Source organism: Chlamydotis macqueenii, chromosome 26 (assembly GCF_036417535.1).
Source record: "Chlamydotis macqueenii isolate bChlMac1 chromosome 26, bChlMac1.mat, whole genome shotgun sequence".
Taxonomy (NCBI): domain Eukaryota; kingdom Metazoa; phylum Chordata; class Aves; order Otidiformes; family Otididae; genus Chlamydotis; species Chlamydotis macqueenii.
The window spans coordinates 5,037,167-5,101,339 of record NC_141581.1 but is presented as its reverse complement, the minus strand read 5'-3'; the positions used below and the strand labels follow the sequence as shown (position 1 = coordinate 5,101,339).

The window sequence follows — 64,173 nt, the reverse complement described above, 5'->3', positions numbered from 1 at the left end:
CAGTGTTCCCTGCCAGGCCACAGAGAGCCCACGCTCTCTGCACACCCTCTCAAACCCTCTCAGGCTTCCCTCAGAAGTGCTCACAGCACACCCACCCATGACAGATACCTGAAGACTCCGCAGAAGACCCAGGAACTCCCCCATGCTCTGGCGTGAGCTGGCATGACAACGAAAAGGCCTTCAGGAAAGACTTCTATGGAAAAATTGCCCTTTATTCAGCTAAACCTAATGGTAGAATGGATACGAAGCCAATGCCAGCACAACGCCCATAAGCAAGGCTGGAACCCCACAAACCAGCCCCAAAGCACCACCAGGCCAAGCAGAGCGAGCAGCTCAGACTGCCTTTTCTGAAAGATGTACTGGTGTTTTGATTAAAAATAAAACCAGTGCTCACATTACTACTAAACCCAACACCTCAGTCCCCGGAGCCCCAGCCGCTGCCCGATGAAGGGGCGCTCGGCCCCCCATCCCAAGATGGCCGCCAGGCAGCGCCCCCAGGGGCTGTGTTCTGACGGCGCCAAGATGGCGGCGCGCCCGAGGACTACGCCTCCCAGAGGGCTCCGCGCGAAGGCCCTGCCGGCCGCTCCGTGCCGGCCCCGCCTCCATCCCTCATTCACGGCAATTAAATAACCCCTCTTTTTAAAATTTTTCCTCTCTATATAAAACAATGCTCGGAATTTTTATCAGCTCTAAGTTAAGTGTTCGCTGGGAAACTGGTGCTGACTCTTCTCGAGCCGGTGTGTGCCTGTACTTGTTGGCATGCCTCACATAATTAAATGTGCTTTTTCCTCCAGAAATCGCCATATTTGCTTCTCCTCCTCTGGCCCGCAGGTGCCACTGGGACAAGGTGTTTTTTTTTGGTCCAACTCCAATTTGGAACAGTGAAAGATAAAAACATGCAGGTCCTGAACTCGGGACCAGCTTTAAGGAGTAGGGGTGAGGCATTAAATTAACAGTGCTGCTGAACCTACAGAAACGTCATTAAAAACTAATAAACCATCACCATTATTTCCCCTTGCCCTCCTTGCCTGTGAGTTTATTGGCTCATCCCTGGCCGAGGGCAGCGGGTTGCTGCAGGGATTTGGGCTGACGGTGAAACCTCAGGTGTTGATTTAGAGTCAGTGCTGGTGTACCACAGCCATGATGATCTCCACTAGCTTTCTTCAGGGCCACGTACACCTTTAATAGCTTTCTTCTTCTGGCTGCGACGCAGTGGTCCAGCTCACATGCTGCTCCTGTGAGTTCAAACCAGTTGGCCGCATTTTATGGCTCCTTTGGAGCTTTCCTCCCTTGATCGCGCTGTTGCTGGCATCCTGCCTTCGGACCGAACCCTGCATGGGTGTACTTGTTTCACTCGGCCATGAGGGCCTTGTCTGTAGCTCTTTTTCAGAAGGAGCAGGTTTTGGGGAGCAGCTTTGGAGACACATCGAGTGGGGGAGGAAACGGAGGGGGGAAGGACTGCATCAGCCCTGTCTGACCTGGCACATGTGGGAACTCGTGAGGGAGGCAAACACAAGACCGTGCACATCTCTCCCCAGGATTACAGCTGCACGTAGCCTTAGGTGTGTGTTTTGAGCTGTTCCTAAGGCTGTCTCTCGCAGCTCTTCATAAGTTCAGATCACTGAGATGATCAGAGGTGGCTTTCCAGCCAGCTCACCAGCCCGACTCTTGCCGCAGACTTGGGCAGGCTCAGAATCAGGGCTGGAGAAGTGAATACTGAACAAGGTGCTTTTCCCTTTGTATTTCTACTGCAGGAAGAGAATTTTTCTAATCAATTCTGCAGCATGACTCAGAGCCACATTTAGGAAGGAACATCAAGGAACATGTCACCCTGTGTAGCTCTTCAACCAGGTACATTCCCTTCTTCCCCTCCCTGCTTCACGAACTGGAGAGAAGTACCTGAAAAATTCACTCTGGTTTCTCAGTAATGATAATCCTGTCACTCTCACAGCCTCTGGCTTTCATTAGCTTGGGAAACAGCGAGCAGCAAAAGAGAAAGGAGAGCCCTCCAAACCATTTCTTTCTTGGTGTTTTTTTTTTTTTTTTTTTTTTTTTTTTTCTTTCCCCCCCAGGCAGGCAGGATGGTGCTGTAAGGAGTTCCTTTGTTTTTCCCTTTTCTTTCAGAGGGATTGTTTGGGCCTAGCAAGGCTTGGCAAGGGTGGGTGTGTAAATATGAGAGGATACCAGAAGGAAATGAAGTTGGATTGTTCCAGAGTGCGCTCATTCCTTTGGCAGCACGCTGCACGGGAAGCGTGTCGCAGCAGGCATTTTAACAGACCTGCAGGGGCATTGGACCTGTGGCCTGAAGGGTGGCAGGTCTCAAAATTTTCTATGCTCTCAATCTCTACTCTGTTTTTATTGCCCAGAAGTTAGCTGGGACTGACACCATTTCCCATTTCACTATCTGGGAAAAGCTGACACTTTATATTCCTATTTTCTCCCCCAGCTCCTGCTCTGTTCTAACCTCCTGGTTATCAAAGATCATCTTCCTCTCCTTCACACTGACCGAGCTCCAACTCCTCCTCGTAAGCAAAGCTGCATGTGCAAAGGCTAGAAGAAAGAGGCAGAAGAAAGAGGTTGTTGACAATCCCTTTACCAGATTTCCTTAGGTTTCTTAATGTAAGTATCTCTAATAGTCCACTCTCTTGTAAATTTTCAGTTCTAGAAACCATATAATGTGGTGTATCATTAACAGCACACTGTAGCTAAGGTGGCACTAGAACAAACATTAGAATTGTTTCTTCCTGGTGTTTCCTTTTACATGACAAAATCTGTAAACCCTCACATCTCACTGGATTTCTTTTCCTTGTAGGTTCTCCATGCAGAGCTGTCTCCCAGTGTCAAGGGTACGGCAGGGCACTAGCAATCTCCAACACTCTCCTTCTGATACTTTTTCATTAAATATCCATTACTCACCACAAATGCAGATAAGGTACTGGGCTAGGTGTGACCAAAATGGTAGATCTACTCTTCCTGAGCCTAGAGGCAAGGGGATTTTACCTCTTTTCTTAAATAATGCCAGTTATCTGCATTTCCCAGCAGGGTCTTTAACACCCGAGATGCTGAATTTGACACTGTTTTGAACAGGATGGCAGAATTCACTCAGCACCTGAAACATGCACCTGCTTGGGAAGCCTGCATCACTGCCAGCATCTGGTACACCAGAAGAAAGCAAATCCCAGCCTATATGCACCTTAGCATTCCTGGCTAATACAGAAAGGAGTGGAGAGGATGCCAGAAGAGGAGGAATCAGCAGCCTTTATCCCAAAACTCTGGCTACCCTTCCTCTCTCTGGGTGGGCTGTATTTCCTTCGCTGGTGAGACCCGTTCAGTCGCAGAGACGGATTTGCTTTTAGACCAAAGGACAATCATCTGTAGGGAGGACCATCCCCTCTTCCGCTACTCTGCTCTTACAGCCCATCTCTGGGCCACAGTGAAAACTTCATGCTCTCCTTCGCCATTAGATGGCAATGTAGATCCACAAATCCTCTTTCTTCCTCCAGCCCCTTGTAAAACCATGCTGCTGGTGGTATGGCTGGTAGAGAGCCTCAAATCTTCTATTTCTGCCCATTTCTTCTCACCTTTTAAGACTGAGGCATCCTGGATTTGTTTTGCCTGCAAACTAATGGAGCTGGTTGCCTGGGATGCCAGCTTCTCTGGAGTCCTCGGTGGCATAAGCACTCACTTTCTCTCCATCTAGGGCTCTCCTTTGTGTACAGATGTTTGTTTTTTTGGTCTTCCAGCACTTAATTCATGTGTCTCTTGTTTTGCTGTTTCCACAAGACATTTTGCTGTCTTGTTTGTTTCTCAGCTTACTGCCAAACCGGGCAGGCGAGTGAGTCATGGCTGCCGCAGGCCAAACCCTGGAGGATACAGGCTTCTTCCTAGGGTCATGAATCTCCCATCCGGGAAGTTATAAAGAACTGCAGTGAGGAATTACTACTCCTGCAAAATGCTTTCCCCCATATCCATTTTTCAGCTTTTCCATTGTCTGCACTTGACTGGTTCATTTAACATGTGCGTTACTGGGTTTTTTTCCTTCACATTTCCTTTTCCCCAGAAAATGTCACCAACTCACATCCAACTTTTGCTCAGGAAACTTGCAGGTTCATTTGCATTCTAAACCCAGGCAAGTTTGCTCCTCCAAAGCTGAATATATATAGCTTTTTTTCTGGAGCTTCTTTAAAGTTCAGTCCCATGCCAAACAGAGCCCACTAGCTCCCAGTAATGCAATATTGATGCTAGGCAGCTAGCTAGGGAAGTTGTAGGGTCTTCTGGAGTCTGATTTTGACATCAAGCCAGATGGATCCTGCTGCAGGAACTTCAGCAGTGTTAGTGGCAGAAATCATCATTTGTACCAAAAATAATGAAACCAGGATCAACCCTCTTTAAAAAAAAATAAAAATCTGTTGTGCTCTTGGAGCAGATGGAGAGCTCCCGACTTGTCTAGAGCAGGGCAGAATGTGGGAGATCGTGGCTGGGTATTCAGTGGAATACAGAAGCCATTTGGCCTGGGAGCACAGGGCCTATAGCTCGACAGGACAAGGTCAGAGCAGAGACTGGTACCTTCCCTCGTCACTCACACCTCTCGTATACATTAACATAAGCACCTTCCAGCTTTTCCGGATTTTAAATGGTCTAAACAACAAAGATTTTGCCCTAATCCCCAGGAGAAGTCCTCCTCCATCACAGAAAGGCTCTCTTTATTCCTGGTGCACAGAAGGTTAATAGTACTCCTCAGCACTCCTGCAGATGTGAGCAGTATGCTGTAGATAAGTTCTATCAGGAGGAAGCGTTATCGCTTGGGCTTATATATTTTGTGCTTATCCCCTGGACTCCAAAAAAGCTGTTGCATTTAATTTTAATTACCCATTTCTCAAAGCATTTATTAATCATTTATTAGCTCTTTCTTCATTTGCTGTAGATGTAACGGGACACATAAAATGAGCCCAGTCATTTTATAAGCAAGCACATCTCAGGAGGAGGAGAGCACTGGGTGACAGGAAAGGCCTTACTCATTTTGGCACACGGTGGTACAGCTCTAGCTGGGGCCTCTGGGTGCTTTAGAAATATAAATACCTGTGCCGTAAGCTGCCCCATCACTGGAGATATCTGGTGCACTGAAGGAACTAGGTGGCAGGCTGCATATTGGACTGGAGATTTCTAACCTGAAGTTATCACTGATAAGATTCCTCCTGCATGGCCACTCACCCCCCGTGAGAGAACATTTCCCAGCCCCGTGCTCCCTAGCATGGGTCTCGGAGCCCACAACACTGCAGCCTCCTCTCTGCACCGTCAGTTAACAGAGCAGGAGGACAATCACAGGGTAGAGAACGTCCCCACCAGCACAGCTGTGCGCTTAGGGGGGTCTAACAAGAACCCGTCTTTGGTACCCAGCACTGTGGAACTCCAGGTATAAGCACGGTCAGCCCAACAAGGGCAGTCCTCTCTCATCATGCTTGATCTCTTGCTCCCAAACATCAGCTCACCCCAAACAAACATCAGAGGAAATAAATGAGTGTTCAGCATTACTGACCATGAGTCCTGGGATCAGAGGGCTTCAGGAAACAGCGAAGTACGCTCCTTGCTGGAAAAAACAGCATTATCAGAGTGCTTTCTCCAAAGACTTACAGGCTCTGCCAGGGGAATCGGGGTCAAATTTTCCCCAGATGTTGTGATTTCCCTGTGATTGCTACCAGGAAATAAAGAAACCTCTGTTTCCTCATAGAGCAACATCCCACTTCTCCTCTGTTGTCCTCTGCAAGGACAGCAGCACAGCAAGCAGTGAAACACAGCCACTGCCAAACAAATGAACAAAATCTGCCTAAGAAATGACTGCCTCTATTCCGGCATGATAAGAAGACATTATAAGGCCCAGGATCAACTCAACCAGCTTGAGGCATCTTAATGAAGCCCCTAATTTAGGCAGGTGTTTCTCTTTTACTCTAGTCAATGGAGTAAGGAAGCTTTGAGAACAGAAGGGGAGACAACATTTTATAAATGCTGTTGCTTTATTTCTCCCCCCCCTTCAAAAAATCACAGCCCACCTGGGTTTTAAATTGCTTTTCAGGCTTTCCTAATGAATGTTTCTCTCAATGTTTGCATGTCTTCTGTTTGCCCTCAATATGGGGAAAAGCTTAAGTCAATACATTTTTATTTGATTTGTAAATAATGCCAGAGTGACACATTATTGCAGATTCCAGAACTCTGACTCCCTGCCTTGTCCTCCAGATACGACATGCCAGAGACGTCACCTAAGTCGGCTGCAAGGCGCAGGGTAGGGGATGGAGATTACAATAACTTTGAGGAAACACCATCTAGAACTTTATCCTCTACCTCTGTTTAGCCCACAAACTGTCAGGAGCTGGTGAAATAATTGCTTTGGACAGATAATAAAACATCCTCCAGCAAAACTAAGGTGCTTAATATACTGCCCAAGTCAATTTCCCTTATTTCTGCTGTCCTCTTGCTTTTAATAATGGTTTAATGAAAAATTCAAAATTAATTGGAACTGGCATTAGACACTCACGTGTTCCCATGAGGGTTTCACTGCTTCAATATTTCATAAGCTGACTTCTCTGCTATGCTTTTCCTTATCCTGGCTTTCATAGGCTAGAATATCATCTCTGTTCATAAAATGAAGGGTCCCAATAGGGGCAGATGGGAGTACGAGAGAAAAGTTTGCAACCACATCATAGGCAATGAAATCAAAATAATAGCTGTGTGTTTTCTTTCTGCCACCATCCCCCTTTTCTAGGTAACGACGCACATCTGAGCCTTGACTGGAAAGAGCTGTCCTAAAAATAAACAGGAGCCGTCTGAAAGGTGTCTGAGGGAGGTATTTGGCAGCTGTCAGGCTGTCACGTACGCTAGGAGGATGGAGCGGGTGGACGGGCTGACACCAGACAGGCTCTGCTGAGACGAGAATGCCTTATGCTTCCCTTGGTGCTCACTGCTGGGCAAATTCTGTTGGCTACAGCCATCAGACCTCGGTGTGTCCGGGGCCGGATCCAGTTCCGGCTGCTGTCAATGAGAGTCTGCCCTTGGATGGCAGCGGGAATTGGATCAGACCTGTGCTTTACCCCTGAGACTCTGGCTTTACACTAGGGATGAATTTTGGCTTCCCAAGTGAATGTTACCGCAGTGGAGAAGGACACACCAGGTCCCAGGCTTGAAAGTTCCTGCGGGTGTCTGAAAATGAGACCTCTCACCGAGATGCCTAGATACAGACCAGAGCCCAACCTTGGACATTTTTTGTTATAACACCTTTGCACCACTCTGTGCCTCAGTTTCCCTCTCTAATAGAGGTGGTGCTGTCCTGTCTTCAAGAAGATTATTGACATATCTGTAGATCCAGGCATTTTTAAACGCTTCCAGACCATGGCTGTGCTAAAAGCTGCTCCTGTTTCCCACAGTGCGCTTAATGGCCGCATGTTACAGCACGAGGCAGTCACGAGACGAACAAACAGAAACATGAAGGCATGACGTGACTCATCTCAAGCCTCTGCAGCTACTCAGTGGCAGAGTGAGGACCCAAGAGTCCCAGTCCCCGCCAAAACAATCATACCTTTACAGTGACCACATCTGGAAAGAAAATCTTGCTAGCAGAAGCTCCAGCTCTTCTCCAGAGCAGAGGGAAATCTCCATTGCCTGTAGTGTAACTGAAGATATTTACTGCTGTTCTTGGCAAAGACATAATGTGCTGGAGAGGGAAAAAAGAAGGGAGTTGGGAAGACAGGGTGGAAACCTCCTTGTTTCTCAACGGGAGAGTGGACACCTCTCTTGTTCTCAATGGGAGCTGACTGCTGCCGTATCTGAAAATCTGACAGTTTGCTCTGTTATCTAACGGGCAAGAGCAGCTCCTTTTGAGTGAGGAGCAGACTCTGAAGTCAACTATCTTGCAGTACTTTGGTCTGAAAATCCTGGTGTGCGTTGAGAAGAATGGACAAGGGAATTAATTCCTGTAATATGGGCTGCAGGAAATTACCTACAAGATAAGAGGGTGACTTGATCTTTTTGAGAAAAAGAAAAAAAAAAAAAAAAAGAGACTTCCTTATCTTGATGATGTTTGCTCTGAAGTATCATCTTGTGACTGCCAGAGTCCGCCTTGCAGGAACATTCAATTACAGTCGGCTCCCACAGCTGGCATCGCTTCCTTCCTTCCACAGGTATTGTTGTATTTCCCAATGTGTCGCTTGCTCCTCTCGGTATTCGGAGGCCTCTGCTGGCGCCTGTTTGTGTGGTGTTCCTGCAGCCCCATGACGCTGTTCCCGCTCACGTGTTAGAGCAGGATACGATCAGCCCTTCAATTAGGCAGGGATCTGAAAGGAAGAGGAAATCGAGATGATGAACCGGTGAGGAGCGTGTGTGAGTCAATATGAGATATCAGATGGTGTGAGGAGCAATGGAGGAGTCCTGCCCTTTTTGGAGGGTCTCAGTGTGTTTGCCTACAGCAACTATACAGATCTTCTGGGGGGAACTGCACGGCACTAATGAGGGGTGTTCCCACCAGCTCTATGTCTCCTTCAGGGTGCTCTGCCTCTCCCCCATGAGGAATTTTTCACTACGCAGAGTACTCTTCTTCATTCAAATGGCCATGTTAAATAGCTGTGAGGTTCCTCAACGCCTGCTTTGAACTGATCTACCCCACAGCTGACAGCTTTTTAGAGCAGAAGACATGACATTCCCAAAACCATTCATTTCTCCCATGCACCCACGTTTCTAATGGCTATGGAGATCCAGCTTTAAAGTCCTCTGAGAGCCACTGGAATGACGAGCACTTTGTGAAGATGTTGTAATTATTATGGGATTTAGGGGTGTGTGGAAATTACTCACGGAGATGTTTCCCAGCCAGCAAGCTCTTGGAGCCAGGTGAGCTCTTCCCTGGAATGTGAAGCATGCTGCGCAGCAACTGGGAGGAACAGGTTTGGCAGGACATTTTAAGTTCTTCACGGCAGACAGCCTCTTCAGAGCCACATCCCTCCTTTACCGACCTCGCAGCTGGATGTTCCTCTCTGCCACACCGGCCCCGCTGAGCTGGAAAGGATGGACACGCTGCGAAGGAGCCTTTCTCGCTGGAAGAGGTACCACATTAAGGTGCACCTGGCTGACGAGGACCTGATGATGCCGCTGACAGTCAAGCCCAGAGACACGGTGATGGACCTACGGGCTCACTTAGTACGGGAGGGCGTCACTTCCTGGAAGAAGACATTTTATTACAACTCCAGGCAGCTCGAGGAGCACGAGACTCTCAAAGAAGCCAACATCCAGAATGGCTCTGTCCTGCTTCTCGTCAGCAATAAAAGGTAGGGAGGAAGCTAGTGTGCGGCGGGGGCAGTGCAGAGGAAGGGGAATGCTCTGCGTATCTCAGCCCTTTGGGACGCTTTCCTGTTGGGGTTTGCAGCGAGCAGATCTCAAACCCTGCAACTTCCAGCAGGCGGATTGAGATTCAAGGCTCTGCAGCTCCACACGTGCTGTGGTGTGAAGTAAGGGGGTAAGAGGAGGAGGAAATCTGGTTGATGCTGCCTGTCCTGTCTCTGATGAGGTCTCGCTTTCCTGACTGTGTAGCCAAGCACAGAGGGCAAGGGAGTGCTCTGGGAGCCTCTCGCTTGTCCTTGTTCTTTCTTCTTGTGCCTGGCTCTCTCCATCTCTTTTTAGCAGATACTTTCAGCAGGTCTTTGGGGGTGGCATGGTCCTGGTTTGACAGGGAAGAGCTGTGAGCCGCCAGCTTACAGCAAAGCACAGGAAAAGCTGGACAGAGATGGCAAGAGGCTGCAGCTTCCCAAAATGTGGCCGAATCGCAGCAGAAAGGACAGTGAGACAGATTTCCAGAACAGCCAGTGCAAAGGAGATCCGTCACGGCAGCTGTTATGTTCCAATGGGAATGAAAGGCAAGATGATGGACCTGAGACCCAGTGGCCCTCAGGAGAGTTTAGATTCAGTGGGGTGAATTTATGCCCACCTCTCTTTCCTTATGTCTGGCCGTTGCTGCCAGCCTGATGAATTCTGTGAGGCATTTTGGGGGTACAGGGAAGTAGAGGTGCACAGCAGAGCGTTTTGTGTCTCATTCAGCTCTCTAAACCCCGAGCTCTCTGAGTTATGTGTCTATGCTGATCAGAGTTTCCTCTGCAGAAAACTCTGCAATAAAGGCTTCAGCTCCTGATTATATGCCACATACTGGAATGGTCCTATTTTCCAGTTCAGAGGCAGCTTGAAATCTCACACAAAGAAGATTTAATAAAGCATTTCCTTTCAGAGCTCAGCCAGACACAAGAGATTTCACACCGCTCAGCTAACTGCAAACCCCAAGTCACCCATGGCCCCTTTCTCCACCATCTCATTTCAGCTCTCTGATTAACTTGGCTCAGCTCCTCCTTTTCACCTTGTTTTTAATGGCAGGAGCATTTCCAGTTGTTGTTGTTGTTTCCAGTGTTTATTTTCCTAAATCGTACAGCCTGTATTTTCAAGAGTAAAAAAGGAGTTGGAGGGACTCAGTTGATGGAGTGCAGGTACGAACGCTCTTTTGACAGATGCCTGATTTCCATAACACTCTGGGCATCTTCCCACACCCTGCGAAAGCAGGGCGTAACTGCACCAGTTCAAACATCCCCAGGAGCTCCCGTCCCCGGTGTGCTGAGTTCAGGGTGCCCACCTGAACTCACTAGCCGTTTTCGGAAATTTAGACCCTGTTGCTCGAAGTCCCAGTTCAATTTTTCTGAGTACATGAAAAAGGGAATGGCATTTCTAATATTTTCCTCCTTGTATTTCACAAAAACCTTCCTGGCTCCTAAACAAGCACCTTTGTTCAATCTTCTTCCTTTTCCCAGGGCTGGGTGTGTTGTCAGGGGTGGACAGCCTCTCCCTCAAGTCACGTCTCTCCTTCAGTTCTTGGACATGAAGGATTGTTGGGTTGTGACAACCTCAGCCACCTCCAAAGTATTTTGTGTGGTAGGAGCGATAAATGCACAGGTACTGAGGAGGCATTTCCCTACCGGCTTGCGGGGGTGACCGAGCTGCCGTTGTAGCACGGTCCCCTCGATATTTCTCAGACACGCTTATGGCTCAGCACTCACCGCCCTGCCCGGTACAGTCCTGCGCTGAGTGCAGCCGCTGTGACTCAGCACCTTCCCAGCTCCTCGCCGTGCAGAGGGCTGTTTTTAGAGGGCTCACTCTATCCCTTAAACTGGGAGTTAGGAAATACAGAGTGAGAGAAGGCAGGTGCTGCACTGCAATTGAGTTTGCCGCACCATTTTGAGCCTTAAGATTATTTGGCCAGATCTTCAGGTGTTACAAATCCATGTTGCTCCAACAGTGTCCGTGGAGATACATTGGTCTCTATCAGCTGGGTAACAGCTTGCAACCTTGAGGAACGTGAGAGAAGCCTACGCAGTGTTGGGAGTAGAGAGGAATAGAGAATACGGGGCTGGGTTTGGCCAGCAGCCCTGAGGATTTAAGAGCTGGTTTTAGTACTTCACCGACCCAGTGAAGTATGGACCCTCTCCGCCAAAGGTCAGCACCTGCTGCTGAAGTTGTCCCTGACACTCTTTGGTGTCTCCTACTTACTCTTTTGTGCTGAGATGCCAGCCAAGCAGAGCTATATTAATTCTAAAAGTGGAGCTGCTCTGATTGCCAAGGTCTGCGCTCAGTGTCGTGCCTATAAATATTAATGGTCACTCTGCATGCTGTGTTTTCCTACAAGGGGCTCGCGGGACAGTTTACTCTGAACCAGAGAAAACATGAAAATGACCCTATTTTTCATCCCCACACCCCTTAATGCCTTTGTAGATAATTGGCATTTAGCAAAGGCCAAGTCAGCATTTCCACTTCTTGCTCGTGTTTTCTGGGGTTTATAACTTAGTCATAAAAATTCACTTAAGGCTGCAGCTTGGCAGGAAAGGGATCAGCATACCAGCTAATGCTGAAAATTTATTTGGACCTCAGTGTTCAAAAGTTCAAGCAAGCCATTTTGGAGTTCAGTCAGCACGACCTCTCACCCTGGGAAAACATACGGGCAGGCCAGAACTGGGAATATCACATCCACCGAGGATGCAATTCCCCCTTGTGCAGAGCTTGTTAATCACATTACTGCCGCGCTGATTGAGATGGCAATCCTGTTGCAGCAGAAGCTCAGCAAAGAACATGCTGAAAAACAGTTTCTGCTCTAGAGAGGGACATATTACAGTAACATGGTTTGCAAGTGGGTAACACAAGCAAACCAAGAGTTGAAACGTGAATGAACAAACAGAGAGAAGCCCCCCCAGCTTGGTGGCCTCGGGCCAGCCTGTGGTGTTCAAGCCATCGGTGCCCAAAGCAAGGAGACCACCAGCGCGTCTCGACAGGAACAGAGCAGCCATGCAGCACCAACGCAGCAGCATCCACACGGGCACGCAGCAGGCTGCCCCGAATGCCCGGGGCGTGATCAGTCCCGGCACTGTGGACCACACCACGGCAGAACCAGTTTGGCTCGCTCTGGAGGCGGAGCAGGGCCCCAGAGCCAGGCAGCTGCTCTGCTGGTCTGGTGGTGATGTGGGAGTTCCTGAAACCAGCACGACTCTTCTCAAATTTTCTCCGGTGCAGTGAGCCACCCGGATGTTCTTTGCTGGCTGCATGCTGTAGAGCACCAACGAAAGAGGCCTCCCGTGGCGTAGTCAGCAGCAGTGCTGGGTCCGAGTGCATTTCAGGAGCTAGCATGGGCCAGGGACTGTTTCTTATGGGCTGTCAGGGTGTGACCATGCAGGTTTGGAGGGTAAGATTTAATCTGAAAACATTGGCTACTCCGTGCCGGCTGTCCTCTCAATGCAGAAGAAAGTCCCAGGCACATTTAATTTACTGGCACAGACTCAGCCACGGCACCTGGGGTCCTCTCAGTCTTTTAGAAGCTGAGGTTCACTGAGGCCAAGCAGCTATTGTCGTCATTGCCCGGAGAACGGAGTTCAGTAAGTCACTGGTGAACAGGTTAAATAAAGTAGATGCCGGCACCGAGTTCAGCAGAAGTCTATTATCTGGAATCTCTTGGTGTTGATTTTCTGGCCAGGAGCCACCTGAAAACATCTGTCTCAGGGCATTAGCTCAGTTACCATAACAACTCATCTAGGAACAACTCCCAACAGCTCCAAGAGCAGACCAAGGTCCCGTGTGATGTACAAGCTGCTCTTAGGTCACGAGAAGCGTGTCCAGGATTCTCCCTCTTCTGCAATTCAGCCCCAGCGTCTCTGCGGAGTGCCAGTGCTCATACAAGCTTTAATACGCTTAGGATCCTGCTTTGTCATTCAGAGGCTGTTCAGCCTAATTTTCCAAAGGTCCATCCACTCGAGGAGCTGCCTCCTGGCAGAACAACAAAACCATCCATCTTTGGGGAACCCAGCTCATTCCCTTATTGGCATTCAGTTTACAGCCTCTGATTTTTGGCCTCACAAATGAAAACGATGACTGAACCACTTGCACACGGTCCAGTCTGGCTGATGCTAAGAAACCACTGCCTACATTTGACTCCCATGATGCGATAAGGACCGATGTCTGACATAGAGACCCCGCAGCAGCTCACTTCAGGCTCGTATTGCTCCACTACCCCTTCTCACTCTCACCGGAGTTGCCCCTGAAGCAATCACCATGCACAGCAGATGATGTTGGATCTCTAGAAAGAGAAACCAGAAAAATAATGAGATCTACACAGTTTGACCCTGCATGGAAAGCCAACATTACAGTCTAGACATGAATTAAGTCCCTCACACTGGATTTCAGCGTGATTTTGTGATGCCTGACCTTCCAGCTCTCAGGCTCGCTCAGCAGTTACTCCTCAGCATGGAGGGAGATCTTTTCGCTCCCATCCATCTACGGCAGACTCGCCCTGTTAAGCTTAGGCCTCGCAGCAGGCTCCAAGGCATCTCACAGTAGGATAACGATCCTTTAAATAGCACTGGGAGTCTCTCTTCTCAGGGAGAACTAATTAAGACCTTCAGCACATGCCTAGACATATGTTGACCTGGTATGGCCTGAACAGGCCTGCTTCCATCTAGTGGATAAATAACACTGGCTTAAAAAATATCCTCCTGGAGATGCGTTTCTTAGGCAACAGCCAGGTGGGGGACTGGCTTCTCCATCTCTGTGGCTGAAGGTGGTATTTCTGTGCACTACTCACGGGCCAAGCTCTCTGCTGGTGTAAACTCCTCGAAATGAGTTAAATGATTTTTAAGTTCTGAAAGCACCGGTGCAGTTACCTCTGCTGACCCCCTGCAGCGTACAGGCCAGGAAATTACACCTGCATTTAGCTCAGTTACTTACTGCACAGCCCAAGAAGCTCATTTAACAAAAGCAGAGGGTTCCATCAGCGGAGAACATGGTCCCTGGGATCTACATTCGTTCCCCGTGCAGTTGCACGGGATTGCCGTAGATGAACCTGAGCTCATGCGTCCCATGGGGGAATCTGTCTTGGCTCTAAGGAATTAATGAGTGGAAAGCACATTCTAAACCAGGGTTTCTTCTGGTGTGATATGGCACAGCTTCCTGGACTTCTCTGTAGCTGTGCTGACACACACTAGCTGTGGATTTTGCCCAGTTGAGGTAAATGCCCTCTCCTGTCTTCTGGGGTTTTGCGGGTGGGCTCTCAGCAAATCCTTGGCCCCGAAATTTCAAGTGAGGAAGCAAGTGCTGGAATCCAAATTCTGCTCTGGGTTTTGCGGAAAACCCAACCACTGATCAATATCAGCCTAAGCAGACTTGTAGTGTCCTTTGCTAGGACCCAACGAAAAACCCCACCCCATAAACCCTCAACTTCTCTAAGTCCTTATGGAATGTTTGCAGCACAGGTTCAGTTTCTCGTCTGCATAATTGCAAAGAGCAATTCACAGGAGTCAAAAGACCCGGCCCCGCACTTACTGGCTCAGCTGGGTGGGGTGGCCACGCGGCAGAGCTGCAGCCTGCGGGCCATGAGCATCTTGATCGCAGTTCAAGGCACGACAATGAGCTCTCTAAGCAAATGCTAGCCCTGGAGAGGTACCCCCGGGACCTTGGAAGAGCTTCAGCCGCTGCTCTGGAGACCCCAGCGGGTAGCCCTAGATGATTTCTAAGGGTCTTCAGAAGAGTAACTGAGAAAGTGATCCTACTTTTGCTAAGCTTAAGTCTTCTGTGCAGGGTCTGTACCCCTGTTAGAAAGTGTAACCCCAGAAGATCACCGTTTAGTGCTACTGCATGGGGGGTGAGCATGTCTAGAGCAATTCAAGCTGTGTCTTCCTGTAAACGTCCTCCAAGTGCTCCTAAAGCTACAGGCTGCCTTGAAAAATGGATTTCTAGGAGCATGCACAGAAGAGGGAGAACCTTGCTTATGGGGAAAGGGCTTCCAGACAGTTGCAGATTATCTGAAGGAGGGTGAAGACATCTTTTGAGGAAGGATAAACAGGTCTGAAACCCAGCAAATGGCTTATCCTCAGCTACGCAGCGTGACTGAAAAAACAAATCAGTCAGAGGATCAGGTTTATATTCTCCCCGTGCCAGGGTCAGTGTCCCCTAGGTCAAATGCCATTTTTGACTGCATGTCTATGGTGCTCCAAGTATCTGCCTCTTTCTTATTCAGATAATGCCAAAGAGCGCAGCCAAAGCCATGAGAGACGGGGAGCGCGACGAGGGCTGAAGGGAAGCAGATGGAAGAGAGCTTGGCCACGGAAAGGCAGCCTGGCTACCCACGTTTGGTAAGTCCTTTCCTGCACGCCAGCTCTAGGACTGTTTAGAAAGCAGCTCTGAGTGTTTCCAGCACTGCCCATGAATAATTAACCCAAACAAAACCAACAAATAACGTTTCCTCATCAGCACGCCATGTCACCTTGGCTGCCAAACGAGAAGCATGGGTAAGACTGACTCAGCTTCTGAGGGCAGTGAATCAGAGTGAAATGCCCATGAGTGGCTTCTGCCTGGGCGATGAGGCGAGAAGGAGCTGAGGTGGACCCTGCTTAGCCCCCCACCTTAGGGACACCGGATATCTGAGACGCCTTCTGACTCTCTCACAGGATTCCTCAGTAAGTTACTGACTTGGCCTTTGTTTCCCTGCATGTGAGTCTGACATAATTTATTCTTCCCTTTCTCCCACTCTTGGTCCATCCAGCTGTATGGGAGTCAGGTTAGGGACTGTCTGGGCTGCCGAGCAGTTCCTGTACAGCCAGACCCTGATTTCAAGGTTGAAGGCTCTGAACAGCCCATAAGCAGTAACCACACTAGAGACATCCAAAGGACAGAGACCAGTTGGTCACTGTTACGGCACTGCCTCACCTGACGTTAGGGACCCGTTGTTACACCAAAGCTGCCTTGTTTTTGTGACAGGGTTTATAAGGCAATGAGCATCCTTGTGTTGTTCTTCCATCTGCGTGCCAGCCCCCCTGCTCTAATAACTTCTGAGCCAGCTGACCTGATTCAGCCCAGTTTGATGGAGAGAGAGAGGTCTCACAGACCCAAGATTTCTGCAATTTTCATGAAAAAAAACCCAGCAGCTAGATAGAAGAGAGACATTTAAGTTAATATCCTACCAAAGGAAAGGTAATTACACCTCCTGCTCCTTATCTGTTTTGAGATGCAGCAGCCAGGTGACCAGCTGGTGTTTAGATACTGTCTGGTCAAGCAGTACCTGCAAAGCAAGAACCTTTGGAAGAGCTGAGGACTCTGCTGGGGAGGTCTGGGGGGGATAAGGATGCACTGGGGATATTGGAGTTAGCTGGGAGCACCAAGAAAGGGAGAAATAAAAAGCAGCTGTAATACACAAATCAGAAGGAGAACAGGTTTCACCAGTTCCCCTGCTCATGGAACAACTTGATTTTTAGGTTCAGACTTATTTTCAGGACCAGATGGATATTTCTCTAACCGCTATAGAATTTTCCCCAGAAAACATCAATGACTGCCAACTGTCTTACCAAACCCCCCAAACCTGCAGTTTCTGTTTTTCAACTGAAAAACTTGTCTTTCTGGACTTTTTTTTTTGGCAATAAGAAAACATTTGATTCTTTTTTTCCAATAAAAGCATTTGAAGAAGTACCATGGGAAAAGGAGTTTATCATTTTCCAGTTCCTTTTTTTTCCTTCCTAAAAACAAAAATATTTCCCCAAGTACTTCCTTGGACTTTGCACAGAAAGAGATTCTAAGACAGACAAAGATGTGACCACAGTCGCAGCTGAAGCTCTTCCAGTCCAAGCAGCTGAGATGGACAAAGGGTGGGACGGGACTAAGCATGGGAAGAAGGAATGTGACTTTCCCAAGGTCAACCAACAAGCTGGGCGCACAGCGAAGAGGGCGCTGGTGCTGGTGGGTCAGCGTTTCTGCCACTTGACCACGCGGCGCCTCCGCGCGTCAGTCTGTCCTGAAATAATGAGTTCCTTGGAGCAGAGCCAGTACCTTCCGGAGTGCTTGGAAAGTGCCTCGCACAGCCCTAGGTGCAGTCGTAAATAATAATTTAAATGATAATAATAATATTAAAGTAGAGGCGTGCCACTGAGGATGAGAGACAGTCAGCAAGAGTCCTAAATCTATGTCCCTCTTCTAGCAAAAGGTGCAGTTTGCCTCACAAAGCCTGAGAGACCAGCATTTCCTTCTCTGGACCTGATAATCACAGCCTCTTGCTCTGCAAAAGGCAAACTGACCCGAGCTGAATTAGGTCCAGTATCTACTCCAACACCTCCTGCCTGTAGCTGGCAGCTCTGGCCGGCTCTGGCAGGCTTTTTGCAGCTCAGGAGGATATCTGGAAAGAGAAAATTAACGGTGGAGGTGTGGGGAGCTGCCTGGATGAATGTTTTTTTTTCAGAGATAGGCTTTGATTGACACTTCAAATCTACCTGACAATCTTTTATTCTAAGTGCAGTCGCTGCCTTTCTTCAGAGCAGGAAGAGCTGGTTTGGTTGCTGTCCTTCAAACGATGGATCTTATCACAGGGAAAAATGAAGAGGTAAAAAAAGGCAAACCACCTGGAAACAGCCACAGCACAGAAAGGTAAAACTAACTGGATTTATTTGAGATATTTCTGGTTTTCCCCTCTATGCCACAATCCAATGCAAGACGTACGAGAACAGAGGCTGTGCTCTGAGGAACAAGAGCTGACTGTTTTCTTTCTTTCTTTGACTGTTCATTAAGTTGTTGTTTTCCTTCAAAAGATTTTGAATGCTTTGCAGAGAGGACCGTGCAACCTTCCAGTGATGAGATGACTGAGAAGTCAGTGGGACAATTTCTCTTTTACTCACTCATTCTACGCTGCCTCTTCTACTGCCTGTCCTCCTCACCCTGCCTTTTACTCCTTCGTTTCAGGCATAGAATGACAGAATGGTTTGGGTGGGAAGGGACCGTTAAAGCCCACCCAGCCCAAGCCCCCTGCCAGGAGCAGGGACATCTCCAACCAGATCAGGTTGCTCAGAGCCCCGGCCAACCTGGCCTGGAACGTTTCCAGGGATGGGGCATCCACCGCCTCTCTGGGCAACCTGGCCCAGTGTGCCATCGCCCTCAGTGTAAAAAACTTTTTCCTAATGTCTGATCTGAATCTACTTCCCTCTGTTTTAAAACCATTACCCCTCGTCCTAGCACAGCAGGCCCTGCTTGCTAAGTGCTGGGACCACACCATTCAGCTGCTCTCCGAAGAGGTGACAGCCACTTTTGACGATGTAATTTAGATATTTGGGGTTTACCTGAGTCTGGCCAAGAAGGTGGTCAGGTCTCCAAATGGGCAGAGGCATGCTTTAAATGCTCTTCTGGACACAGACTTCGATGGCAAAGTAGGACTTTTGTTTGAGATGTCCCTCTCTCCTTGCTCATCTGAGTCCACCAAAAACCAGCCAGGCTGTTTAGACTGCAGAACACAGGGCTGCTGTTGTCTGTTCAGGTACCAGGGAAGATGTCGACAGTAGGAACTGCTCTGAAATGGATGCTTCCCTTGTTCTCTGTGCACTCAGGTGCGGACAAGACCAAGGACCAAAGCTGAAAGGTGTGCAAGCTCCCGTCTCCGTGCCAGCCTGGGCGTATTGCAAGATGGAGATGTTTGCAACTTCACATGCTGCACCGTGGGTGGGATTTCTTCTCCTCAGGAGTGTTTCTCTTTGGGATCCTGCTCTTGACGGGGCATCGCAAACAGAACTACCAAAAGCACTGCTGTTCACCGCCACATTCACCTCCACCTTGGAGCTGCAGCCAGGCCTTCCCAGCCAGCTCCTTCTCCTGAGCTTCACGAGCAGAAGACAAGCCCAGGCAGGCCATCTCCCCAGCGGCTCTTCAGCAAGGCAGCTCAGGCTGAGGCACGTTCCAGGGGCTCTTCTGTGCTTCTCCCCTACCCGAGCCGTGGAGGCATCAGGTGCTTCAGTTGACAGGCCCATCAGCCTGGCAGCTTTCCTCAGCACTAAATTTACTTTTTAAAGTTACATCAGTGTCGTACCCAGAGGGAATGGGGGAACAGATGCAGCCTGTGAAATCTGGCTTTAATTCACCTGCCTCATTTAATTTCCTGCCCTGCCTTCTAATGAATGAGTCTGCACTAGCGGCCCTGGGAATGCAGAGGATTTTTCCTGTCCAGGAGAATTCAGCGCAGCGGCTGTGCTGGCTGAGCTCTCAGGGTCCCGAGCAGGCTGTGCCACGTCTCTTTGGAGGCTGCTTCGTTAGGGATTGCCCTCCTCCATGGCAGCTGCACCCCATTTCCTTGCAGAGGCCGGTTGGCACGGGGCACCTGTGCCACGTTAGCCTCTCCTAGTGAGGATGGCTGTGTAGCATTCCCTCCTGGAAGTGCTCTCTTTCCCAGTGTTCCTGGTTTTCAGCCACGTGGCTTTCTTTTCAGGGCTGCACGCTGCTTTCTGGGGCTGTGTCCCCAAGGCTGTGCTACCTCAGACAGGCTGCTGAGGCCAGATGTGCCTCCTTACCTCCCAGGGGCTCCCAGCAACATGGTGGGAGCAGCGGTGCTTCGCGGGGGCTCCCTTCTCCAGGCAGGTGTGCCAGCGCTCCCTCGCAGGGCCATCAGGCCAGGCCATCGTGCCACGCTGGCCCTGTGGGGTGCCACTCGCAGGTGTCCCTTCACTGGGGACAGCAGCACCGCGCCACCCAAAGGTGCTCTCAGGACTACACTGCCCCAGACACTCAGGGCCAGCAGCAAGCCCCGACGACAGGGTTTGCGGCACTTTTAGGTTGGTAAAGCAGACTCCCACTGTCTTGGGGTTTTTTTTTTGACTTTACGTTAATTCCAGGCAGTGCTGGCCAGTTGCTTCATCAGCTGATGTCAAACCCTGGGAGGCAGGGGGGCTGTCTTTGGCTGGCAGCACCTATTTTGTGACACTGCTGCCTTACCTCACGACTATAATCTGTATCAGATTGCTCTTTGCCTGCTAAAATGGACAATATAGGATCCCGTTGTAATGCAAATTGCATGGCGGAATAAAAACCGTGGGGAACAAAAATCACAAATAAGTATTTGTGTCAGCCTTCGTTACGGCATGGCGGGTCCCGCTCCGTTCCTGCGTGCTGTGAAGCATCAGACAGACGAGAACCCGGTGTGCCTTTGTGTTTTATGGGCACGAGCTGCTCCGTGCTCGGCTGCCTTTAGGCGCTCGCGGGCCCTGATAATGCGTGTGTGTGCAAACCTAACAGACAGATTGCTGCCTACGCTGGAAATTTGATGATTGCCTTGTTTTTTTCAAGGCTCTGGTTTATATACTGCAGGCCAAAGCCACAGGGTAATTTCCAGTCTCTCAGCACAGGGCTGAGATGCCGTGGTGAGAGAAGAGTAGAGATGCTGAAATTTCAATCTGCCACATAATGTGCTCCTAATGCTGACAGCCTTGTAAGTGCTGGTGTCATTGGTGTCGTTACCGTTGTTCTTGTAATTGTTGTCTTCCCACGTCTGGTGCTAAATGTTGTAAATTAAGATAAATATTTAAATTTGTAAAGGAACCTAAAGTTACTGTGGAATTAAACATGCAGGAGTCCTGCAGATGCCAACAGAAGAGGTGCACTTTCATTTCAAACGGCAAGCCGTGTCGGTGTAAAGGGATGTGCTGCTGATGGAGCTGCTTTTACTGCACAGCAGCTTTGCATTTCCCCGGGGTCCGCGTAACAAAGAATCCAGCCGCGTGTTTTCACAGCAAAACTCATCTTGGAGAACCGAGGAGGAATATCCACGCTCACAAAGTGTTACAGCTGGCAGTCAGGAGGCCAGCGTTTTGAGGGTGAGTTGAGCTTGTACAGTACTCATAAGATCCCGAGTGAGAGCGACGCCTGGTCGCGTCACATCAAAGCGGTGGCTCCAGGAGGACAGCAGGGAACGCGAGGGAGAGGTGCGGAAGCAGAGTTCAAAGTCCTTCTAGAAGCAATGGAACACAGCACGTGTATCTCTGCAGAAAAGCTGCTGCAGCTACCATAAATGACTCCAAACAGCCTGATTTTCCCTCTAGCAGTGAAATAAGCAGCTTCAGTGGGGAGAGTAAATCCATTGGATTGCACACGTTGCTGGGAATAACCCTCTTATTAGTTATTAGTAATAACCCAATCTATCACCAGCAGCGTGGCCACCAAAACAGCCAGCCTTATCTGCCAGAGAATCATTGTACTGCTCCTAACGTTTCCAATTACAACGGAACAAGGCGACTCGGAAAGGCCTCCGGGGAACAAGATCTGTAGGAAGCAAAAGGCAACACGGAGAACTTGGGTTACAAACAGTGCGCGTGACAAATTAAATATATCGGGGCCAAGATAGCTTTTGAGGAGGACTTCTGCCAGGCAAGGCTGAACTTTTCCTGACTTTCTCCTAAGCCGACGCGTGGTATTTGTATGTTAGGTCACGAGATGGTGGCGGTGTTGGCTTGTGAGCTCATCTGCTGAAGGAAAGAGGGGCTTTGGGCGTGTGAAGCAGCAGCTGCCGAGCTCAGGGCTCTAGTCCAGGACCGAGATGAAAATTCTCCACTGAAATCTGTGGCAAAGCACCTGATCACTTCAGCACAGCAGGGGCGTCTCACTCAGCAATGCCCTGGGAAATTCTCACTTGGAACAGACCCAGTTCTGCTCCCGTTTAGGCAATTATAAATCCAGTGTAGCTCCATTGGAAACAATTGTTCTCATCCAGTGCAAACGAGATCAAGATCTGGCCCAGGCTCTCTGTGTACACAATGGAAACTGACTGAATTATGGAAAAGAGGAAACAAATCTAATGTAAATCTGAACGGAAATATCATGCTCTCTGTTACATCAGAATAAATTGGAAGCAAGTCTGTTGATTCTAATGGAATTCATCTAGATTTACATGAGACTGCGGCTCAGCATTTCTCAGTTGGCTGCACACCGACATCAAAACGCAAACCGTGCCACCTCATCTGAATGGCTTTGAACAATTTCTTCCTTTTCCTTTACATTTAAGCAATTGCCTCTGCATCCTGATAGCTGATTAGCCTTTTTCAAACAACAAAAAAAAAAACCCTGCAAACAGACATCAACAAAATGCCCTGCTCTTGCTAGCATTTTCAGAACCTAAATGATGAATCTGAAGAACTGAGCTTGGTTTTGGAGTCTCTTAAACCTGGTCCTGTTCCTCTGTGTTCACAACGCAGAGCTCACCGGAGGACAGACCTTAGCAACAACTGTTCTGATTTCCCCAAAGCACCTCAGATTTATTGCCTTGCCACCAGCAGTGGTCAGGGCCAGCTATTTCCTAGGATGCACAGACCTTTCAGTCTCCTCTCTGTGCCTCCGTGTGCCTGGCCACGGGAGCCTGTAACTCATGGGGCACTCTTCATGGGGGAAGCACGAGGGTTAATTAATCTCTGAGCAGCAAATTTGACTCCCTGGCTGAAAGTCACTGGAAAAGCGCAATGTCTGAGCAAGATCACGGCCACGTCAGCCCCCTCCTGTGAACCTCAGTCACCCCAGCTTCCTGCATACCTCAGTTTTCAATCTGTGTTCATGCTTCTCTTCGGATAATTAGTAAAACGCATCTTAATTAAAGCAAGAGGAGGAGAAGACGATACACAAACAAACTAAAGCCGTAAGTCAATGGGATTCAGGGAGAGGCAAAGCCATTATTCAAATACAAATCTTGTTGGTAACCAGGTAAATGTGGCAATAACAGTTGTGGGGAGTGTTTCCAGCATAAAGAGCTCTCTGAAAGCTGGAGAACTGCTTGCCTGGACGCCCGTCTTTCATGGGACTGGCCAGGGCCTGATGTCCAAATACCACAGAGCCCGGCCTGCCTCAGTCTCGAAGAACTGGGGGAGCGGTGTGGTCAGCAACCCCTGTTTGTGCTCCTCTGCCACGGATTTTCTGCAGGATCCTCAGGAAGTTAACAGGGCAAGATTGTCACCCTTCACGTGGTCGCTGTCTACGGCTGCGTTAGGGTGCAGAGGTTCAACCTGAGACGTGCACCATCACCCTCTGCGGGATCATTAGCAACAAAGCACGCGTGGACCTCACCCAGCACCTGAATGTGCCAGCTGCTGCCTCGCAGTAGTAAATTGTTATAATAAATACTTTCCTGATTTTATAAAGCTATGAAAGTCTCCCTGATGAAACAGGGGCTTGCAAAGAGCTGTGGTTATCACGGCTTACTCCTGCTTAGGTTCATTCCTGCGGGTCAGCTGTGCTTTCTCACTGCGGTGCAGGCCCTGCGTGGTGAGCGATGGCTTGCTATCTTGTTTCTGCGCTTTACAGCACCCCTGGAATAAACGCCTGCAGCCAGGATGCACCCGACAGCTGGGCTGTTGATACGCAAACAAAAGCTCCGGCTTACTCACTGCTCACAGCAGTTACATGTTTGCCACACACCACGAGCTTGTTTCATCCATGCTGGTGAAGCTGGCGTGTGCAAACTGGAAGCAAACAGAAAGGAGAAATGAAAAGTAAGTGGGTGCCAGCCCAAGCCCAGCTGACCATATGCAGTCACGGGCAGCACTGGACTGCAAAGAACGTGTAATCCCAGGGAACCAGCTAAAGTCAATTTGTCAGGCTCCTTGGAGAGCCTCAGCAGCATCACTGCTCTTTACCCACTGCCTGCAAACAATCCCGGTGCACAGGACCATAAAGACTCTGTTGAGGTGGGTGGAGTGGGACCAGTCAAGAGAGAATCACAATGGCAGAGACATTTTCTGCTCCAGCAATACAAGAAGATGGGCGGCAGTTATTTGCTTTTATAGGAATAAAACTCTTTAGGTAAGGACCTTAAAGGCAGGAATGCTGTAATTTACAGTTCACACTGTGCAGTGGGGAGCCAGGCCCAAGCTTGTAGCTACAACCTGCAGCTGTAAATGCTGTGGACTAGCCTGTGCTGCGCAGAGATTTACCGAGTGACTAGTCACATCGATTGCAGAACAGCTCTCCCCAGGGTACAGCACTGCTTTATGCGAGTACGGATGTCAGACCCTAGCTTGATTCTGATCTTATGTTCTGAAAAATCGAGTGGTTTTCAGTGGGTATATGCCTGACTTACTTGAATATGTGTGTAACGTGGCTTCAAGAGGCGATACAACCTTGACAAGATTCTTATGAAGTTATTCCTCTAATTAAACCCTATCTGTGTTGGGCAGAATCCCACCCATTTCAGCACGGAGACTCTTGTGAACACAGAGCTGGGTCTTATGTCAGAAGTCAGGTTTGGCCACGGTGGCAATAGAACAGGTTAGCCTATAAGCCCAAAGTAAATTTGCAAACTCCATCTGTTTAAAGGAAATTCATTAATAGATTTTTTTGACTGATCTCCCAAAATGTCATTTGAATGGCTTTGACTGTGCATTTGGTTTATTCCTGGGAAATTCCAGAGTACAAAAAGACTTTTCTTTTCCTTCTTAACTTGCCAAGAATCTCTTTGAAACTTGTTTGTCATATAGTCTAAGACCTGGGCCAGATCTTTAGCAGATGTATCTCTGTTGACTTCTGTAAAGAGATGCTGATACACGTGAGCTGGGGATCAAGGGCAAGAAAATGAAAGCAAGAAACTGCTAGGTATAAAGCTTTTTGATCAGGGAAGTAGCTGCTCCAGGATATGTGTTATTTCCTAAAAAAATGATTCTTCCAAAATGCCAGTCTTACCTACTCGGGATATGAATGTCTAGAACATGTCCTGCTGACCCAGAGCCGTCCTTCAATCAATCCCTTTTTACGCCGGTAGTTTGAGGACCTTCCCACTGTCTGCTCTGCCTCCCAGGGCACGCGCAGGTAACGCTGGATGGTTTGAATGAAAATATTTCATTGTGAAAAAAGGCACAATAAGTTTTTTAAATATAAGCCTTTGGCGACAGCTCCTGACTGTGAATTGGAGAATGCGGTGGTATGGGAGAGAGTCTGGATTATTTTAGGAGATTTTAGTGCTTCTACAAGGAAGTGCTGGAAAGCCATACGCTGAGAACGCAACAGATAATGGACATGGATCCACGCGTCCAGAGATGCTTGGGTGAAGAAGGAGAGACAGGGACATCAGGCTGAGGTGGGACAGAGCTCTGAGTAAGGACAGCCACCCATAGACTAATGAGACACTAATGTTAGGAATAAAAGAAGAAAAAAGGAAGAATGAGTAGCTGGAGCCTTGCTCTAGCCCTAAGCACTGAAGTCCATTTTTACTGCGGGATATCCGTTCAGACTGCCGCAGTGTGGTAAAGAGGCCTGGATGCTCAGAGACGTTCAGAAGAGAGTCTGGACATGATGTGATGGGGCGAGACTGTATGACAATGAAGAGGGGAAAAAAAAACAATCCAGGGCTTAAGCCAAGGCTAGTTTAAACTCTGCGTACATCAGGCTACACCTGCCCAGTTCTGGTTTCTTACAACTTCCTCTGAAGCTTTTAGTATAGCAAAAGGATGCTGGAAGAGAAGTCTCCTGCTGCTAAGCCTCCACCATCACTGGGGAGGTGACTTTTCTGTAGTTTAATAGTAAGCTGTCAGTTTTCAAGCCTGTCAGAGCAGTGCTTTCTCTCACAGCGAGTAGCTCATTTCAGCAAGGAGTTATTCCTGGTACCCGTGAAAGAGAAAAGAGCTTCCTTTTTCCTTTAAAGGAGAGAAGAAATAATCTTCCTAACAGAATCCCAGTGAAGGTACTGGGCTATCAAATGCTGGGAGAGCTCCCTAAAAACATTAATTATGGTAATGCCAAAAGCAGCAAAAGCTGCCCTGAGAGATGAGCTACAGGTGCCCTCGGTGAGACGCATGGTCAGCCGTCAGGAGCGCGTGCCAGCGCCCCGCCGCAGGTGCTTGAGAAGGAACACAAGACCAGGGGATGCTTGGAAATGTCTGTGCTCTCCTATCCCAGCTTCTGGAGGCTCATGCTCTGCCCAGCACCTCTTCTCTTCCTGTTGCTGTCGACTGAATTTTGTTTCTATTTTCCTTCACTTTGAACACAGGGAAAGGAGGAGAAGCAGGTCTGCAAAGCCATTCCTGGTGTGCTTCCCTATCTGTCTGTCTGCTCCATACAAATAGTTGTTTTTCTCAGGGATAAAGGCACAAGATAATTCCTTTAAGTGGCAATTAAGCTCCAGGTGGCCGCAGGAAGCTGCAGCTTTCTCCAGCTCCTGTAGAGACACAGCTTGAGCCACAGGTTCCCCTCCTTCCCTAAACCAGGAGATTTTTCTCCTGTCTTTGTTTGGTGTCTGGTGGTGATTGCGGCCCCGCTCCTCAGGGCAGCCCGAAGTCATTGGAGCAGCGGGGAAAATGACAAAACTCCATAAACCGGCTGTGCCCTCTTTCTGAAACACATGCATTGCACAGAGCTGGGGACAGTTTTGTCTCGATCCTGGTTTGAACTCCTTGTGTTTCACCGCCAACACCTCTGTTTTCCAAACACCGAGTCCGGTTCGATCTCCTTTCACCCCTGCTGCGCTGGCAGATGCTGGGAAGAGACTTTTGATCATACTGGACGGATTCCTGTGGGCTGGTGAGCAACACTTGCACTCCAAGACTCAAAGTAAGTCTCAGCAGCAGACGTGTGTGATCAGTTTGGCTCATTAGCTAATGAGGTTAATGAGGACACCTGTATGAGCCATCTGACCTGAAAGGGGACGTGTCTAGCCATAGCGATTGCTCAAGATGACACAGCAAATCACTGGCAGAGCTGGGAGCAAGCAGAGTGCAGCACGGCAGGGCTTTATCTTCAGGAAAAGTCATCCCACCCACCCTTTGGAGCAAGCGGACGGACACAGCCGGGAGCTTGAGGAGACGGCTCAAATTCAGCCTGCTGTGGGGCTTGTGCAACGGGAGATACAAGACATCAGCCTGCAGTCTGGGTTGGAAACATTCTCCACCGTCAGCGAGGCTCGTGAACCGTAAGAGAACTTCAAAGCCTACCCACACTTCTATTCACAGAGAAAAGCGAGCCACGAACTCAGAGGATCTCCCTTTCCCAGACAGGCTTATTATCAATGGCAGCACATAGTGGGGTATTACCATTTCTCCCTGGTTTTAATGATTTATCACCCCTGAATTATGCACCACTGGTGACAGTAGTTTTCCCCGATTTGGACAGGTGGATGGAATTACGGCGCGCTCTGTTTGGTGTGCTAACAGAATCAGAATTAATATTTTGTCTTGCCTGGCTTATCTTAGCTAGACAGTAGCTATTATTTCACCTACTCCATTTCTCTCCCCCCTCCCTGCCACAACTAAAATAATTTGATTTTGAGCTACACTTGAAGCAAGACTCACCTCAAATCTGATCTCAAATTCCTTGACCGGAGTCCGATCTCAACGCTATCAATCTCCACCACGTCCCAGCACAGTCAGTCATGTAACAGGACGGATCAAGCTGGGAGAAGACGTTTTGTGGGTCACTGCAGACACCTGCACACAAACACACACGCATGTATTTGACTTTGTGCGCACACAAGCCAGCGTGGCGCTTGCTCCGGTGGCCCAGGCCATAGCCCTGGGGCCAGGCAGTCCCTCACGGAGCTCACGGCTCTGTCCCTGCAAGCGCAGGTGAGCACAGGCGCAGAGGAGCGTTCCCGTGCGCTGCCGCTGCACGGCTCTGTGCCTGCCTTGCTGTGCGTGTGCTGGGAGGCAAGGGCACGAAAGCCAGAAGGACTTAATGACTCACAACGCGCTTTGCCTCTGCCCTTTCTTTTTCTACTTCGTTCCTGCTCGTGCTGAATTCCAGTCACCGCCACTGGTCTCTGCTTCCCAGCGTGGGATGCTGTGCAGTGTTAGAGTCCACACACATTGCACTGTTTGCCTTCTTTTTTTCCCCTTTCCCCTCCCTGCTCATGGTTGGTTGTTTTCTCTTCACGTGTGGCATCAAAAGGCCGTTTGAAGAGCAACTCTCCAATCCAAGTGGAAGGGGATGTTGCTTCTGGAAGACCCAACAGAAGCCTGAACAGAACCAATGCGATTTTTCTCACCTCTTTTCTTTCTCTTTATTTTTTTTTCTTGCTTTTTTTTTCTCCTCCCTGTCTATTTTCCTAACCCTAATTAAAATGTGCTGAGCACAAAACTGTAACGAAGGGCTGGACCTGTTATTTTTGTTTATGGCAAAGCCCAAGCAGAACAGAACTCTAAGCGGGCTTTGGTTGAGTCCCACCTCTCTCCATAAAGAGCGTAATAAATATCAGCCACATTGATTTTCCTTCTCCAGGAACCCTTTGCTATTCGTTCTGCTCTAAGTGCACTGTGTTTTCCTCTGAGGTTTCTTTTGCTCTAACTGTTCTATTATCTGTTGTTGTTGTTAATCTATGCTGAGTGTGTAATTGAGATCCTAAGAGGGAGGTTAAGAGAAACCCCCTCGGGAAGACATCTGACCTACATGGAGAAAGAGAAAAAATAAAATAAATAACTCAAGCCATTGAGGCCAACCGCTCCATTTACCTGGTGGAGCCATTTCCTTTATCAAGGACTCTCATCCACCCCAGGCTTAGCTCTCTTTCTGTAATTAGTTCTGTACATGTGTTTTTAACCTCTACTGGATTTTTGCATTGATTTCTTTGCCTTGGAGGGACACTGGCCCGTCGATTCCCTAGGCCTGATTTTCCCAGTACCCGCAGTTGTCTGCTGAACTGGTGTTACAGCCAGGAGCATCGCAGGCAGAGGGAGGATGTGGCCCCTTTTCTCTTCCCATCTGCACGCTCCAGTTTAACCTGGCCCAAGTGACGCAGTACACGTTGGGGGGTGATGCAGAAGATGTCTCAAAGCATAGACGACAGCTACTTAATTACTTGGGTTTCCCAGGGAATGAGGCAGAGGCACAGCCACAGGCCTCCTGAGAGACCGGGAAAGACGTCTCCACCCAAACTCAGACCCTGCTCGCCCGCTTTCTGTCCGCCGCTGGCCTCCTGGTCCGGGCACTCTGTGTCCTGAGCGCTCAAACTTCCTGTCTCCCCTGTTCGGTTGCTGCCGCGGGGACTTATTGCAAATACACAGAATCCATTATTGCCTGCTCACCGTACCAGTTCCCGAATCTCGGCAGATAAAGAATTCTCAGTGCTTTCTTAATGTCTCTTTGTAGTTGACTAGAGGCCTAGCAGGCACGAGGGGGAAATGAGAATGTGACTCAGAAATCCCTGCTCTGAGTCGCGTGCTTCCTTTGCAATCTCATTTGTAACCAGACTATTAAAAGTAAATTATCCAAGCCAAGCGGGGATGCTGAGGCGTGGGGGCTGGGGGGAGGGACGTCGCACTCCCCTCCAGTGTCTCCAGATGCGAGCAGCATAGGTCAGCCAGTTCCATCTGCCCCTTTCTGCCAGTACTGGGATTTCTGCTGCTACTACAGGAGGATTGTCAGCACTGACAGTTGTGGACATGGCTGGCTTGATTTTCCCTCCAGATCTGATGAAAAAGTGCCCTTCATGGGGATATCTTCATGCTCTTGACATGAAGCTGGGAAGAGGAGAGGGAGTGGCCCATGTCATGCCAGCTCTGCTCTCCCTGAAGAATCCAGCGATGTCATGAACTGACAGCTCTACTTGCTGTCATGTTTCCATGGCATTTCCATCACGTCTATTTCCAGGGACATCTAATAAACTGAAGCAAATTGGGATGAGGGATTATCAGGCGTTAAATGGTGCTACCGAGCCAACCCTCCCGCTCCGTTCATTACGAGGAACTTCTATTTTCTCTGAGGGACTGACTGCAATCTGCACCAAGGCAGGGTGAGGAGCTGGCTGCTGGCGTGTCCGTGCCTGTGTTAAGCAGCCAGGGCTCCTCCAGGTCCTGGCTTGTCTCGTGGTGAAGGTCAGGTTCTGTTTCTGTGGAAGCAATTTCATATCTCTCAGCAGGGGATGGATCAAGCCTTTATGGAATTAGACTCTGCTTCAGTTCATACAAGCGAGCTCAACCTCTCCAAAGTTCCCTTTTGATCCCTCATTGTTCTGTTCAGGAATTGCTTGGAGCGTATCTATTGACTTTCTGTGGATAGCGGACATGCCCATGTAAAAAACTGCGCTGCTGAAGGTTTTATAGAACTGATATTGACCTTCCCATAGATGCTGAAGAGAATAGAAGGTCCTGCTTCTCTGTAAAACTAAACTAAAATTGTATCTGACGAGTTCTATAAAATGCTTATAGATTTTTATTTTTTCCTACTTTGGCCAAAACATCTTTTTCCCCACAAAGGCTGGAGGCAGAATATTTACAGAGAAGGAGGAAAACGCTTTTTTGAAAAATATTTGTGCTGGCAAATCGTTGCAAATTTGTAAGCTCCCAGATGCATCTAAATAAATAATAGCAGAACTTTGGCTGCATTTGCAAAAAAAATACACTGGATTTACGGGCTTGTTTGAGGTATAACCGGGATCGAAGTTAGGCTTACTGGATATTTACAAGCTTTGAATCGTTGACAATGGAAGCAGTACCTGTGCAGTCTTGTGGGGAGTAAATCCAGGTCGCACCCACTCCAAAACCAGGTCAAACCCTATTTTCACTGGCAAGCCTCTGGCTGCTGCAGGCTCCTGGATCCTCCCAGAGATGGTGCAGATTTTCAGGTGGTGACGTCAGTTCCTTCCTTGAGGGAAAAGGTGAATCTCTGCGCACTAGGAGAAAAATAAACGGTTGGGGGCTAGCTTGGCCTGGGGGGATACCAGCTCCCCAGGGGGTATCAGCTCGACAAACTTCACACGGTGCTGGGCTGGACATGGCTCAGCTGGGCAGAGATCCCTCCTGGTTCCGAGCTGGTGCCCGGAGGGATCCCATGGCACCTCATGCCTGCTTCTCAGAGGTGCAGGAAAATGCCAGTTCTTCCTCTGAGCAGCTCAAACCTTCCGTTCCTGCTGCTCGTTGTCTCCCATGGCTCATATCCTGACAAAAGCTCGTTGCTAATCAGCAGCACTTGCCCTAAGCCCTGCAAACCATTGACCAAGCCTCTTCCCTCCCTAGTGTAGCGTTTTCAGCAATTAGAGAATGTCTTAAAACAAGAACTGGATCTTTATTTGCTTTGTGGCTCTCAGCTTCACGTTTTCTAGGTTTTCTGCCATGGAGAGAGCACAGAAACGTTCCTCCCATTTTTAAAGCAAGCTGAGATAATCTGTGCCAGAGGAGACTGAGCACCGCAGAAGCTTTCCAAAGAATTTAAAGAGCTACCACCTAACACACTGCGGCCACAAGCAACCTGTGGTCTGCGATAGCCTAAACCAACTGATTATTACAATGTACTTAAATATCCATTAATTGACAACGTATAAACTCTTTCTGTGTGTAAGCTTCATAAAGTACATGATCCCTGCTTTCCGCTGAAACCTCCTTCCTTCTTCCCACCGAATCTTTTATTTCCCTATCAGCTCCCTAAGTCTTCTTTCTCTGTCTTTTCTCAGCCCCTGATGGCTTTGCTCAGTTCATCCTCTGTCATTTGTGTCTGGGTCTGGAAATATTTCTCAGGACGTTTGACTCATCCATCATTTAGATAATCAGAAGGAAAAAAAAACAGCTTCCAGCTCTGAACATCCATAAAAAGCACCAAGGAAAAAACCCCTCACCTTGAACTTCCCTTCCTGGTTTTCTTTTCATTTCATTTGAGAATCTGACTTGACAGTCTTTGCTCTGGCAAAAGTCCCACTGAAGTTATTAAGGGCAAGAGCTTGTCAGGATTAAGAGGAAGGATTTGAAATATCTGCGAGTGATAGCAATATCCCCAGTTCTATTAGGCCGGATAAGTATTCGCAAAGGACATTAACCCCGGTGCCTTGAGCCAGCTGCTGACTGCCCCGGGGGGAAAGGAGACGATGCTTCCAACGAGGGCACCGATCCATAGCTGCCTGTAATGAGGTTTTGCATCCCTTCCCTTGCACGGCTGAACTCAGACCACTTCCCCCTAAAGCATCCATTTGACCGACAGAGACAGGGCGTGGCTGGGAACGAACGGGCAGCGAGGAGCCGAACTGGGAGTTAAGACCTAAACCTTGACCTTGGCGCCGAGTGCGGGCGTGCTGGGGTCCAGCAGAGACCACGACACAGCGAGCGCAGCCCCGTCGGGCGGTTCCTGCCTGCACTGCTGAGGGCTGGCTTTGGAAAAGCCGCCCAAGCTGCACTGCGACCAGCCGGTGCGAATGTCTGGGCACTGGAGCTAGCGGAAGCACCAGAGACGGCCGTAAGCGAGAGCAATGTTTGCCGTCTTCCCTTTTCTACTGATGTGAACTTCTACCGCTGCTCTGCTCCCATCTCTAGAGGAGCGACTGTTAGCACGGATCAAACATCCCCTTGGCCCATCTGAGGGGCAAATACGACTCCTAGGGCTAGGGGAGAAACACGAGTGGATCAGGAAAAGAGAAATCAGGATGGAGTCAGTTAAAAATATTTTCTTACGCTTTTTTAGGCTTTCTTGCGCCTGCAATACTGGACTGATTCAGGGATCACGTGTATTTCCAGCTGGGTGCAGTGGAGGACAGTTTACACATTCCTGCTCCAGAACAGGCAGGCAGCAACCTGTGCTTTGGTCAGGAAACTGGAAACTGGAGTTTTCCCGCTCCCGCCGCCTGCGATTCCTGGCCTGACACACGCAGCATCCACACGCGCACGTGACTCGCTCCCCCTCCTGTCGGGGGGAGATCGCGTTAATGTGGATGTGAAAACCAAATAAACACTGAAATAAATTTAAAACCAAAACAGCGTTTCAGAGGCCGTGTTCCGTTCCCGCCACCCACCACCGTTTATAACTAATTGGGGCTTTGTTATATTCTCTCACCCAGTGACAGATAAATACTAAACTCCGCTGGTTAACAATAATCACCCTAATTATGCCAAGATGACATTTACAATACAGGCAATTGCTAATCCATTACCTCACTCTGCTGAATACTAGAACACTCAAATTAAAAGTTATTCACCCACAAAGAACAATGTTTTAGTAGCTGACACAGCTTAGTAAAGAAATTTATTAAGGTAATTTGCAGTTTTCCCATAAATAAAACATTCTAGAGTTCCCCCGTTCTCCCTCCCCTTCCTCAAAAATAATCTTTTGTGATAAATCTCTTTTTTTTTCCCCCTCTCTTGTAGTGCAGTTAAAAGCATAATAATTGAACCTGTCAGACAGAGTTACGTATTTCAATTTGCTTACCTGAAAGACAACAGAGAGCTTCTCTTCCGTCCCTTCGGGTTCTTTTTGGGAGAACTGGAGTGATACTTAGTGGTTTGCGATGCGTAGGAGGTCACTGCGGGAAAACCTTCGCTGATGAAAACCTTCGATGAAACCTGATGAAGGCTCTGAATGCATCGGGGCATCGCGAGCAGCCGTGCAGCGTGTCGCGGCCGACGGTCCAGCGCGATAAACCAGCCGGGACTGGCAGGACTCTTTGGCCCTCGTGAGAGATGCTGAGGAAGAAGCAAAAGGGCTGTGAGACTCCTTTCCTTAAGCACAGGCTTCAGCTCAAGCACGGGGGTAAACGCTGAGGCCTCTGCTTACGCGATGTCCCACACTAAAGCCAAACAAGAACCCAAACGGGGCTGCCCGCATATCCCAGCCCGCGGCGAGCGGCAGCGGGATGGGGAGGAGAGAGGCAACTGGAGGTTGGTTCCAGAACCTGGAGGCCTTTTTCTTTCAGTGATCTCTTCCTAACTCTTCTCCCAGTGTTAAAAGGGGAAAATACCTCTCAGTTTGGTTACCTAGGAAGGGAGGGAGTCCCACTGACACTATGAATGGAAGGAGGAAAGGGTTAAACAGACATAAAAAAAATCAGAGCTGGGGTTCACTGCACCGCCCGCGCGGCCCCTTGCACCTGGTGCTGGCAAAACCTCTGCCAGCAGCAGATCCAGCGAAAGGATGGAGCAGGAAGGGATTTTGGGGCGGTGGATTTACTGTTACCACAGCAGCTCTGGCCAAAGCCATTTGCAATAAAGCAGCAAGTCGCAGCAAGCCAGGAGTCCCTGCTAGCGCGTACCCGCTGCGCGCCAGCCACCTGCAGCCGCAGAGCCAGCATCCCTCCGGGCGCCGGCGCCAGCCGAGCCACGCAGTGGGCCCAGCCCCACGCGCAGCCAGCCGCGCGCGGGGGAAGCCGGGTGTTTGGGGCGGCATCCGCCAGACCCATCGCTGCTAAAGGAGTTGGAGCAGAGCTGCTGTACATCTGTGTCTCCTGCCCAGGCGTTTCATCCCAGCATAAAAAAAAGATGCGAGCCGTTTCTCTGGGAGGTTAAAGCCCTGGCAGCTGAGCTGGAGCAGTAGCTCAGGGTGGAGAGCAGATGTCTAGAGACCCGGCCAAACAGCCCCGGTGCAGCTGAGCTCTCCAGCACGGACACCGAGCCTCTCCTGGCTCAGACTGTTCCATTGACTCTGTTTATGCAGGCTGGCATTGTGGCAAACGAACCGCGACTCCACATGGTCCTGCCTCGTCCCTGCACGCCACGGTGTGCGTGACCGTCTTTATGACCAGCCCTGGGGACACGAGAGCGAGCCCCGCTTTATTCTGCGCTGCTCCATGGTGATTCTGCCCCTGGCTGGAGCAAGGGAAGGTGCTGGAGGGGAAAAGCTCTGGCGCTGGGCTTTTTGGACCCAAAGCGCTCGCTGCACTGAAATGGCGCATATGCACCACGCACACGGCCGCTCTGGTTCAGCTCCTCCCCGCACGACGCTCTCTCAAGGGCAGCTTGGATGCTTCTGTCCAATGGAGACCGCAGAAAGGCAGCTCTCGTCAACAAACATCTGCAAGCCTTGTAATCACCAACTCCTTCCCCAGCTCAGTTAAGAGACAATGTTTTCCTGCTCACCCGCTCTGCTTTTACGTGCTCCATGGAGTTCTTCCTGCCCTTCCTTCTGCGGCTGAACGCTCACGGACCGGGCTCCGCTCCAGCCCTGAGCTCCCGGCCCTCTGTGGACACCCAGGGCAGGAACGAGACAACTTCCAGAACGGCTCCTGGAAAAATGGGAGCTTTCTTTCAACAAAAGGCCTCGCCACAAAGGCAAGCTGAGTGAGGAAAAGGTGTGCCATGGAGAGAAATCTTTAAAACGCACACTGAACCTCACGTGGGGGTGTTTCTATCTGAGATAAAGTGGTGATAATTTGAATGAACTTTACTCCTTCCCAAGGAGGGAAAACGAAGCCTGATTAAAGCCACTTGAATTCTGAATCCGAGAGCCTGCCCGGGGAGTTAATGGCCAGCAACAGGCAGCAAACAAAGCTGGGTAGCGCTTGTCACAGCGGGGTTCAAACTCCACCGTGTAACTTCTGATGATCTGAAAACTGTATTTCATCTCAACACGCCAACCGACAGTCCCAGTTTGTACAGACAGACGGAGAGGATAGTACGTGCCACTTCTTGTTCCTGTTCAAGGCCACACAGGGCCCTAAGTACGCAAGCGTGGGGGTATTAACAGATCCGAGGAGAATAATTTCCAACCGCGGCCTGGAGGGTGCGGTGACACCACCGCCCCGGCCCCGCTGGCTGACCCAGGCCTGGACCACTTCATCCTTCAGCTACCAAAATCACAGCTGAAGGAACGCAGAAGCTTGTGGAGCTCACTCACACCAGTTGTAGCTACAGTTCCAGCTCTCACTGTGATTTCTCACCTATTTCACTCTTTTTTTCCAACCTGTGGCCACAAATCCAGTTTTTCATTTCCCCCTCTGCCCAGCTGAACCCAGTAACTGGCTCAGCTGGTTCTCTTCTGGTGGAAAGCTCGGCCAGCCTTTCAGCGGCCGCTCAGCTCTGCCTCCCATCTCCCTGGCCACGCAAGATCCCCGGCTCCGGGAACCAGACCTGCACCCAAAGCCACGACTGCTCCAGCGCAGGAGCTGAAGGTGTAACGCTTCTCCCCACGAACTGGAGCAAAGGGAGGAGCTCCCTCGTTCCTCACTGACCGCAAGTATTTTCTGTCTTTTCCATTTTGAGCTGCGTATTTCTCTGCCAAGCTTCCACTTCTGTTGGACAGGGCCTGGTTCCTGCGCTGAGGGTGCAGTGATGGGAAAGAAAGGAAGAATGAAGAAAGAAGGAGGGAGAGAGGCAGGGAAGGAGGAGTAACATTAAAATCAACAGTTTCTCTTCCTCTCATTTTAGGTCAGAAAAAGTCTTCCCAACTTTACGAAAGGCATATTGAAAAAAAAAAAAAAAATCAGTAAATTCATGAACATGCAGTTATTACTTAGCAGACAAATTACATTTCTTCCGAAATGTTCCAAAATGCATTCATTTTCAGAGTACATTACTTTCATAATACTGTGTGGAACATTAAATGAGAATTTCCCTGACTTGGCTACAGAGCACATTTTTATATTTCACAGCCTGACACAGAGCCCAGGGTAACTAATGAAAATCTTTTCGAAAAGTGACAATCTTGTCTAGCAGCCTCGCCTGTTGAAGAGATTGCAACATAAAACAGATGAGTGCCCTGCTTGACAGCTAATTGTGTCGGGCTTAATTACAACAAGCAGAATTTAATCGGCTGTGCAGTGCGGTTTTTTAGGACGGGGGAACCATCTGGAAGGTACCTTGCTCCTAGGCTGATGGAGGGGCGGGCGTCGCTGGATTTCAAAGACAGGGGAGCGACTGTGCGCGGATTTAAATGCAGAAGTTGTTCCTTCCTCCGTGTATTTCATTTGAGCCGTTTGATGAATTTCAGAGATATTTATGCAAACCTGCACGCTGTTGCCTCGTGAAGACAAGGTTTTGGAAAACTTCCCAGGCTCAATTTGATGAGCTCCGTTCCCCTGCGCTGCAGCCAGACCTTGACACAGAGCCGTCAGGTTTCACGTACCGAGTCTCTCTCCCGGTCCCTCGCCTCTCGAGCTCCACCGCCGCCGGCCTCTCTCCCTGCCCGCGTCATCCTCTGGCCGGCTCCATCAGGCGCGGACAGGCCCAGCGTGGGACGGAGCTCTGCTGCAGCCAAAGGAACGTGCTGCAAAACCACATTTCTCCACGACAGCTTGGTGTCATTGGCCTGTCCTGTTTTGCAGCCTGGTGTGAGGGCTTTGCTCGCCGGAATACCAGGGGCTGGAGAGCTCTGTTTATATTGGCATGAAAATATTTGCAAAGGAAGCGCCCTAAGTCAGGAATCTGCAGGCTTTCACCAGGAGGGGTGGGACGGGAGAGAAGAATTCAGCCCTGTGCATTGTTCTATATCCCCCTTCAAGGCTGAGCACGGGCACCCACGGCATACAGGCTGGGGAACGCTCCAGCGCTGGCCCGGGCCATGCCGACGCTGTCTCCGGCTGAACGCTACTGGAAGCGGGCCATTGATATCAGCCCAGCTCCCCGAGCCGCAGGCTGAACCAGTCCTTCCTTTTCTCCCCCTGAACAGACTTTATAATAGACAGCTATTAAAATAGCCCTTTGTCCTGGCGGAACAAGAAAGAATGAAACGTGCATTGCAAAGCCTTTGGAACCACAACAGGCCCTTGCTAGCACAGGAGCCCTTTGGTTCGGCAGGCCCCTGCCCACAGACCGGTCCCCGCGGGCAGGACCGGGGCTGCTCCCATCCCTGGGAGCCTGGCAGCCAGAGCAGCACCGCCAGGAGCAACCGGGGCCCGGCTCCAGCCGCCCTCGCTCACGCACAGAGCTATCAACGCCAGTGCAACGGGGATTCGGCTAGAACCGCCCCGGCCCGTGGCGTGCCGGCGTTGCCCGGCCGAAGAATTAATCACTGCAAACTTGCAGGACAAAGTCGGTGACAAAGGGCATCTGCGAGCTCCCCGTGCCCGCAGTGCGCAGGTTCCTCACTCCAGAGGGGTTTTACCCAGCCGTACCTGCACGCGTCCTGCGCCCTCGCTGTCTATCCACGGCTGTTTTCATCTGCCGAGAGCCGGCTGAGCACGGCCTCTCTGGAGGGAGCCGCAGCAGGGAACTCTCAGGATCTAACATCTCACATCTCACCCCCTCTCCCAGGCCTGCGTGCTCAACCCGCCGCCCCCCTCGCCCCTCCGTGGCCTGACCTCGCCTGCCAGTCCCTTCCCTCGGCGGCTGCTGGTTGCTATTTCCGACCGCGGGGCTCTAATCTACATCCCGACTTGAGCTGCTTGCTTTGCCTTGGCTGTGCTGTGAGGCTCCTTCACCTCACGCAGAGTTTTTCTTGGTGTAATTGACTTGAGGCATCTTCCTCCTTTTTTCTGTTCCGCTGTCCGTTTTACCCAGTCTTCTGCAGTTTGATCTCGGGGAGGCTGCTGGGAGCTCCCTGCCAGGCTGGCGTTGCTCCCGCGCCTCCCGTCTCCTCCGGTGCCGATGGAGTAATGGACAATCACAGCGTGGTGTCAGAGCAGCGTTCACGCCTTCCCTTCCCTGATGCTGCGTTTTCGCCCGGCAGCGCGGTCGGGGTCTGTGTGGAGCAGAAGGGAGACTCCACGGCATCTTGCACAATGTGGGATTTTTGGGAGCTGTAGGACAGTCCATTGTCCAGGAGTCTCCTTCATTTTCAGTGCTAAATCCACTCAAAACCAAGCAGGCAGATGAACATGGATGTACCAGGACAGGCCCATCTCCATGGAAACAGCGAAGCTCCTTCAAAAGGTGGATGTAGCCACGGGATGAAGGAGCCACTTGGGAACACCTGAGCCCAGCAATCTCGTTCTGGTGGTCTGGGTGACCAACAAAAGCAAAGTCGAGGGCTTTGGGCTCAACAGAGGCTTGTCCGCAGACTCACGGCAGATCCAGGTGGGCTTTGGGCTGTTTTTTATGCCTGGGGTACTTGGGAAAGTCCTTCAGAAGGTGGAGGCAGCATGCTGCTGAGACTGGGAAGATACACAGAGGCTCCAGGCTCCCATCATTTTCTCACATCCACCCCAGCAAGTCTGCAGCCCTCTCCCAGAGGCTGCTCTGGGTTTACTTGGAAGGAAGCTGGGAGCAGGATCTAGCCTAGGCTCTATGTTCCTTGGCCTTACACCAAGACAGCCGTCACTTACCCCTTAAGTGCTGCTCTGGCTCTGCTGCAGGGTATGGGGTACCCAACGCAGGGTACGGGGCACCAGAGCATGTGGTGGGGTGTTCGTGCGCATCGCCAGCCTTCACAGCCCGTCTGGGAACAGGCAGCACAACCCGCTGGTCACAGCAGGCCAGCAGCACCTGCAACACTTGGGTCCATTCCCAGACTTCTCACGTGACCCCGGGCAAATCGCTTGACCTTCTATTTTTTGCCCCTTTATTCAACGAGGGGAATGAAACCATCTGTAGGAGAGAGCTTGGAGCTCTTTAGAGAAGCAGCTCCTGCATCCTGTGCTCATCGCAAAAACATCCTTCTGTTTCTTCCCTTCTCCCCTCTGTAATTTTCAAGCCAATAATCATTAGCCATCTCCCAATGAGCTCCCCCCGCCCCCAGCAATTAGTATCTATTATCCCCATTTTACAACTGCAAAAGCCAAGAGGCAAGGTCAGCCACTGGCAGACTGGAAGTCAGAGGCAGGGAGAGCGTGAGAACAGCCCGTTTTCCACACCAGCATCCCTGCTCTGCCCACTGGACCTTGCTACGCTCAGAAAACGTATCAGGGAAAGCCAGATGCCAAGCATTGTCCGCAGCGCTAATCTTCAGAGGCCCATATTAGCGCAATTTGATGTCCAAACGCCTTATCTACCACGAAGCCAAGAGTGAGATTAAAGGACTGGAGTTACAAGTGCCTTTTTGTTTGCACTAACTGGCTGAGTGTCTGTCTGGAAAACAGAGGCTTTCCATTGAAATTGCTGTCACGTTTGCCGTACAGGAGTAGATTGGGCTCAGCACCCTTATTAAAAACACTACCAGCGTTCTACAGCGGCTGCTTGAAACTCCACAGCTCTCGGTAACGAGCTTGCAAAGTGGATGTCGAACGCCAGATACCCATCACTGCTATCTCGGTGTAAATCTGAAGCAGCTTCCCTGATGCCGGTGGAATAACTCCTGGATTTACACCAGAACCCAATGCTGGGGACCTACCTGCTCGTGTTCCCCGCCCTTTGTGCACGAACTCAGCTGCGGCATGTCCCCTGCTCTCCCAAACTGGTGGAGCCGCTGTGGAGCTGGATAGAGCTGCACAGATTTGCACTGGATGACATTGTCTCCAGTTTGTCACGCTGAAACCGATACACACACTGGTGTAAAAGCAGAAAACAGTTCCTTCGACTGTATCGTATCTTGGTGAGGTATTACTCCAGGGCATCCCTGAAACGACTGGGGAGAAGAAAGAAGGAAGGTGGAAAAGGACTAGATTTAAAAAAAAAAATTAAAAAGAGAGAAAAAAGTAAAAAAAGAAAGAGGATGGGGTAGGAGAAATGCAAAAAAGAAAGGCAAGGAGGAGCATGGGGCAGAGTGTTATCAAAGGCTTGTGTTGTACGCTTAATGATACTTTAATCCCGTAATGACATGGAGGCGCACGAACATGAATATGGAAGGCAGGTACAGCCAGGATCAAACACGATCAGGTTTTTTGTGTTTTCACCTGAAAGGCATCCAAAACACACTGTCAGGTAGCGTTTGCTACACTTGTCTCTCGCTGCCGCTACTCTGCCTGGCAGCTACGCCGACACCGCTCCAGCAGCAGGGCGAGGGAGGGAAAAGGGACCGCAAACTTCCTTGGGGAAAAGAATAATAACCGTAACGGAGACCCGTATCCTCCTGAGACCGCCCGGCTTCGCTGATAGCACCAGCAGCCCCGCAGATGGCAGTGGCAAGTTAAAACGCAGCCAGCTCAGCTCTCTGCCTGGGATGGCGGCCTCCACGGCTCAGCAGGTACGGTTCCTCGAGGACTGACAAAAACCAACAGCTTTCACCTGGCCCACGTTGGTTATCTTCTTCCTTCAAGGGAAACTCTTTTCCATTTTCTCTTCTTCCCCGGGCTTGCTTTACAGGCGAGCTGAGGTCGTTAACAAAGCTGCAGTGCTGGGAGGTGCTGGGCGGCAATAGAAGAGGGGGACACGGGGCTATGGTAAGTGGAAACCTGGGGACAGGAAGGCAGTACTGGGGGACAAGGGAGGAGAAGAGCAAGGGATCGAGGGGAGCAGATGAAGGGCGATGCCCTCAGCAGGGGAAGGGGAACCTACCTCCTCCTTGGCACTCCTGCAAGCTCCGGGGTAAAGCCCAGGCTCCGCGCGGCCCTGGGAGCAGTGGGGATGAGAGGCCGCTGCGTACCACCATCTATTTCTGTGCATGGTGCCACCAGAGCACAGGGGACTTCACAAGAGCAGGAAAATGGAGCCCTGGCCTTTAAGCACTTTGCAACTCAGCAAGGAGAGAGAAGATTAATATGAGCTGGTGCTTTGGAGGGCAGCAGGGAGACAAAGTGCAGGAGGGGGACGTACATCATCAAGGCACGGAAAGAGGAGGTGTGCACGGGGAGCTTGGGGATCAGGAGCTACATATCCTGACTTTAAGCAGCTGGATGTTGCACTGCAGTATCCTTTCTCACCCTTTTTTCACTCAAATTTCCAGTAGGAAAAAAAAGAATTCCCGAGCCTAACTCCTGCAAGTTCTGCAAGAGCAGAAATCTGCATTCTTTTCCCTTTAACTGAAGGTCAGAGCTCACCAAAACATAACAGAGTGGTTTATCTTCTCCAGAGCCCTCAGTTCACAGGGGAAAAAATGGGACTGTGGCACTGTGGGCTTCCTTGCCCTGTACCCTCCAGGAGACGTGGTGACACCAGGTAACTCAAGAGCTGAGTGCAGAGACCCCTGCCCTAAGCTTAAACTTGTTCCCTCCAGCGCTTCTGCCAGAGCTCACAATACAGAAGAGGCAACTCCTCTGATTTGTTCTTAAATTGCCACCCGGGACATGACACCCAGAAATGTCCTGACCTCACCTCTAGCCAAGGGTGCACTTCATTTCCGGCTCCTTGCAAGGGCAGCACAGACATTCAGAGCTCAGTCCCTACCCTGCCCTTCGTGCTTTGTGTGCGTGGCCTGCTTTCCCACACTGGCTGTACAGCTTCTTCTGTGGCTGCTCGGACAAGAATAACGCACTGGCTTCCTCGCAAAGCCAGTTAAGCAGGAGCTGTAAACCCCTGCCTGACCTTAACCAGGTGAATCGCTCTGCTGTCCTCACAGGCTCTCTGCGAACGGGAGGTGGCCTCCAGGTGGGCACGTCTGGCTTCCTCCCGTTCCCAGATTTTGCTCTGTATGGTGTCAGGACAGGTCCTTTGGCCACTTGTTCTTGTTCTGCAGCTTGGCCATCTCCTCACTGAGGAGCGGTTCTCTGACCTTCGGGCGTGCTCTGCATACACAACATCCTGGGTTTAAATGAGGTAAAAGATTAAATATGTAAAGCGTGAGCCGATTCCAGGCTGCCAGAGCTGGGAAGGGAGCAAGGAGATACTAAGATCAGTCTATCACCTATTGCTTTATTGTCAAAGTTGAGCAAAATTGCTCCAGCAAGTCTGCCGCTATGGGAGATCCAACGAAGTGCTGGGAAATCCTGACCATTGGTGGCAGCCTGAGCACTGCTCACTCCCAGCCTTGATGCAGCAGGCGAAGATGGCGCCTTTGGAAGGCCCTTTTACTCCCTTGGTCTTCCTCCCTCATACTTTTTTGTCATCTGCTTCTCCTCTCTCATCCTCTCCCTCTCACTGGTGAACGATGGATCTGTCATCTTCATGTTTCCAGGGTAACGAAAAGAAGTTTCCCTCCAGCCCAGAGGTAGAGCAAACCGATTGTGCTGGAAAATTCAAAGCGAGGATTAAAATTTATAAAACAGCACACGACCTGGTGCAGCATCTCCCATTCCTGCCAATTCATCCAAATCACCGTGTGTAAGCGGCAAAGCTGGGGCCACCTGCACGTGATTACTCGGGTCCCTTGTGGCAGCAGAGAGCCAGCGCTCGCCGGCAGCGAGAGTTTTGTTTGTGGAGGCTCCTAGCCACCAGCGGGTCCCGTGGCTCCTTCTAAATTAGCCTATGCTCCTGTGACTAACGATGTTGGTGGATGCAGACACGGCCTGGAGACCGGGGAAGACAGCAGCTTTATTTTTAACGATGATTCTGGATCTGCCTGTTGGCCCTCTTGATCCTGTCCTGCCCGATCTGGCAGCACTGAAGAGAAGGGGCAGCAAGGGAGAATAAGCAGCGCAACTTACGCCTAAGGAAGAGTTTAAGCATTCTTTAAGCAGGATGTGGTCTGGGTCTATCGGTTCCCCACGAACCTTGTGCAACAGAGCTAATGATCTCCTGAGGCATCAGCTGGAGAGCAAGCAACCTCGCAAGACTTAAAGGGTAACCATTTACGCCCTCAATATTTCAGGCCATCAAACATATTTCTTCCTGAATAAAACCTCTGGAATTAAATACCTAAGTTCCTCTCTGGAACTGATTCCAAGGCATCCCAGCCTTTAAGCACCTAAATTTCTCCGGCACCTTTGTTACGCCTCTCACCAAACCCTGCTCCCTGCCCGTGAAGGGTTCACATCCCAGTGATAAGACAAGAGCCAATAGTTTGATGCCAACAGATGGAAGCAATAAGCAAGTACAGCGACTGTAACAGAAATAATAAACAACCCCACGTAGAACATTTTATTCTACGCCAGCCAAGGGAAGTCCATTAATTCTCATCTGGAAATCCCTGTACCATTTGCAGCGAGCACACATTTGCCTTGGTAATGCGGACCATCACCCAGCGAATTCCGCTGTTCTCTCCCACCTGCTTGTTTCCACGGTGCCTAGGGAAGCAAAACGCGCCGGTAAGCGAGAGCCGAGGCGAGGGCTGGGCAGGATGGGGGGGGGAAGGAGCCTCGCACCTTGCACAGAGGTCTTGCGGATGGGGCTGGTGAAACACAGGAGTGAGATGTTGTATTTATAACCCCAGGAGTTACGCATGAGGCCACCCCAAAGCATAATTACTAATAAATGTTTAATTAATTGCTTATGAATGTGTGGATAAGTTCATTAAAATGATGCACAAGCACATGGATATTCCAGAGCAGGCAGGAGCCGGGCAGTTCCTGCTGGGAAGTGTGTAACAAGGTGATTACACGGTTTTCACGTGGGGGTTTCACGGGGGTCTGCGGGCGCACACTCACTCCTATTCGACGAACAGCTTACGGCCTTCCAGGACTGAACGATCTCATCACAACCTACGCTCCGCAAATCTCTCCCTTTTCCTCTTTAACACAAACAAATGGATGGCGTTTTCCAGTTAACAATAACATCCAGCAGCGTGGACCACAGCAAATGAGCTAATTGCTTTAAGAAGCTTTAACTGCATTTCCATCCATTGGAATGATTGCTTCTGGAAAAACAAATGTGAAAATCTTCCAGCAACACAAGATACCCAAAGGGTCAACTCCAGCAACTGCTAGCGTGGAGCAGAGACAGGAATAAACCCACGCACTGAGGGGTTTTCTCTGCCGGGGCTCTTCCCCTCTTCTCCAGCTCCAGAGAACCGAAGTTGATGAGCTCTGCGAGCGGTCGCCCATTGCACCCTCGCTCTAGAACAGACCTGGGGCCACAGCCTTTGCTAGCTGCTAGCGCTTGCCTTTCCTTCCTCCCCTTCCTGTTTTCATCCCAGTATACCCAGGCAGGCTGGAATGGAGGCAGAGCTCTGGACAAATTCAAACGCTGCCTGATTTGGAAGCGTTGTTGCACAAGCTGTTTTTGGCTGGGAGATTGAACAGGAAAGCCAGGGAAGCAGAAGAAGTGCTGCTCTATCTAATCTCATCATCTTGAGCTAATCATCTCCCTAGCTTTTCATGCTTTTAGATCCGTTCTATACTCTCACTAATCTATTTTACCGGTGCCTCATCCATTCCGGATCCCTCCTCATCTGTTCTAATGATTTATAGCCCACACTGGATTCTGAGGATGAGTTTTAAAAGGCTCCTGCGAGGAGACTAAGCCTCGTTATAAGTTTCAGTCTGGGTGAGTTAGGTGTCGAGATAAGAGCCAAAAACATCGCAGCTATTCCTGCTGTGCTTGGGAGATGTCACTCTTTGTGAGGCCATTCTAGCCAGATGTAGGCAGCTTTTCACCCAGGTGTAACCTGGCAGCCTCACCCAGAGTGGGAGACAGCGTCACCATCGGCACAGGAGAGACGAAATTTGGCATTTGTAGCATTTACAAAGACAAGACTATGGTTGGGACATTCTGGTCCTTCCACAGTACAAACAAAAGAGGGAAGCACAAATATGCCCATCTTTACAGGTGCCAAAACGTATCAAGCTGCCTAAGAGGTGTTTCCAAACTGCCCATGAGTGGAAGCGAACAACTGCCAGTCCTCCCCTCCTCATGTGCTGCTGTGGGTACCTCAGGGCCATCAAGAATCACTGTGCAGCGAGGAATAACAAGAAACGCAGCCAGTGACCAAGACAGCTGCAATTATTTAACAACAAACACTGAATAATTCCACCCCTGCCACCCAGGACGGAGCCGGTGATGTTCTGCTCACACGAGCACCCAGCAATACCCGAACACGGCGTGCGGTCTCCCCCCACCCACACGACAGGCGCGTGGCATGCCCGCACCATCTGCTCGGTGCCAGACTCACCTCCCACGCAGCTGAGCATCCTCCGAGGATGCCACGGCTTTCAGCAGGGCCGAGAGCACAGCTTCCAGATCCCAAACCACAGCCAGTTCCCCTCTACCTACCTATCTTTGCACCTCCTCGTCCAAAGTCGGCTGTGATGACAACCTCCCAGCACCTGAGTTAATGGCCCTGCCCAGTAACGCAGGCTCTCCCACCACCCACACACCCATCAGCCCAGTTCTCACCTTTACTGTGCACCACCTGTGCTTTGCTTTGGATGTAAAAAGCATCTCAGCACGGAGGATCTCTCCTCTGAACGCAGAGGATGCAGAGGATGCTTGGGCTCGTATTTTGTGCAGATAGGGGAAAAAAAGTCAGTCTCATTGTTAAATGGGTAAAACGAATGACTCACTTGGGAAAAACCTCTAATGAGGTCACAAGGGGTGAAATGCCACCACTGCAACCGGTGACCTTTTCCCATCTCCAAACCAACATTTGCTAGATACAGACGTGTATCACTGGTTGTTTACAAAGTGACGGAGGATTTGTGCTTACAGAGAAATCCTGGTTTCTGACTTTTGCTACCGCTCACAGCCTCATTCCAACAGCGACTCGCAGAGAATGACTTGCAGCCTTGCCAGAGGTTTCACTGAAAGTTTGTGACAGAGAAGAAGTCTCTTCTGAAGCCAGAGAACAGGACAGGAGGTGTCCTGGTTCTGGCTAGGATAGAGTTAATATTTACCTGAGCTGGGTGGAGAACTGAAGCTGGCAGCCCCTATGGCTGGGATAGTTGGAAGGAGGTTGGAAACATTTGATTTGCTAACAGCAGTCAGTGAGCAAGATGGGTTTGCAGCTTGGGAAACAAGCAATAAAAAGCCCATGGCCAAACCTGCTTTGCCCCAGGAGAAGGGAGCGGGGGCAGTACTGCTGAGGAGCCGCTCCAGACAGCGAGGACCGAGGACCCAGTGTCTCTGAGCAGAGCAACCAGGCCCAGGCCCAGACCACGTCCAGCGCCCCTGGGCACTGCAGCCACAGACTGTGGCCTTCTGCCCTCGGAGAGACGGCAGATGCAGCGGCTTTGCTGGCATCTCAGTGCCAGCACCAATAACCACCAAGACCAAACAACCAGCTCTGCTTGATGGCTCTGAACAGCTTCTTCTAAGAGCTACTGCTCTGAAAGTTGTATTCCCTCCCTAGGGACCGATCCTGCCTCTCACCTGCCATTCCCAGTCCAGCACGTCAGCTCCAAGGGTTGCTCCATGCTGGTTTCGTACCCATCTCCTTGTGCACACGCATCCCACCGCCTCCCAATCATCCCAGCGTCTCTTTGCCTCCCACCGCAGTCACGCTACGAGCGAGGAGGAGGTTAACCCACCAGCCGCCAGTGAAACAGCAACATCTTTCTCCTTGATGTTCAGGTGATTGAAAAGCTCCTTGTGGGGTCAAGCACAGCAGCTTTTAAATAATGCATTGTGTTTGTTATTGTGTTGGCAGTTAAGTGCCAGCTGAGAGAAAAAAAGCAACTGGGGTCCCAGTGCTCTGGGGCCATTGGAAGCCCTTGTGCAGACAGCCCTCTCCCAGTTGCCTGTCCCAACGCCCACACGCTCCCTCTCCACATCCCACACGTACCCAGGAGCCCACCACGCCTCCTGCACACATTCTGGCTCCCTGTGCACGGCCAAGGACCTGCTTCCACCCCCACGCGCACATCCTGTCCCTCTGCACACCTCGCTCCAACACAGCCGCTCGCTCAGACCTCATGCTGCTGGGCTGGGTGCCCTGGAGACCGGAGGAAGAGGTGGGTTTACACACCAAATCTGGGCTATGACACAGGTCCTTTCCGAGGAGCAGCCCCAGAGCCTGCTGGAACAGACAGACCTCCCTTCCAGCCCCATGGGCCAAGGCCGTCTTCCCTACTTGAGCCAGAGAGACCACGGGGAAGTTGTGCTCTGGGCCCTTCTCCATCACTGCTCTGCGAAAGAGGAGAGGGGGGCAGCAGCCAGAATCCACCTTGCTGACTCCGAGCTGAACATTTTGGAGGCCCTGGTTTGAATTTTCAGGCTTGTGATGTGTTGCCAGGAGCTGTCACTTCTACTTGGATCAGTCGTCTCGAGCGGTGTGTTAGCAGGTGGTGGCACACCTCTGTCTGGGATCGCTGAGCAGAGAGGGGGAAAGGAGCTGGAAACGCACGTGACCTTCTGCCAGCAACCCTGCTGCGGCTGTTTGTCACTGCAGAGCATTCTGTCACTGAAGTTACCCTCTGCTGCCTTGTTTTGAAGCGGCTGGCAAGCGAGGGTGAGTTGGGATGAGGTCAGCATGCACCACCAGCACGTCTGCTCCCCTCCTGAGGTCCAGCACACCCGGGGACACTGTGTCAGGGCCACGGCCTTTGGTGGCCCCGTTTCCCAGTGCTTTCTGGGGTCCAGAGTCAAATGCCTTTGACACTGCTGCAAAACGTGTTTGTGGAGGGTCTGGGCTCTTTGAGAGTAAGTGGATTTTCCCAAGGTTGCGTGGCGACAGCGGGAGAGGACCCAGGCGTTGTGGCTCCTGCTCTGCTGTCTGTCAGCAGCTCTCACCTCTGCAGCTGGGACTGAACCGCGGACACCCCAGCTCCCTGTGCTTGGATGTCACCTCTGAACATCCCAGCCGCGGGCTACCCCCGTCTCTAGGAGAGAAACACTTTAATCTGGAGGTTGCTTTGGTGCGCTCCAATGAGAAGCTAATAAAAACCTCCCCTTCTCGCTGTCCCCAGGACCCTTCCCAAATATTGAAAGCCACGCAGTGGCACTGCAGAGCTGCTCAAGGTCCCTCTCCGTCCACCACGCACCATCTCTCCCGGACCCTGCAGGGCACCGCACAAGGAGCTGGGGAAAAGAGGGGGAAGGCAGGGAGATGCTCACGACTGCCGTGCTCACCTCTGTCTGGAGGTCCCCGGCTATCAGTCAGTCATGGTTTCCGTCCTTGGAGGATGTGACCATCCACTCTGTCTACTCCTTGCATCTACCAGCCCAGGAAGAGAAGGCTTGACCCCCCTCCACCCAACTAAAACCCTTTCCAGCCCTGAAATCTCACTCTCAGCTTTTTCAGCCCTGTTTACGCAGACCCAGTGCTGTACTGAAGCGCGGCCTCAACCGAAGGTCTGAGCAGCCCAGCTCAGGGGAGCGGGCAGAAAGCAAACTGCCGAAGAACGAGGGGGGAAAACGGGGAGGTGGTTTGTCATCGTCCCGACACAAGCGGACTGAAAGCTGGGGACGTCTGTAACGCCAACCAGCGAGCTGCCCCGGCCTCCCTCTACACGAGACACACGGGCGAGCCTGTGCCACGCGCTTGATACGCTGCTGGAATCAGACGTGCAGGCTAGGGCTTGCTCATAGACAACCGGTACCTGTGCAAAAATCAGTGAACCTACTCCAGATTTACACCACGATAGGCAGAGAATTTTGGCCTAGATCATTTGTGTATGGGGGGGTTTCTTTTTTTTTTTTTTTTTCCCCCCAAAAGCAATTAATTAGCCTTGGTTTACAGCACCTTCCCTTCCAGCACACACCAGGCCTGCCTGCGCTAGCAGCCCTAATTGCCGTGTCAGATATTTCACAGCCCCGTTTGCTCCCCAGCACCATCAGCCATTGCTATAAATTAATAAAGCCCGGACACATCCCGTATTTAGGAATGAAACCATGGAGAGAGGGAGTGCGACGGAGCCTTAAAGAGGCAGGAGAGATCTGAGGGCTCCCGACCAGACCCTGAGACTCTGATCTCCAAAACCAACGCCAAAATGTGGCTCTGGAGGCATTGCTAAACGTGGCTGCCTAAAAACACGCAGGGTATTTTTAGACCGCAAACGAGAGCAGATATAAATATGTCTTCATTGCTGCTGCAATCCAATTGGTTTAATCAGCGACATCCCTGATCGTTGCGATCCCCGCGATGCAAACACGGCTTTTATTCCAGAGTAACACGCAACGCGAATACGTCTGTGTGCCTGGAGAGATATATAGGGCTTTATATATTTGTACACAATACATATATTTATATACAGGCACAGACGCCCGTGCCCCTCCCTTTTCTATTCTAAAAAATGCTGCCTGAATCATTTTCACAAATCAGACAAACCCCGTATTTTGCTGGCAAAACGATTACGGCTGTCAGATCTGATGGACGCAGAGTCTGCCGTGAATTATTCATGGAGGCTAATTATAAGCTGGCAGATTTCTGGCGTTGTGGCAAAAATGGGCTGGAGATCCCAGTTATCCGTAACCGATCTCCTCCTCCCGTGTTCCTGAGGCACCAGAGCGGAGGACAAACGGGTCCCATTTACTGTTGCATAAATTAATCCACTCCACATGACATGAGTTAGGTGAGGACTCAGCCCTGCTCCTGGGAAGTTCTGCGTGGTACAGCGTAACCCCAAAAGTGACCCCAAAAGCCACGAAGGTTGCGAGCTCCAAGCTGCCACGCGCTCCCTAAGGACTGGATAAGGGTAACTGTTATGTGAAAGGGCTCCACGGGGTCTGCCCGCCGCCCCGCAGCTCTGCCACCTCACACCCGGCAGCAGCAAACGGCAGATGTCCGAGGGAAGAGCAGAAAATCAGGGGCAGCAGTTCAAAGCCATGGACTGGGCTACTCCTTCTAATGAGCGCTGCTCCCTGCATCTCTCCTGCCTTTCCTGCTTACGATTCACAATGCGAGGCCTCCCCGCCCCTCCGCTGGCTACGACACAGCCCCTGCGGCTGCTGATAAGGAGTCTCTGACAGACAGCAGCGAGGACTGGATTTTTCTGCCCGGCAGCAGATGAGCTTGGAGGGCACCAGGGGCCCTGACCCAGCCCTCGTTAATCCACCGCTGTTTGGAGAGGGGCTGAGGCGCGTGCCAAGCCTCTGCCCGAGCCCGCAGGCGCCAGCTGAAGCGTGCCTGTAAGCCCTGTGCTGAATTGCAGTCCTGATGCGTGAAGGTGAGGAAGAGGAGGGCTAAAGGGAAGGACCATGCAGTGACCGGTTGCACTGGCCTGACTGGGAAGCAGAGGCACCGCACCGGTCCAGACTGCACAGTGCGGCTGGACTGGATGCGGGAGATGCAGCGTTACCTGCTACTGGTTTTCCAGGCAGCATTTCCAGTTCATCCCTCCCATCCCTCCTCAGCACTTTACTGAAAACCTAGTGTGAGAGTTCGTGGCTCTGGTTTAAAGCTACTTGCTTTCTTTGAGGCTTTGGGGACTTTCCAGGACTTTTATTCACCCATCAGTCACTGGCTGGAGAACAGAGCGTTACAGGTACAACCAAAGGTCAAGAGAGCTTCCCTGGTCAAAGTCTTCCCCTCAGCAGGAGTTAAATGCGGCATCAAACTCCACTGCCAAGCACGATGCCTCTCCGAGGCTCCGTCTCCATGGCTGGAGCTCACCTCTGAACAAACCAGAGGCCAAAACTCCCAGGCTTTGACTGGAGATTTCAGACAAACTGCCAGGCACTGCCGCTCCCCAGGAAACCTGGGCTAAGGGCAGCAGATTGTGAAGACGTGAGGAGTAGGAAATCCATGACCACAAATTCTGTGTGCGAGAGAAGCACTCACAGCAAATTTCTTTAGGCTTCTCCCACCCATTAATCTTCTACCCAGTAATATGTGTTACCGCTGTTAGCACTGGACAGCTGAAGGGGGACGTTCAGGGCTTCTTGGTTCAATAGCCCAAAAGTTTTGAACTTCAGCGGGTATTTCATCACAGCCCAACGGAGCCCATCACTGATGGTAAAAACAGGACGCGCCCAAAAGAAAACGAAACCCCTGCCTAGGCCCTGCCTAACCCTGAGTCCCCTTACAGCCCCAGTTCCCACCGAAATCCAGCTCCCTGGGTGACTGTCGGCATCCAAGGCACAGCTCTGATTTCTCCCACACACCTGCTCTTGCTGCGTGTGCTGCACGGGACTGGTGTGATCCCAAAATCCCAAGTGCGCTGAGAAGACCCGAGGCGGAGCACACAATCTCATCACCCGCCCATCCACGTCCCGGCTCCCCTCAAAACAAAAGGCCAGGTTATGAGCAAGAGAACGAACGTCCCTCGTAAGGCCAGGCCTGCTAAGTTACATTATACCCGAATTTTCTCTGAAACCACTCATGTTCTCCCAAGCAGAAAGGTAACAGGAATTGTGCAGCAATGACAGATCGTCAGCTGTTGGGAGCTTTCAAAGTTTGTCTCTTCTCTCAATGCGCGCTATAAAAATTACCCCCCAGAGCCTTTTCTTTCTCTTTCCTTTTCCTCTTGACATACTGTAGCCATAAACTCTCTCCCTGCAAGGAAATTTCTTCCTCCACAACTTCCAAGCTCAGTGACATTCTGCACGGTGCCCCGGAGCGCAGGGCCTCTGCGTGCGTCTGTCTCCTCGGTGTGAACTCACAGATCAAGAGTCAGTCATTTACAAAACCAGCAAGGATACATCTTCTTCCTGCCTGAGTCTCTTCCTAAGTCTAAGGAAAGGGGGAGCTTCGCAGAACAGGAGGAAAGTGCGCAGCACGCGCGCTCAGGCGATGGATAACGGCAACGCAGAGACGACACGGGGCTGACGATCCGCACGAACCCCCTTGTCTATGAGCTGCCTTCCCCACCCTGCGCTTCCTCTGCAGATTTCATGTTTTGTTTCAACCTTTGGATTGTATTAAAATATTAATGCTAACGTTTTATTATAATTTTATATTCCACGTTTAATATTTTAATACAATCAAAAGCCCAAATGAAATCACTCGATGTTATCGGGTGAAATAATTACACACAATTGAAACAAAACAATCCACCAGAGCCAGGAAGATATTTTCCTGGAATTTTCTCTCCCGGAGTATTTCCCAAACTTCATTCTTTTATTCTCATGGAAGGACAGCCCTCTTCCATTCAAAATATTAGGAATTCAACTGAATTGCACATTGAAGTGCCTCAAATTGAGCCGAACATGCCTAATGGGGCTCAAGGTTTACCTTCGTGCTATGAGATACGGTGTACTTCTGAGGCCTGAAGGCCTGTACTTCTGAGGCCTGAGGTGTCCCGGTGAGGCAGGGGGGTGTCCCGGCGAGGCACGGGGGCGTCCCGGTGAGGCACGGGGGTGTCCCGGCGAGGCACGGGGATGACCTGGCGAGGCACAAAGTGAAGAGGTGAGACACAAGGAAGCCCAGCCGCGCCGCCCTCTGCCACACACACCCCATCTTGTGGTGCTGAGGCCACTCTTCCTCCACCCCAAAGGGCCGCGGTGACGCAGTAAGCACGTCACTCCGCTACGACAGTAAAGGTGAGCCCCGACGTAAATGCAGACCACAGCCCTTCTGTGCCGACATCCCCGCTCCTGACACCTCTGAGACGCCAGGGGGGTGCCGCGTGCCTGTGACAGCCCCTCTGTTTTACGGCACGAGAAAACGGCTAACACTTCCAAACAATTTCTCAACTGAAGGCCGATTAAGAGCCAAATTCTAGTGGGACTAACAGTGTGTAATCTGCTTTACATTTCTGCTCTCGCTTTACGAAGAACAGTTCCCTGCAATGGCGTATTTCACACTCTGATGCTGATATTTCAATTTCCTGCTTAAGTTACAATAAAAACTGCCCACACTGCTGATGCTCCCGTGAAGAATAATTTCTGTTGATTGACGTTCTTTAATTCCCTTTGGATGCAGCTAATGATTAAGAGATGCCAGGAAATGTAAAAGCACATCCTACCTGCGGACTCCTCTAAGCTCCTTTGGAAGGCTTTGAAAAGCTTCCAATTCCAAGTACAAAACATTGCTCCTGATCTTTAAGCACCTTTCTTGTCTTCCCTCTCTTCCTCCCCTGCCTCTTCCCCGCCCCACAGGAAGACAGAATTAAATCACTGAGCTCCATCAAAGCCTAGGGAATGGAGCTCAGAGCAGCAGAGCAATGCTGGGAGGACGCTCGCCCTCCTGCAAGGGCAGCTGGTGGCAGGACACCCTGCCCGTGTTTCCAAACAGGATTTTAGGATTTTAGCTTGATGGCACTGAAAAGCTCGTTACTTGTACTGGTTAGTGCTGATTTTGGGGATCGCTGGGACAGATTTCAAGACCCTGATGGGCAACTGTATCCTCGTGTGAATGGTGGACACCAGAGCGACACGGGTTGGACGTGAGCAGAAGCACCGAGGCACGGGCAGCAGCAGTTCTGCGAGGATGGGCCCTGGAGTCACCCCCCATGCACCCAGTTCAGCTACTGGGGAAATCTGCTGCAGAGGAAACGCTACAGAATCAGGCATCTGGGCATGAAACCAGGCTGCAATCCTGCTCCAGCAACGGTGCCTGCGCTGACACTCGCAGCCAGCTTTGCTGGCATCCTCGTGTTAATGAGACGTGAGAAAACCTGCCCCTCCTCCCCTCCCTGCACCCACAGCTCCACCAGCATGCCCAGACCAGCACCCCACCTGCCCCTCACACACCTTTGCCCCTGCCATGAGGAAATAATTTATACTGGGTCCTTTTGCCAGGATAGTCAGTGTTTTACTTTTTTTTGGCAAAGCAACTGTCCTCCTATCTCCTGTGGACAGGAGCTGCGTTCCGTGAGGAGGATTTGCCTGTGTGGGAAGGATTTACTCTTATTCCAAAGTGTGTTAAGCTCTACAGGCTGCTAATCCAGCATATCTACAGCAGAATAATCCATCCGGCATGACCACGCAAGGGGATTTCTCTGGGTGGACAGAATCTCGCAGGCTGGTAAGTGAAGAGGAAACAGGAATTGGTCCCTGGAGACCCCAAATTTCAGCAGATCTCCTCGGGATTTACAACAGGGCTGCTGAAACTCAGAGGGTTAAAAAGCAATCCCAAGCGAGGGAAGACTGAACGTTTCAAAATGCTGAGAAATCTTCTCATCAAAACAATGTCAGAGCCTGTCATGGCGGAGGGAAAACAAACGCGCGATACGTGATGGCTCTGCATGAAATGTAAAACGCTGTTTAGGTAAAACAGAGCTCTTCCAAAGCACTCAGATGGGGAAGGGGGCAGGGGGGAAGGGGTAAAGGCAGAAAGCGCTCCGCTCTCTAGCCTTAAAAGAGATTTAAATGGAGAAACCTGTTGAGGCGTGCGCAGCCCTGGCTCTGTTTCCAGCACGCGCTGCGCGACACACAACTGGTAACGGCTGCCAGTCGAGGAGCCAGGAGCCCCTTCGCCGAGAGTCCGCCAACCGCCCGCTTGCGCCAAAGCACCCCCTTCTCTGCCCTAGCAGCCACAGTAGGACGGGAGTGACGGGGAGAAGCCTTTTTTAAGCAGCCAGAAGAAGAAGAAAGTAAGAAGAGACGGTGCTGGGTGGGACCATGACTAACAGTTAGTTGCCAATGAGGAGTTCAATCCCTGCAAGCGTCATTCCTGCCCCAAGATCACAGAATCACAGGATGGTTTGGGGGGGAAGGGAGCGTTAAAGCCCACCCAGTCCAACCCCCCTGCCAGGAGCAGGGACATCTCCAACCAGATCAGGTTGCTCAGAGCCCCGGCCAACCTGGCCTGGGATGTTTCCAGGGATGGGGCATCCACCGCCTCTCTGGGCAACCTGGGCCAGTGCTCCACCATCCTCAGCATAAAAAAAAATTGTCCTAATATCTAATCTAAATCTACCTCCCTCTGTTTTGAAACCATCGCCCCTCGTCCTGTCACACCAGGCCCTGCTGAAGAGTCTCTCCCCACCTTTCCTGCAGCCCCCTTTGGGCACTGGGAGCCGCTCTCAGGTCTCCCCAGACCCTCCTCTGCTCCAGGCTGAACAGCCCCAGCTCTCTCAGCCTGACTTGGTTGCCAGCCCCTTCAGCTGGCGGCTGTGAAGGAGAGGAGGACTCTCGCACATCCCTCTTACACCATCGACACGTGGCCAAATCAATGCAATCTCCTCTTCCCTGCCCACCTGTGAAACAGATCCTTTTAACACGGAGTAGGTAACAATAACCGCCAAAAAAGACGGCAACTTGAAAGATAATGACAGAAACCATGGCTAGGGAAAGCCAAAAGATGCGTTTAAAACTGTGGAAGATCGGCATATCTGCAGCAAGAGACTTTCACGGACGTGTCTTTAATCTTTCCCGCTTCCAGCCCTTAATAGCAGAACCTGATTCGAAGACTCGGTGATTGATTTCCCACCCAGACGCAAAGTGACAGGCTCATTTTCGAGTATTGCACAGCTATAATTCCGGGTTTTATTTGTTATTATTTTAACTTGCTGATGGAGCGAGGCTGTGTTCAAGGCAGCGGGTAACAACTCTGGCTTGAGGCATTATTTAGAGTTAGGTGTTTAACGCCAGAGCCTCGTGTCTCCTGATATTTATGAAGAAGATGTGCCTGTAGCTGCAGTGCTCATATCTTATTTGTTTGTTGTTCAAACAAAGGATCAGGAAATTGGATGCTGTTTCTAGCGAATGATATCATCTTAACAGTTAAGGGAAGGCCACTGGTCTTTACACGTTTCTCCAGCACAGCAATGAAGAGAGCTGCCTCCAGGTCAAGGTAAGTGAGTCCCCTTGGAAGGTGCTCCGTCTCCGCAAACAGGTACGGCCCTGCTCCACAGACCATGGGACAGAACCGGCTCTCAAACAGGGCTGAACAGCACCCTCGAGGCTGTGGGCCAGCCCTGCTGCCTGTCACCGAAGCTTGTCTTCTCACTTGTGGGAAGTTTTCCCCGTTTCTTGCCTTAATTTCCCCTCTTCTAATTTAACACCACACTCAGAAATCTTGCCTTGAAGACAAGGGAGAACAGCGCACAGCATTTTTCTCACTCAGAGTAAGGTTCTTGGAAGAAAAACCTTCCAGCCAGGTTCAGTGAGAGCCCTTATCCCACCAGAGACCAGTATGAAAAATCCTGCTGCGGCTGACAGGGCTTTTGCGGGATGAGGGCACGTTTACGTAGCCAGGGCAGGGTCACGCTGGGTGCCCCCTTCCTAGGCCAGAGGAGTGCCTTAGCCCCGGTCCGGCGGCTCTGCAGCTCCGTCTGGGTGGTTTAAACCCCAGCTAACTCACCTTGCCTTGCAGCACGGCTGCACGAAGGAGATGGTGCACTACTTGCTGCACTCTGTGGACTTGCCTGCGAGCACCTAAATCACTCTGGCAGCTTGGAAAAAAGTTCATTCAGCCTGAGGAACTGAGCCTGTTGCAGCAGCAGAAGCCCAGGAAGAGACTATTTGCTCAAGCGATGAAGTTTAACCTCTGCCGTGCTTCCGTGCAGCAGAGAGCAGCGGCACTTGTGCTCACAACAGAAAACGAGCTGCAAGCGCAAACCAGAGTTTCTTCACCTAGCCTGGCAGTTTATGCTGGGATGCTGAATGTCTCCACGAGGTCTCCGGCATTGTGATTCCAGTTTCTCATTCACTGTGCAGAAGACCAAATGCCCCCTACTCACAAAGAGCTACAAGCTCTGCAAGGCTTTGCAGCGAGAACCAACAAACTTCAGCCCAGTGGATGAAGTGAAGGCGATCTGAAGCTGATCCAGTGTTACCTGCTTCTTAAAGATCTCTCATTTTCTGGTCTTTCCCACTAGCCCTGGCCAGCAAGTGCCTGGCGTGCCAGGAGCCCACAGCAATGCAATACGAAGACCCCGAGCCCCATCCCCGTGCCAGCTGGTGACTCAATGGATGTGCAAAGCACAGGACCACAGCCCTGGTGACGCGCCGGGCACCCCGAGCGCTGGCGTGACTCACAGCACGCACGGTGAGAGACATGCAACTCCTCTGCAACCTGCCAGTTTGCCAATCCAGGAATGAAAGGGGACAAATTAAATATATATCCCACCCAAGCTGCTACCAGTTCTATTTCACTGGGGTGTTACTCATAAAAACAATCTCTGGTGCCAGCTCTGGTTCCCAGCCAGGGCTGCAAACTAATGAAATTGCCTTTTACACCGAGCACGCGAACAAGCCTCCCCTGACGGCAGGAGCGGGCCAGACACCTCACCGCCGTCCTTCTGGGGGTGGTGGCAGCCGGGTCCTTATGGGATGACAGCAAACGGGATGCTGAATTGAAGGCAGAGCTGAAATTGCTGGACCAGCTCTGAATCCTTCCCAAAGAGGAGACTGCAACAATGAGGTTCATGAGGGAGCCAGCAGCTCCCTTGATGCCCTGCAGCTGGCCTGGAGGGGTGGAAGAACAGGGCAGAAGCAGGGAATTAGCTAAATGTTTAGAAGAGGAAGGAAATACAGGGAAGTGGAGAGTGCTCCAGAAGGCACGGGGAATCAAAGTAACAAACCCAGTAGCTCAAAGCAGTCACTCCCTGTATCCAATAAGCTCCCTCCCTGCGAGCAGCAGCCAGAGATTTAGCAGAGAGGAGAGGGTGGCAGGGCCACCGGGGCTGGTGCTCTCCTGGAGCATTCCTGATGTTCCCGGTTTCCTGGTGCAGAAGTGACTGCACAGCTGCCTGCCTGCAGGGTGGCTGCAGCTGGCCCTGCTTAGGGAGCCCATCTGCCACCCAGCCAGCCTGCTGACACCCCTCCTACGGGTTAGCCATCACCCTAACACCTCACAGCTGTCCCCAGTCCAGGGGCCAGGCACGTACCTGCAAGAAGCAGAGATTTTCCTGGAACAGAGAGGAAATTGCTCCCATGGCACGCTCACGAGAGCTGAGGCACTTCAGTCCTACTGCGCATTACTATCCGCAAGGCAGCTGCTTGGAAACGATGCGCTAAGGCTAATTTTGAAGCGCTGTGTCCTTTAGTGGATCAAAACTGCAACCTGCCTGTGCTTCAGTTTCCCACTGTAGAGAAATGAAACGACAGCCCTTAGTGCCGGGAGAATGTGTTAAACCTGGGTGGTGTTCACCTGCCACATCGATGGGACCAACAGGGAGGCAGAACAGCAGAAGGGAAGCAGGGACTGATGCTGATGCGACTGCGATGCAGCTCAGCATCAGAGTCAGGCGCTGCGTCCTCCTCCCAGCCTGACGATCTCAGAGCCACGCGCAATTAAACTCAACGCAGAGCCGCGCAGCACACCCAGCTTGCCTCTTCCACTCACCCTCCTTTTCTCTTTGTAAAGCTGCTTTCTGCCTTTTTCCCACCAAACGTGGCCCTCTTGTGTTCACAAGAGAAATCTGGAGAAACCAGTAACTGCTCTTGAATGTGAGAGGGTTATTAGAGAAGTGGCTTTTCCACACCCTAAACGCCATTCACACGGCTCTGAGAGCCGCCAACAGCATCCTCCAGGCACCTGTCCCAAATCCCACCGGAGCGGGCTGAACACCAGCTCCAGCATTACAAAGATCTCTGTCTTCCCTCCCACCCTCGCGTCCCTCTGGTTTGGAAACAAAGACTCCTCAGAGGTTTGCAGATCTAAACAGGCAGTGCTTGGCAGAAACAAACCCCAAGTGCTGTTATCTGCAGGGTGGAGAGGAAGAGCAGCAGGAAGGAATACAGATCAGTCTGTGCGTGTGTGCGTACACACGTGTACGCACAGCCACAGGCACACACAGAGGGAGACTACAACACGGCTCGGATGTACAGAAACGAAACGAGCAGCCGTTTATATTGGGGTTTCCATAGAGACCAAGTTTTGAAAGAATTAAGGTGGAACGATTATGTATGTTCAGGGCTTGAGATAAAAATAACCTCGCTAAGCGTTGCACGGACTAATTAGATGATGATCCTTGACTTTGTGCTCCCCTTGGTGATACAGTCAACCTGGGCTCGCCTGCACGTTCCCGGTCCCTGCCAACGTGCAATGGAGAATTAAGCCCCTGAAGCAACGGCAGCGATCCAGATTCCTGATGCTTCCCCGGAAGGCTGTTACGCTCTTCAGAGGACCGTTATCCGCTAGCTCAAGCAGAAGCAATGTGTACTCCAGCCCTTCCGCTATTGCCAACATCCAGATGAAACACTGGGTCAAACCAGTGGCCTTTTGCTGTGGTTTTGCAAAAGTAAGAAAGAAATAGAAAGGTAAGGAGGAGCTCAGTGGATTTCCACCAGCCATGGTAAGGAAAGATTGCCCCAGAGGTAACAAAACTCACCCAAAGCAGCCCAAAACCCACCTCTCCAATCACAGCACATGCTCTCCAGCCTCAGACAAGGCTGGCTGACCTCACACGATCTTCAGGAGCTCCAGGGGGGACCAGGAACGTCCCATGCAGGGCAGGGAGAGGGATGGGGGGACACCTTGCTCCTTACTCTGTGAGAAATGTCCTGCCATTGACCTGGCACTGCTGTCACATCCAGGGACAGAACAAGAAAACAAAACACAATGAAAGGGAAGGCCTAGGCCAAAGAAAGGATGGGAGGATCTCTGAGAGCATCTCTCACACTGTGCTACAATAGGACAATCGCTCAGTCTTGGCCAAACCTTTAATCCCTTAGAGACTGAGTGGGTTTTTCCTACTTATTGTAAAAAAATGCAGTTTGAGTGGCAGGTCAGCAAAAACTGCTCATGCACTTGGGTCAAAATGGCGGTATGGGAAAAAAAACACTTTTGAAACAGCCGGAACATAACCTTCCAAATGCTTCACCCTGAAAAAAAGGCATTTTGTTTAGAACTGCAATAACAGGGTAAACGCATCCAAGAAAGCAACAGAAAGTTTCGCTTTGCTGTGGAACAAATACAACTCTTTGAGGCCAATTACTTCTACTTTGGCAAGGGAAAATGGAAAAAAGCTTTGTTTCAGGTGGCCTCCCCCCAAACACATCCCTCACCAGTTTCCTCCAGTTAAAGCCATGAAACAAATGAGACATTTCTCGCTCAGCCGTAGTCCTCAGCCAGAAGAGCCGTTTCCGCCTGCCCTGGGCCCAGCTGTCACGCAGTCTGGCTATCTCACAAGCCACAGTGCCTCCCAGTATATTTTTCCTAAAGCAAATTCCTAATGATGGTTATGAAAACCTCCTTATGGTTTCCCAGCTGATGCAGAAGTAACAAACAGTAACAGGCCACGATTACACAGGAACATTTCTAAGAGCAGCCTCTGATTTCTGGGGCTGTGTGGGGGTCTCTTCTGAACGACCCCAGATGGGTTTCAGGGACTAGGAACACAACTCACCACCAAATCCCCCACTTCACACCTGACCGCTGCTTCAACGTGCTCACCAAGCAAGGGCTGACACCTCCTGCGTCATCAGCTCTGCCTTGTTTACTTTTTGATGGCTCTCACCTGAGGACTGAGGGGAAAAAAAAAAAAATCTCCTTCTCCCTTCATCTTCTGAAGCCTGCCAGACAGCGGCGAGCGATAGCAAAGATGAAGGGCTCTAGATGCACTGTAGTTTAAGAAAGGGGGAAAACAAATAAAGGACAGTTTTGATTCACAAGACTGCTCCTCCAGGAGCTCTCCAGGCAGGATGGAGATTTCTGCCTCTGCACCCCGCTGTAAGAGCTCAGGAAGTGAATTATATTTCCCTCTTGTGCAGAATAACTCCCTGTAACCTCACCTCTCTCTGAAAGCCTGCAGCATCTCCTTCATAACGGTCTTTCATACAGAGGCCAGCTCCGGTTCCTGGCAATGGAAATGCAAGTCTGGTGTAGCACCATCGATTTCTGAGTGTGACTTGTGCTTTCCTTGGGTGGGAACAATAAGAGACTCAAGCAACTCATTTCTGCTTCCCACAGTACCCCCCTACAAAAGATCAATCCTTCCCGAGTGAAACAGAGAGCTGCAAGGGCTTGAATTTAATTCAAGCAGACAGCACGCTCCTCTCTGCAAACAGTGCCAGGGCGCCGGCATCTGCAAAGGTTCTGTGTGACGCAGTGGACCTGAGTCAGGCCCGCGACGCCACGATCGATGGGGGCAGGAATTGGGAGGCAGGACACGTCTGGCAGACAGCACAGGCCCACAATGTCCTGTGATGCTCTCGTCAGCACGAGGTGGAGGGGATGTGATGTAATTTGACACGAGCAGCAACAATACAACTTTCCTCCTTCCCAAACAGCACGTTTCCAACGCATCACCTGTTCTCAACACAGCCAGTAAATTACCAAATAGATTTATTTTCAGCCTGGTCTCCTATCAAACCAGGTTTAGGTGATTAGTGCGTGTGGCACACTCACATGTGTGTCTCTATATCCCTTCTCTTTTGCCTTATTCCCTCTGTAATTTTAACTCACTGGCCAATCCAAGTCTAACCTGACAGAGGCAGAGGTCTCAAAGAGGTTAAACCCCAAGAGGTATGGCAAAGATACATATTTGACCAGGGTTGGCAGACTTTACAACGAAGAGAAAATCTGAAGTGTCAGCTCAACCCTTACTACACACTAGAGACACCACCCCAGAGGGGACTGACCTAGAGAGCACCCGCAAGCCGGCTTTCCCTGAGCTGCACATGGAGAAGACACTTCAAGCTCTGCTTCGGATTTCCTCCCCGAGCACCCGCCTGTCTCCAGAGCTGTTCAGCTCCATCGGAGCTGCTGTTCAGCAGGTCAGTTGATTATGGCCCCACTGGTCTCAAAGGGCACCGTTAACCTTGGAACATGCCAGCGTCTCTTTCCAAGATCCAGGGATTGATGTAGCTGAATTTGGCTCAGCTTCTACCAATAAATGAGCCTGAGTTCATAGGACTGAGTTTCCAGCTGCTCTCTCCCAAATCCAGGCCTCAGCCTCACCTTATCATCATCTTTTCACGTCCCTACGGTGCCTTGATCCGTGGGCAGAGGTGCTTCCCCCGCGCCAGGCACCGTACAACCACAGCCATGGCAGGCTGCCGCGGCTTGCTCACCATCGGCGCAGACAACTTCGGCAGGAATTCGCCTGGCTCTCCGCGCTACACCAGGACTTGGCCTTTTCTCAGCTATTATCTCCTGCAAGGGGAAAAGCAGCTCAGCATTCAGCTGTCAATACATGTGAAGGAGCCTTGACCCCCCTCCCTCCTTCCTTCCCGCTCCAGAAAGATTAGCACCAGCTGCTGCAGGTGCTGCCAGGGCTCCTGGGGACAGAGGACAACAAAAATCCTCTGCTGAAGGTCACCAGCCACAAAGCACCATGCGAAAGAGTGGGCAGAGCACACCAAAGACAAACGGCACTCCAAGGTTTGGATCTGTCTGCGCTGGGAAGGTCTGCGGAGAGCGCCAGTAAAGGCTAACATGATTTTAAATACAAATGAATCATCGCAAGGAACGAAAAGTCCTGAACAAGCCTGTACGCGGCCACGCTCCTGTCCTGAGGAGCAGGGGGAGGCACTCCTCACTGATTTGCAGAGAGCGTAATTAAAGAAGAGACACCCTGGTTTCCACAGGCCCAGCCCGTGGGGTTCGGCAGCCCTTTGCTCAGGCAGTAATGCCAATGTCAAGCGCAGGACCGGGGCAGCGCGACCCCCGGGCGCAGCGCAGGCCCCGGCTCTCGCCCTTGCTCTGACACCGCAGGCGTCGGAGAATTTATGCCTCATCTCAGTGCCCCTTTTAAAACAAGGATACTGACACAGCCTACCTCTGTAAAATGCTCCCAGAGCCAGCAAAGAGGAGTGCTGCCTGACAGAGAGTTACTGCTCCAGCTAATTCCCTCCCCTGCCCTCCTCACGGTAACATCCGAGCATCTCCCAGACCTGCACAAAGCGCCGTGACCCACGTGTGTCGTATGAGACTCCTCTACCATCCCCAAAGGGAAAATCAGTTGTGTGGTGGTGTGTTTTGTTTTGGCAGGGTTGTTTTATGTCTGTTTCCATTTCGGGACGAAGGGCTCCCTGTGTTTATTGCTATTTTTAGCCAGCTACAGCGCTCTGCGTCTATGTGAGAACTGAGGGGATAAGCTGCTTGGAAACCAGGCAACAGGCAGCCATTTCACGGTTTGGGGTCATTCAGACCTGGCATTTAGAGGCAAAACATGCTTGGGAAGAGCCAGTTTCACTGACCAGGGAAAGTTGCGTTAGGGTTGGGCCTTGGTCCACTGAAATCCTGCTGGACTCATATTTCCACCTTATATCTTAATGTGTCTTCCTCTCCTGAGATTCAGGAGAGAGAGGGGAAAAAACAGGGATTGAAAGTTCTCCTCTCCTCTGCTCCCACTCCCAGCTGAGGCACTGACCCTCCCTCATGGATGGGCACATGCCCACGCCACTGGCTGCACAGTTCCTCCACCCACCCAAAGAGAAGCGGTCCTGGCAGTGCTGCCTGCGGTCCTCTGCCAGATGCGAGCAGGCGAGAGGAGCCAGGCAACCACCTCCTGCTGAAGGCTCCATCTTCAACGCACCGGGTTTGAGAGCAGACGCAACTTCTCCTGGTCAGGCAGCAGGAGCATCGCTGGGCAGCAGGAACTTTGATCTCTTTAAGCCGCCAAGGCAGGAAAAGGTGGACATGGTCCTCCCCCCTCATGACCGCACGCAGTTCCTCCAGAACCAGCCGCATGAGGAAGCTGGGATGTGGACTCACAAGCTAGAGCTGGTGTCTGCAGCACGGTCAGCCCGGTGCCCCCCCGGCCTTCTGCTAGCAGAGGTGCGGGAGGAGGTAACACAGGATAACTTCCTCAGAAAATGCCTGGGACTTTCAAATTGTTCTTCCAAAGAAATACATTTTTTCTTTTCTTTTTTGAAAGCACTTTTGCAAAAAGCACAATGA

At 50.9% G+C, this 64,173-nt stretch overlaps 1 protein-coding gene and 1 long non-coding RNA gene across 3 annotated transcripts; one reads left to right on the top strand and one right to left on the bottom strand.

Moving 5' to 3' along the window:
• Positions 1 to 8,852: 8,852 nt before the first annotated feature.
• On the top strand, positions 8,853 to 19,419 carry TINCR (TINCR ubiquitin domain containing). Of its 2 annotated transcripts, XM_086767048.1 has the most exons (4): positions 8,853 to 9,305; positions 15,569 to 15,683; positions 17,834 to 17,961; positions 18,912 to 19,419. In XM_086767048.1, the coding sequence occupies exons 1-2, from the start codon at positions 9,046 to 9,048 to the stop codon at positions 15,570 to 15,572; spliced, it is 264 nt and encodes an 87-aa protein (XP_086623174.1). In that variant the 5' UTR covers positions 8,853 to 9,045; the 3' UTR covers positions 15,573 to 15,683; positions 17,834 to 17,961; positions 18,912 to 19,419. The 2 variants fall into 2 exon arrangements, with proteins under 2 accessions (XP_086623174.1, XP_086623175.1); XM_086767049.1 differs by lacking the exons at positions 17,834 to 17,961; positions 18,912 to 19,419 and adding an exon at positions 15,802 to 16,000.
• An 8,234-nt stretch (positions 19,420 to 27,653) lies between these two features.
• On the bottom strand, positions 27,654 to 37,033 carry LOC147597580 (uncharacterized). The gene is made up of 3 exons (XR_015261127.1): positions 36,800 to 37,033; positions 33,439 to 33,692; positions 27,654 to 27,743 (listed from the first exon to the last, which is right to left on the bottom strand). It is a non-coding gene; the product is annotated as an uncharacterized LOC147597580 (long non-coding RNA).
• Positions 37,034 to 64,173: the final 27,140 nt, after the last annotated feature.

What these genes read in the sequence shown, in the direction of transcription:
- TINCR (XM_086767048.1), top strand. Translation starts at nt 9,046, where the DNA reads ATGGACACGCTGCGAAGGAGCCTTTCTCGCTGGAAGAGGTACCACATT.